The sequence below is a fragment of the Mustelus asterias genome, chromosome 12 (genome assembly GCF_964213995.1).
Source record: "Mustelus asterias chromosome 12, sMusAst1.hap1.1, whole genome shotgun sequence".
Lineage (NCBI taxonomy): Eukaryota > Metazoa > Chordata > Chondrichthyes > Carcharhiniformes > Triakidae > Mustelus > Mustelus asterias.
This window is the reverse complement of record NC_135812.1, coordinates 31,929,654-32,001,742: the sequence shown is the minus strand read 5'-3', so window position 1 is coordinate 32,001,742 and position 72,089 is coordinate 31,929,654.

Genomic DNA, 72,089 nt, shown 5'->3' with positions numbered 1-72,089 from the left:
TTCCTGAGATGACCACCTGGTCCTCGAGCTGGTAAAGGCTTGCTCTCATTGCATGGCCACTAGACCCAGGACGGTAGCACCTGTTGAAGGCTGTCTTTCTTTGCAAAGGAAATAGCCATAGCTTGATTATAATCTTGCAGCAGAAAGCAAAGCCTATCCAATTGTGCACAATATGATGTAATGGAAAATAACCTATTATCTATACCTATTATAGGATGCAAAGCTGGGCTGAAAAATGGCAAATGGAGTTTAACCCTGATAAATGTGAGGTGATTCATTTTGATGTGGATTACAGGGTCAAAGGTAGGGTTCTGAAGACTGTGGAGAAACAGAGAGATCTTGGGATCTATATCCACAGATCTCTAAAAGTTGCCACTCAAGTGGATAGAGCTGTGAAGAAGGCCTATAGTGTGTTAGCTTTTATTAACAGGGGGTTGGAGTTTAAGAGCCGTGGGGTTATGCTGCAACTGTACAGGACCTTGGTGAGACCACATTTGGAATATTGTGTGCAGTTCTGGTCACCTCACTATAAGAAGGATGTGGAAGCGCTGGAAAGAGTGCAGAGGAGATTTACCAGGATGCTGCCTGGTTTGGAGGGTAGGTCTTTTGAGGAAAGGTTGAGGGAGTTAGAGCTGTTCTCCCTGGAGCGGAGGAGGCTGAGGGGAGACTTAATAGAGGTTTATAAAATGATGAAGGAGATAGATAGAGTAAACGTTCAATGACTATTTCCTCGGGTGGATGGAGCTATTACAAGGGGGCATAACTATAGGGTTCATGGTGGGAGATATAGGAAGGATATCAGAGGTAGGTTCTTTACGCAGAGAGTGGTTGGGGTATGGAATGGACTGCCTGCAGTGATAGTGGAGTCAGACACTTTAGGAACATTTAAGCGGTTATTGGATAGGCACATGGAGCACATCAGGATGATAGGGAGTGGGATAGCTTGATCTTGGTTTCAGATAAAGCTCGGCACAACATCGTGGGCCGAAGGGCCTGTTTTGTGCTGTACTGTTCTATGTACTGTTCTATGTTCTATGTTATATCTGAAAATAGAGAAGTAAAGTACTTTCATCTAGTCAGTTTTAATTGTGGACAAGATTGATTCTAATTTTACTGTCCTCACAGCTACTGATCAACAGGTCTGCCTGTCGTAGTAATTATTTCATGATCTTATTTTACTGATTAGTTTTAATAGTAGTTGAAGCAAACAGTGTGAGACTGTTGAGGCCAACAGTTCAAACCCCTGGAGCCTCCTCACACAGACACTTCTATCGATGTAAGTTTATTGGTATTCATACCCACATACAACAATATTGAATTGAATCATGTTCATATATTAAACTGTAAAATAATTGACAGTAATCCTCATTGCTGACCATAGTACTCCTTTTCATATTGGATTTAGTCTCAAGGCAGGTTGGGTGGTGAAAATCTCCCTTTTGATTGCTTCCCATTCCTGTCGGATTAACAGTGAAACACTGCAGATACTGGAATCTGAAACACAAATAGAAAATGCTGGAAAATCTCAGCAGACCTGACAGCATCTGTGGAGAGAGACTCGAGACTTGATATATGTTCTCACTGGTTACAACAGCACCTACATTGAAATGAGGTCCAAGTCTGAAGATGATTCAGCCCACCGGATGTTAGCTTGGGTAGGTGACTGGCTTGCTCTGCAAACTTCACTCTCATTTTGGGCGCAACTCAAAAAATCGCCGCCTACACTTTATGCCAGTGTATAAACGCTGCTTTGAACCGGCTGGTGGTGAAACTCACTGCCACAATGACTGTATACAATTTTCATTCCACCACCAGATGTGCAGACTAGACAGGCATCAGTGTCCTCCACATCTTGGATGGTTAAGGAAATGTTAGTTCTGTTCTCTCTCCACAGGTGCTGCCAGACCTGCTGAGATTTTCCAGCATTTCCTGTAGGATTAATGTTGGGTTGCCCTATTAAATCCATAGAGTCTGGTTTTTCATTTCCTTACATCATCTCGTATAATCTGAGGAGCTGTGTCAGTGTGGTGGTCTCTTTACCCCTCACACCTTCCATTAAAAGTCCAGATGCCACATTGTAAAGCTGGATTAACACACCAAGCACTACTTGGATACTTATAGAGGGGATAACGCATTAATAAGCATCATTATTACATGTTTTGCCTGATTAGTTGCTTAGTTCTATACTGTTTGTACCTGTAAGTTCAGTAATTAAACAAGGCAGAAAAAAAATCACCTCTATTTACCACACAATCAATGAACTAAGGGCGAACTAATCTCACATGTAAGGCAGGAAGCAGCCTGCTAACCATATCCAAACAAGAAGAAACGCTTTCAAGAGTAGCAGAACCTCTTTTGGGTGGCAGATCCTATTAATAGTGTGCTTTGACTGATGGATGCTATTAGCGTTCTCTTTTGAAAGATAAAAGCAATTAATCGTACTTTATGTAAAAATGGACTAGTTGGAATACACTACAATCTATCACAAACAGTGAGTTACTATTTTAATGACAATATTAATTGATCAGTTGTTTTCTGCAAACTGGATTATCAATGGGTTTGCCAATTATTTCTCCCAGTCCATTTGTTTTCTTTCCATTTCAGCAGTTGGAGTCTTACATACCAGACTCTTGGCCCAGTATCTGATAACCTGATACTTTGCCTCATATTTTGCTTTTTGGATGTCTGCCTCCTAAAACTTGGACTTGACTTTTTTGTCAATATTATTATTATAATGCGAATAAATAACCCAAAATTTCCAGAAGGCCATTCCAGAATCCTTAAGGACAATTAATTGGTTTGGTGTTATGAGCTGAAGCTGGAGGCATTAATGTCTCCTTTGCCGTGTTGGTTAATCAAAACTTTTCCTGGAAGATCCTTCTTCCTTCATGTAATCAGCAAGGATCATCACTTTTGGTTGACTGGTGACCGAGTGATGAACCCTTCTGAAAACACTTGGGATCAAACAAAAGGGCTGGCTGTAGCAGTGGTGTTTTGGAGTTACGGGCAACAGTAGAGCTTCATTTCCCTCCTGAAGGTTGAAGACACAAGTATGCAGCAAGAATCAGATAAGCTTTAATCTCTGTGCTCTGAACTTCTGCTCAACTTAAGCTAAGCAGCTGCTTTGTAAACAAAAATATATATTTCGCTGCCATTGCTGTTGGCATGTTTATGACTAATGCATCGCGGGCTATTTATAACAAGGCTGGCGACAGAAAAGTTGTATGCCAATAATTTTTCTGATGTCTAATTCCTCTTATGAGAAAGCTGTTCTTCAATTGAATGGTTGTGGTTATGTAATTTATACATCCATTTTTATTGGTGATCCAATTAGCTATTTTTCAAAAGCAGGTACATCATTCAAATTTTCATTTCCCCAATTGAATTGATGCAATCACAATTCCAAATACCACTTCAATCTGAGAAAACCATTGATACATGCTTGTTCCAATTGAATACATTCCTCATAACATCTTCTCATTGTTAAGCAACTAATCACAATTGCGTGACTACTTTACACCTTTATATCTGTTCCTAAAAATAATCTTGTTATAGTTCATTCACTTGACTTCCCCTCCCATTCTCACTTTAATCATTCTGTCTCTGGTCTCCTCAACTGCTCGTACCAACTTTAATGTAAGTTTATGTAGCAGTATCTACATAGCAAGATGCTAAATTGCTGCTTAGTGTCCAAAGCTGTGTTGGTTAGATGGATTAGCCACGAGAAATGTGTTGGGCTATGGGGATAGGGCAGGGAAGAGGCCTCGGTCAGATATTCTGCCAGAGAGTCAGTGCAGACTTGATGGGCCGAATGGCCTCTTCTGCACTGTAGGAATTCTGAGTATCTCATCTTTCACAAACGTACAAATTAGTAATAGCAGTAGGCCGCCTGGCATCTTTGAGCTTGCTCTGCCATTCAATAAGATCATGGCTGATCTGATTTGAACCTCAGCTTCACATTCCTGCCTACCTAAATTGGCCTTTCATCCCATTGTTTATCAAGATTCTATCTATCATCCCCTTAAAGATATTCAAGGACTCTGCCTCAACCATCTTTTGAGGAAGAGAATTCACCTGAGTACTTGTCAGCTCTATAGTCTTAACAGAAGACTTTAACATCTTCAGTGATCTCTTTTCATTCCTCCAGTAGGTGATATTTGACCAATTTTCAGCTCTGACGAAGGATTATCCTGACTCAAAACCTTGGCTCTATTCTCTTCCCAGAGATGCTGTCAGACCTGCTGAGATTTTCCAGTTGTGGTGAACCATAGATGGTTACCACTATGGGTACTGAACCATAGATGGTTAGCACTATGGGTATTTGTACATATGTTGCTGTTGTCACTGTTGGGGTTAGGGTTGGGGTGTTCTACCTGTTGGTATTGTTCTGTGGTACACTCCGGTTGGCTCCGCCTACCTGTAGGAGTATAAAGGTCACTGCACTGCCTGGTGACCCTTTAGTCTGGGATTGTATTGTCATGCAGTATGCTCCATTCTTGTTACTAATAAAAGTCTTTATTTCCCGGGTACGATCCAGCCTCCCGAGTGATTTAATCGCGCATCAATTTTATTAGTAACAATTTTGGTAAAAAAAAACCATGGAGCAAATGTTAAAACCCGATCGGCTTACCTTAGATCCGCGTGCAGCTGGAGCATCGAACACTTTCGACCATTGGTTGAAGTGTTTTCAAGACTATATCGATGCCTCAACAGCCATTCAAAACGACGCCGATAGACTGCAGGTCCTCCACGCAAGGGTAAGCGACACTGTATATTCATCAATCCGCGATGCCCAAGACTACAAAGGGGCCATCGAACTGCTTAAGAAACTGTACAACAAACCGCCAAACGAGATTCATGCTCGACACCTTCGAGCCACTCGACGGCGGCAGCCCGGTGAAACGATGGGACAGTACCTGCGCGAACTTCAGCAGCTAGCCAGAGCCTGCAATTGCAAGCCAGTGTCGGCGACCCAGTATACTAACGATTTGATCCGAGATGCGTTCGTGGCGGGAATCGGCTCATCCTATATTCGCCTGCGGCTGCTAGAGCAAGGTAACTTAGACCTAGCTAAGACGGTGGAATTGGCTGACACGATGGAAACGGCCTCCAGAAGTCTAGAAACTTACCCCACCGACCACATAGGAACTTTGTGGCAAGTACAGCCACCGACTCAACTCTACCCAGCGGCTCCGAGAAACTGCGCGATCGTGCTTTCAACCTCGGACCTGACGACGGCGGCAGCTCCAGGAGGCCCGCGGTGCTATTTCTGTGGATTGGCGAAACACCCTCGGCAGCGATGTCCGGCCAGAACGGTATTTTGCTCCGCGTGTGGGAAGAAAGGGCATTATGCCAAAGTGTGCAGAGCTAAACCACCCTCGAAGCCTAGCAGTGCGGCGTGTGATTCTCCAGAATCTGTCTCCTTGTCTCCGGCTTCATTGAGGTCTTCCACCACGTGCGATTCACGAGCGCCGCCATTCCTGACGACGACGACGCAAGACACGTGCGACCTGCGGGTGCCGCCACTTTCAGCGCCACCGACCACGTGCGATCCATGGGCGCAGCCATTTTGGTCGGCACCGACCGCAGACAACCAGCAGGGGTCATCATCATCAACCATCTCAGCTGCCTGCAGTTGCACTCAAGACTCAACGGTGGCGTCAATCGTCCTGGACCAGGCCAAGCCTCACAGACTCGACAAGTCCATGATGGGCATAGAGGTAAATGGACGCCTAATACATTGTTTGATAGCGGGAGCACGAAGAGTTTCATTCATCCTGACACCGTGAAACGGTGCGGTCTCCGAGTACAGACTGTCAGACAGACAATCTCTATGGCGTCGAGGTCCCGATCTGTTACCGTTCTTGGGAGCTGCGTGGTCAACCTAACGGTGCGGGGCACAGTTTATGAGAACTTCAGGCTCCTCATGTTACCGCACCTTTGTGCTCCGATACTCCTGGGACTAGACTTTATGGTCCACCTGAGGAGTGTGACCCTGCAGTACGATGGGCCACTCCCTCCACTTTCAGTGGGAGAACAGCAGCCTCCAAATTGCCCAGCTTGCTCCACGTGCAGTCTCTCGACACTCAGAATCACCCCGCCATCTTTATTCGAGAATCTCGTGCCAGGCTGCAAGCCCATCGCAACTAAGAGCAGGCGTTACAGCGCTGAGGATCGGATCTTTATTCGATCTGAGGTTCAGCGGCTCCTCAGGGAAGGGATCATTCAACCTAGCACTAGCCCATGGAGAGCACAAGTCGTGGTGGTTAAAACTGGAGACAAACCCCGGATGGTCATAGACTATAGTCAGACCATTAATAGATACACGCAGCTGGACGCGTATCCTCCCGCGCATATCTGACATGGTCAACCAGATTGTGCAGTGCCGGGTGTTCTCCACCATTGACTTGAAGTCAGCTTACCACCAGCTCCCCATTCGCCCAGAGGACCGAAAATATACGGCCTTTGAGGCGGATGGTCGTCTCTACCACTTCTAAAGGGTCCCATTTGGCATCACGAATGGGGTCTCGGTCTTCCAGCGTGCAATGGACCGAATGGTGGACCAAAACGGGCTACGGGCTACCTTCCCGTACCTGGACAACGTCACTATCTGCGGCCATGACCAGCAGGACCACGATGCCAATCTCCTAAAGTTTTTACGCACTGCGTCTCGCCTGAATCTGACCTATAACAGGGAGAAGTGTGTATTTAGCAAACGCCGCCTAGCAATTCTCGGATACGTGGTGGAAAACGGGGTCCTTGGCCCTGATCCAGACCGTATGCGTCCCCTCCTTGAACTTCCCCTACCCACTAGCATCAAAGCACTGAGAAGATGCTTCGGCTTCTTTTCGTATTACGCACAGTGGGTTCCCAATTATGCGGACAAAGCCCGTCCGCTCATAAAGTCTACCTCTTTTCCCCTGGCAGCAGAGGCTCGCTTAGCCTTTGAAGGGATAAAAGCTGACATCGCGAAAGCCACGATGCACGCTGTCAATGAGTCCATCCCCTTTCAGGTGGAGAGTGATGCATCTGATTTCGCCCTGGCCGCCACACTTAACCAGGCGGGCAGGCCCGTCGCCTTTTTCTCTCGCACCCTCCAAGGCCCTGAAATTCGGCACTCCGCGGTGGAAAAAGAGGCTCAGGCCATTGTGGAGGCCGTCCGGCATTGGCGCCATTACTTGGCTGGAAAACGATTCACCCTGCTCACGGACCAGCAGTCTGTGGCGTTCATGTTCAACAACACGTTACGGGGTAAGATCAAAAATGATTAAATCTTGAGGTGGAGAATCGAACTCTCCACCTACAACTATGATATCATGTACCGTCCGGGGAAGCTCAATGAGCCCTCAGACGCCCTGTCACGTGGAACATGTGCCAGTGTGCAGGAGGATCGGTTACAGGCCCTCCACAATGATCTCTGCCATCCGGGGATCACTCGGCTCTTCCATTTCGTAAAGGCCCGGAATCTACCCTACTCAGTAGAGGACGTCAGGTCAATAACCCGAAGCTGCCAGGTATGTGCTGAATGCAAGCCGCATTTCTACCGACCTGACAGGGCACACCTCATTAAAGCCACTCGCCCTTTTGAAAGACTGAGTGTGGATTTCAAGGGCCCCCTTCCTTCGACAGATCGGAATGTGAACTTCCTCAACGTGATTGACGAGTACTCCCGATTCCCTTTTGCCATTCCCTGTTCAGACATGACCGCTGCCACGGTTATCAAAGCATTGCGGGATCTTTTCACCCTGTTTGGTTACCCCAGCTATATCCACAGTGATAGGGGCTCGTCGTTTATGAGTGACGACTTGAGGCAATACCTGCTCTCAAAAGGGATTGCCTCAAGTAGAACTACGAGTTACAACCCCAGGGGTAACGGGCAGGTTGAAAGAGAAAATGCTACAGTCTGGAAGGCTGTCTTACTGGCGTTGAGGTCTAAGGGTCTTCCAGTCTCCCGTTGGCAAGAGGTACTTTCTGATGCGCTCCATTCAATCCGGTCCCTCCTGTGTACGGCAACCAACGCTACCCCACATGAGCGGATGTTTACCTTCCCTAGGAAGTCTTCCTCTGGGACCTCACTGCCGTCTTGGTTGATGTACTCAGGACCTGTCCTCCTGCGGCGGCATGTTAGGACCCGCAAGTCCGACCCTTTGGTTGAACAGGTCCATTTCCTCCACGCCAACCCTCAATATGCCTATGTGGCATATCCTGACGGGCGAGAGGACACGGTCTCTATTCGAGATCTGGCGCCTGCAGGGGACTTGGAAACCCCTGTCACACCCGCACCCCTGGTTAGGGACCCCTTGACCTTTATCTCCCCTCCTGACACGGCGCAGGCAGTATCGGGACCACCACTTAATCCTCTTACTCCCGTGTACAGCTTGCCTGAGTCCAGGAGATTGTCGCCACCTCGGGGCGTGCTCGAGTCCAGGAGATTGTTGCCACCTCGTGGTCCACCTGTCCGTGAGGAACTGGAGGAGTCACTGGACACCGCCTTGGAGAGAGGGTAATCACGGTCACCAGAACCGGCGCTACCGCCAGTGTTGAGGAGGTCGCAGAGACGGTGCGGCCCTCCGATACGACTGAACTTGTGAATATATGGACAGTTCGTACTGGTTTCTTTTTGCCCCACCAGCCTTTGTTTTAAAGGAGGGGTGAATGTGGTGAACCATAGATGGTTACCACTATGGGTACTGAACCATAGATGGTTAGCACTATGGGTATTTGTACATATGTTGCTGTTGTCACTGTTGGGGTTAGGGTTGGGGTGTTCTACCTGTTGGTATTGTTCTGTGGTACACTCCGGTTGGCTCCACCTACCTGTAGGAGTGTAAAGGTCACTGCACGGTCTGGTGACCCTTTAGTCTGGGATTGTATTGTCATGCAGTGTGCTCCATTCTTGTTACTCATAAAAGCCTTTATTTCCCGGGTACGATCCAGCCTCCCGAGTGATTTAATCGCGTTTCACCAGTATTTTCTGTTTTTGTTTCAAATTCCAGCATCCCGCCTGGATTTGACTAATTGTGTTGCCTCTCCAATTTGATGTGGAGATGCCGGCGTTGGACTGGGGTCGTCACAGTAAGAAGTCTCACAACACTCGTTTAAAGTCCAACAGGTTTATTTGGAATCATGAGCTTTCGGAGCGCTGCTACTTCTTCAGGTGAGTCCCTTACTGTCTCCATTTTGAAGCCACTTCCAACACCCGATATTGTCTTTTTTCTTTCAGTACTCTTTCTCAAATATTAACCTGCCTGACCAATGTTCAAGAGGATTGCCTTCCAAGCTTTCAAACATCTGTTTGGCAGGTGATCAGATCCATCAGGTCGCTGTGAAAGCTATCGGCCTTCACTGTTATTCTTCATTCCTCCGCCACCACCACATATTTCCCATTGCTGGTGAGGTGTGGCTCCTGAACAGCTGCTGCAATGTCGGATTTTACATCCCGCAGCCAAGTGCGCTGCAGTCAAAGCTTTCTGAGCAAGCATGTTGCATGTGCCAGAAAAAGGTTGGAGCGTATCTGTGGCTTCTGTGGATTCACCTTTGGAGAAGAGAGGCACCTTGCCAGGAGTGCTTATTTATAAGATTTACATTTTAAAACTTAATTCAGGAACGCACATCCTGTAAATGATGAAAAATCAATGCCAGAAATCTCTGATGGTTGCAGAGTGAGAGCATTGTTGAAAACAATCTGTAATGAAGTGAAAGTGCTCGAAGCAGACTTCAAGCTTCCTGACTTCAAAACTGATTTAAGTATTGACCTCAAATGTTGTCTTTTTTTTAATCATAAACTCTCCTTCCAGCAAATGTCCCTTTTCAGTCTCCAATAGATGAGAAGTTGAAGGAGTGACCTGATCAGCAACATGGTTTAATAATACTTTATTTGCAAACATAGCTCAGTGGAGGCTGGCACTGGAGGTGAAGGGTGTCAGCCTTGGATCCTGACAATACTGTGCCACAGCCTAATGAAACTGAGCTCGAGGAGCACGGTGGCACAGTGGTTAGCACTGCTGCCTCACAGCGTCAGGGACCCGGGTTCAATTCTGGCCTCGGGTGACTGTCTGTGTGGAGTTTGCACATTCTCCCCGTGTCTGTGTGGGTTTTCTCCAGGTGCTCCTGTTTCCTCCCACTCTCCAAAGATGTGCGGGTTAGGTTGATTGGCCATGATAAATTGCCCCTTCGTGCCAGGGGGTTAGCAGGGTAAATATGTGGGGTTATGGGGATAGGGCCTGGGTGGGTTTGTGTCAGCGCAGGCTCGATGGGCCAAATGGCCTCCTTCTGCACTATGGATTATGTAGATGTGTGTAGAATGAAGTGGCTGCAATCATTAATTGGACTATTGTCAATGAATTAAGAGATTTAAGGACAAAATTTGCAACATATCTACTGTTGACAGGAAAGGAAAATTGGTAGGTGCTGTTCCACCAATCTCTTCAGTGCCACTTCCATAATTTCCCACCAGAAGTTACATTTGGCATATAAAATGTGAAAGAGATCAAAACTGTGCATATTATGGGTGGCACAGTGGTTAGCACTGCTGCCTCACAGTGCCAGGGATCTGGATTCGATTCCCGGCTTGGGTCACTGCCTGTGTGGAGTTTGTATGTTCTCCCCGTGTCTGCGTGGGTTTCCTCCGGGTGCTCCAGTTTTCTCCCACAGTCTGAAAGGTGTGCAGGTTAGGTGCATTGACCTGAACAGGCGCTGGAGTGTGGTGACTAGGGGATTTTCACAGTAACTTCATTGCAGTGTTAATGTAAGCCTACTTGTGACGCTAATAAATAAACTTTATCCTTTTTCTCTTATTTTAAAATGGACTTCTGCTGAACCAAATGTTAGCTGTTACAGGTCACATGACTCACAGGATTGGCCATCTGTCCAGGAAGCTTCCAACAGATGTTTCAAGAACAAAAGATTTCCCCTCTCATCCTTGTGGAATCTCACACCCCATTGTGAGGATATTGCAATCGCAAAACCAAGAGAATGGAAGACATTGAACCTCATTAATCTTGCAGCGGGGTTAACAGACCCATCTCACACCTGGAACTGCACAGATACATTTCAACAGGGACCATTGAGAGGAAGGTAGGCATCATTTGCATCTTTATAAGCTTACGCCTCTAGCGGAGTCACAGGCTCTACCCAGACAATGGCTCTCAGAATGGTGACTCTTTCAGAGGCTAATGACTAGGAAATTATAAGACATAAAGCAAAAGCCAGGCCAAGATAACAGATAAACATCCCTTTGAAATCATTGTGGAGGAGGGAGGTTACATAATTCAAGTGATCATTTTGAAATCCCAATATTCAGTTGAGAACTGAGAAAAAAGCAGTATCTTGATTTAGCACCAACCAGAAAGAACCCCAGCAGGTTTCCGGCTGCCCATGCAGCTGGCCGCCATCTTTCAACTCCTCCAAACTTAGTTTATATTAAGCATTCAGCAATCACCTGCTGAGCAGTCTATGCAGAGAAATGTCATTGTCTTACATCGCCATTCACTTTAAAAGACTTTTGCACTGCTGTCTCTAACCAGGGAATCATCTTAGAATAGAACCATAGAATCTCTATGGAGCAGAAGGAGGTCATTCGGCCCATTGAGTCTGCACCAACCCTCTGACAGGTTATCTTACCCAGACCCCCCTTGCCACCCTATCCCTGTAACCCAGCACATTCACCATGGCCAATCCACTTATCCTGTGCATCGTTGGAGTGTGGGAGGAACTGGGGCACACAGAGGAAACCCACACAGAGACGAGGGGAACGTGCAAACTCCAGAAGACTGGAATTAAACCCAGGTCCTTGACGCTGTAAGGCAGCAGTGCTAAGCACTGTACCACCGTGGCGTGTTTGGAACTGAATCCCTCCACAAAGAAAACTCTTTGATTGTTGGGTGGAGGAAATCGTGTGAACTATTATTCATTTTTGTGGATCTTTATTACTATTGTAAAACTTTTTTTTTCGATGTTCCTTAGTGTGTGTGTGTGTGTGTGTGTGTGTGTGTGTGTGTGTGTGTGTGTGAGAAAGTGTGTACATCATCGCCCCTACCCCACCCCACCCACCTTTGAATATTGAATAAATGAACCTTCTGAGTTAACCATGAAGAGTGTGTGCTGCACATTACTTAGAAAATTGGACAACACAAACTGAGGATTTGGGGAAAAGCTGCCACAGCCTAGTTTTAAAACAGTCAAAAAACATGTCTGGCTGTGGGCAGATGGTGAGAGGATAAAGAAGTTCAGTTTGCCTGCCTCTTCTATCTGTAACATTGCCCAATTATGGGTGAATGTCTTGAAATGGGCCAAAATGATATACTGTGCAACAGACGCCCTGGCAATTGTGCCAACACAATGTTGAGCGTTATGTATAATAGTGCGTTTCTGGCCATCAGCATTTCTAAGGCTATAAGAGGGGGATAACTGCCTGGTTAAAAGCAATTGATTGCACTAGGTAAAACAGAAAACTTCAATTTATTTTAGTTCATTTTGCTTCTATCCAGGCTTCTGCCTCACACTTCACTTTGGCAGGGATTACAACTAATTACCTGTATCAGAGGGCTTAGAGATGTCAGAAGCAAAACCAGAAGCCTGGCAACATTATGTCAATTAATCTTGACCGTGTGATGGAGCGGATGGGGTGTGAATGAATGGAACTATAAATTCTGAGATATAAGAAAATCCATAATTACGCAGTTATAAGATTTAAAAAGGTGATTATTTTCCTATGAAGGAGGGATTAAACATTAAAAGCAAAGTTCTTCTGCTGGACAAAGTTTCAAAATGTTTAAAAACATGCCTGGGCATCATTGTGCATTCAAGGAAAACATTCTGTAACACAGAATATTATATATTGTAATGTTCTAACTGCGTTAGGTCTTGTGGGTTTTAAATAAAAAAGAAAAAGATGTGGTTTGCACACAGAGATTCAAGTAACGACAGCAGGTTTATTGTAGGAGCTGTTGCTGTGCAGAACACAAAATGAAACTAAACAGGAGCCTGTGAAACACCGCAATCACATCACCATCAAATCATGTGACCGGCTCTTAAAGCAATCATTCAGCCACTTAAAACATATAACATATATCCTCTAGCACAAGGCAGTCCTGGGGAAACAGCAACTGGTCTCTACTTTTACCCCAGCCAGGCCATGATAAATTATAAAATACCACAGTCTAACAATGAATAACCTTAGGGATGGGCTGAATTACTTGTCAACTGGATCCTGGAAACTGAGTGTAGTGAGCAACACCTGCATCTTTCAATATCTTGTTTGTTTGAAGGATGTTGATGAAAGCAAAAGATGCTGGCTGGGATTTTCCTGCCTCGCTCACCCCAAAACTGGAAAATCCCGTCTGAGGTCAACGGACCTTTGCATGGTATAAATATTGAAACTACACAGTGGGATTTTTGTATTTGTTGGATTAACAACAGCAACTCTCCAGGTAAAGGCATAGCTGCTCTAATGTAGCATTGATAGTTCTCAAGTGGGACAGAAGAATCTTACTAGAGTAACTTTCTACTCAGGGATTTAAGGTAGATGTTGCTTTAAATATTGATGAGTCTCATAAATATCTCTCTGCAGCACTGATAAGACTTACATTCTCTATTAGAAACAAGATTATACGTTCTTTCCCTATAACTATCAAAGTTGCGATTACCATGAATTGCATCTTCAGTTCTTTAATAAAGTTTTATATAATTTAGAAGATATAGTCCGATACAGTCTTCTGTATCCAAGCTTGAAAACCCACCTCTGTACACATTTCAGTGTGAGGTACACCAGGAGAGGTACATTGTTGAGGAGAGATGCCCGGATCCTTACAACATTGGGATTTTTATGGCCCATAACATCCGAGCTCCCCGGCATCAGTTTTGGGGGAACACCAAAGATGCATTGGAGAATCTCATTCAGAAGTTCCCAGGTAAGGGTTTATTTGGCAATTGTCCAGAAGGGTGAACTTCCACTCGATAATTGACTTGCTCTGGGAGCCATCCCACAAAGCAATTTAAATCACTAACTATGGATGATTCTGCCAGTTTTAAACTCATAATTACTCTGAAAGAGTTAGAAAGAAAAAAGCACTTCTAACTTCAGAGTAACTATTTTAAAGACTCAGGCCGAACCCCAACTAAGCACCCCACTCCCAAGGCATTCCTACCCCATTTCCCCACACACACAGGATCCTCCACCCTGCCCCTTTGACTTCCCCCTCACCCCCACAAACCCAACCCGGCCCCAAGCCCTCACCTGCAACCCCCCCAATGTTCAATTCTGACACACCCCCACCGACGTCCAAATACCCCACCCCTCTGATGTCTGAATATCACACCCTTCCCAATATCCAACTCCCCAGCACCTTGAGGTGCGAACCTGCAACACCGATTCCCACCCACCCACCCACCCACCATCCCCATTGATGACTGAAACACGCAACTGGTCCGGACTCTTATGCAAAAACATAACAGGCTGCAAGGTGAAGGCAGGTAAAATTGCCGGCTCCAATGCACCCCTCCCCAATGAGCTCAACACATTCTATGCCCGTTTTGAGCAAGAAGTCAGCGAGAGCACACCCTCCATCCCAGAAGTCTCAGACCAGCCTGTACCCGAGGTCATTATTGCCGGCATCAGAGCAGCCATCTCAAAAGTCAACCCACGGAAAGCGACTGGCCCAGATGGGGTACCTGGATGAGCTCTCAGGTCCTGCGCAGACCAGCTGGCAGGGGTATTTGCAGACATCTTCAACCTCTCTTTACACCAATCTGAGGTCCTTACCTGCTTCAAGAAGATGACCCCATCATCCCAGTACCAAAGAAAATCCAGGCAGTGTGCCTTAATGACTATCGTTTGGTGGCTCTGATGTTCATCATTACGAAGTGCTTCAAATGGTTAGTCATGGCATAAATCAATTCCGCCCTCCCAGATTGCCTGGATCCATTACAGTTCGCCTATCACCGCAACAGGTCCACGGCAGATGCCATCTCCCTGGTTCTACACTCAACCTTGGAACACCTCGATAACAAAGACACCTATGTCAGACTCCTATTCATAGGCTACAGTTCAGCCTTTAACACCATCATTCCTACGAGACTCATCTGCAAACTTCATGGCCTGCAACTGGATCCTAGACTTCCTAACCTACAGACCACAGTCAGTAAGGATAGGCAACAACACCTCCTCCATGATTATCCTCAATGTCTGTGCTCCACAAGTCTGTGTCCTCAGCCCCTCATATAAGGAGTATGTACTCCTTATATACCTCTGATTGTATGGCTAAATTTCCCTCCAACTCGATTTTCACGTTTGCTGATGACACCACCGCAGATCGCAAACAATGACGAACAGAGAGCAGGAATGAGATAGAGAATCTGATGAACTGGTGCGACGACAATAATCTCTCCCTCAATATCAACAAAATGAAGGAGATAGTCATTGACTTCAGGAAGCAGAGTGGAGGGCATGTCCCTAATGAGGACGAAGTAGAAATGGTTGAGAGCTTCACATTTTTAGGTGTCCAGATCACCAACAACTTGTCCTGGTTCCTCCATGCTGACACGAAAGTTAAGAAAGCCCACCAACGCCTCTACTTTCTGAGGAGATTAAGAAAATTTGGTATGTCCACTACATCTCTCACCAACTTCTACAGATGCACAATAGAAAGCATTCTTTTCGGTTGTATCACAGTTTGGTATGTCTCTTGCTCTTCCTGGATAATGTTTTCACATTGTTAATATCACCCAGAACAACAGACTTGAACCCAAAGTGACAGCATCTTGCTGAGGTGGATTCCTGAAGAACTTTCTGAGGCAGTGAAAACAAAGTTAGCTATGGGCGCTCCTGGATTCTATAACACCTGTTACTGACAAAAATAATTTTTCCTATGTTACCCTTTTCAGGCTGTGAATCATAAGGTTTGACATCCATGGGAGCTCATTTCCACCTCTTGGTAGGTGGAACATGCTCCAGGCTAATTGACTTCACTACGATGTATTTGAAACTAATCAACACTCCAAGAACTCTTAGCAAATCCAATTTGTTGACAGCTAGTTTAATATCTTTGGATGATACTCTGAACGTACTAAATCCCACTCCAGTGGCTTGTCCCCATGAACATTGAAGCCATTTGGTTAACATCAGCCTGCCGTTGCCAAGATAGTGTGGAGCCCTGGATCTAACAATGATCCTACTTGTGCTGTTTCACCAACTGGAATATGCGTTCGATTCACATCAGAATAACAGAAATGTTAAACAAGACCATCAGCAAGTGCGAACTAGAAATCAGGTGAGTTCAATATTCAGACAACTAGACAGTGATAATTTATCTGCACATGGATCATAAAGGGTTAATTTAAGAATCATAGAATCCCTGCAGTGCAGGAGGAGGCCATTCAGCCCATTGAGTCTGCACTGACCACAAACCCACCCAGGCCCTATTTCCATAACCCCACATATTTACCCTGCTAATCCCCTGACACTAGGGTCAATTTATCATGACCAATTAACCTAACCCACACATCTTTGGACCATGGAAGGAAACCCACACAGGCAAGGAGAGAACGTGCAGACTCCACACAGACAGTGACCCGAGGCCGGAATTGAACCCGGGTGCCTGGCGCTGTGAGGCAGCAATGCTAACCACTGTGCCATCGTGCTGCTTAAGGGAGTCTTTCATCAGTTAAATGACAGACCCCTTTCCCGTACTGTTCTTTGAGATCACTTCAGATATCATATATAGTGGAGTCTACTTTATTATATTCCTGAGCTTTTTTTTTCTTCTGGCTCTTCAGGGTAAGAGCAAAAATTCCACAGACCATCCTAAATTAACATCGCTTGGAAGCACTTTGAAATGAAATATTCATTTCAACAGTCAATTTTATTAATAGAAATTTGGAATCAAGAAGATCTGTTTTTCCGTTCCCTGGTTCACAATCTTGGCTCCCAGTCCAAGATTATTGTCAGACTGATACCTTCCATCTCTGTTCAACATCAGATACAACCAGATTCTAGAGCACAGAAGGAGGTTATCCAGCTTTTGGTCTTTGTCCCTTTGCTCCTGCAGTTCAAAGCTAACCTCATTTCTTTGCAGCTTCCTCTTAACTCTTCCTTTGACTAAGACTGGCTTCACCACCTCAAAATTTAGCCTCCATTGAATGCTTGGGAGTGGCAATCTACCAGATACCAAGCCTAATTAGAATGTTCAGTTTTGGTCACCGTGACAATTTGCCTTTGATAAATTTCCCTTTGAAGCTCTATGCAGTACAGCGCATTTGTGGCAGCTATCCCCAGGAAGTTGAACACTTCAGTTGAAAATAGATCTGTTTCTGGGCCTATTCTTGCCCATCAACTCCATAATTTCAGCACAAATGTTGAACAATTTTATTTCTGTGTCATTGATGGTAGAAGTTGTACTTATCTTACAAAGTAGTGCAGGCATTTGAGATTGCTGGTATTGAAGCTACTGATACCTTCAGACATGGGAAGATGAACACGCATTGCTATATTATATTCTGCTCTTTTGTGTGGATGATGAAAGAGATGATGACAAAGCTGAATCTATTTAGTCAGAGGCAAGGGATAAATGAAACTTGTCAATCCACCAGGAGCTTGTTGCAGGCTGCTAAACAGAAAAAGAAGCAGATTGAAAAAGAGGTATTAAGGATGATTTTCATTTCCCAGGAGGCTAAACATACCCTAGGCCCAGAAATCTGGCAAAAAGGAGAAAGGATTTTCAGGAGTCTGGCCTGAACTGGAGGTAGTGTTAACTTTCCTCCTTCACTGTCTGTTTTCTACACTTGCTCCAGTGGCACGGTGGTTCGCACTGCTGCCTCACAGAGTTGGGGACCCGGATTCAATTCCCAGCTTGGGTCACTGTCTGTGCGGGGTCTGCACATTTTGTTTCTTGCGTGGGTTTCCTCCGGGTGCTCCGATTTCCTCTCACATTGAAGGACGTACTGGTTAGGTGCATTGGCCATGCTAAATTCTCCCTTCGTGTACCCAAACAGGTGCCAGAGTGTGGCGACTAGGGGATTTCACAGTAACTTCGTTGCAGTGTTAATGTAAGCCTAGTTGCGACACTAATAAATAGATAAACTTGCTGGGGCCCCTGACAACGGAGTGTTCTGAAATGATGGCGATGTATCCTGCCCCCCCCCCCCCTCCCCCTTGGCTCCCACAGACTGGAGAGGCCATGTCCTGGAGGCCTCCTGAGTTGGTTTGTGCCCTGATCCTCTGGTTACCATTCTCCATTAGCAGCCAAAAAACACCCAACACAAATTCACAGTTATCAGTCTCCAAAGCCTGAGGCTGGCCCTTTATAATTCATGGCTGTACAGTTGCAGCAATCTCTGGTTTGTTGCTCTGGTTTAGCACCTGGGTGGAAAATTGGCTCCATGGAACTGATAACATGAACAAGACAAGTTTACAGTTACAGTACACAAAATTTGCCCCGAATAAAGCAGATGTTACAGAGCCTTAACAGTTTCTCAAAAGAACTCAGCATTCTCAGTCGCATTCTGATTCTGGAGGGATGATTGGTAAAAAAGGTAGTTATATATAATGGCGGACAGGAAAATGGGCAGGATCTTACCGCAGGTTTGTCAGGCTGTTGTGTCGGTACATGTTAACATCTTTTGGAACCATACGAATTTTATGGAGGCCATTCAACCCATCGTGCCCATGCTGGCTGTTTGCTGATGTAATCCAGAATTGCCCCACGCTCTTCCAATAACTTTATATTACCCTCTGCTTCAAGCATAGATCCACTTTTCCCTTAAAAGATAAAATGATTTCCATCTCCCACGTCTCAGCTGTTCCTTGCAGCAAACTCTTCATGCTCCAATGACTTTCCACATACTGAAGATTCTCCTAATCTCGCTCCTTGCTTTCCTGATGGTAATTTTAAATTGATGCCTTGACCCTGATTCCCCAGCTAGAGAGGATAGCCTTCAGTCACTCTACCAAAATTCGTCACTAACTTTGAAAATCTCCATTCAATCAATTCTTTGTTTTCACTGTGCAAGTGGTGCAAATAGTCTCAGTATTTCAAACCTCTGCCCATCATACAGTTTCTCAGTCCTGAGATCTGCTTGATGAAACTGCGCTGTACACTTGAATGCTCTTTCTGAAATGCGATGCTCCAAACTGTTCACTGTAGTCCTTGATTTAACTATTACCTCGCAGAAGTGTATCTATATTTTTCTCTCCTGTGTTCCATGCACTACTTAGAAAACCATTGGCCTTTTTTATGGATTCTACTTTCAAATTGATATGTATTTGAACCCAGGTATTTTTGTTCATCTGTATTACGTAGAGCTAAATTTTCATCCAGTCAAGATGACTTGGGAACCTTTTAAAAATGGCGAGCAGGTCCCAATTCCAGGATTTCCAACCCCAATTCTAGGGTTTCCAATTTTCAGGATTCCTTTTTAATGGCGGTTCGGGGTCATAAGAGTGCACCCTGCGTCCTCAACCTGGCCAGCTCTATTGTGGGGATAGTAGTCATGTCCTAGCCGCAGAGTTGTTATAGTGCATAAGGAAGCCATTTGGCCCATCATGTCTACACCAGTTCTCCAAATGAACATTATGACTTAGTGCCATTCCCCTGTCTTTTCCCTGTTCACCTGCATATTATTTCTATTCAAGAAGTCATCTCATGCTCTCTTGAATGTCTCAATTGAAACTGCCTCCATGCAGTGCATTCCAGACCTGAACCACTTGCTGGATGAGAAATATTTTTCTCACATCACCTTTGCCTCTGCAATTTAGATTGAGTCGGGTCAGCTTTTCAAAGAGTCGTGGATCATGGCATGAACCATAGTCAGCATGAGGGAATATTTTAAAGGTAATTTCCAAATGTCCTCCTCATGCACCCCCATGCCAAACAACCCCCAAGGCCCCTCGTAATCCCATGTCAAGCTATGGCACTTGCATGCCCATTCACCCATGTACACTATGTAGAACCAATGAACTCAATAGCGACAGTTGGATGCATAAAGCAGCTTTAAAAATATCATTGATTACTTACCACTTTCTTTGAAAAAACTTAATTTTACTACAGTTCAATAAAAGTGTCAATCATCAGACATTCAAAGTATCAGTAGTTGAAACTATGAGCCCTTGAAAGTCCTTTATGTTGTGTAAATAAACATTCTGAAATTGACAGCTTGAATCAGAGTCGGAGCTGTCAATCAAGCACTGACTTCCCTTGGGGTCGGATGTTTCAACAGGATAATGGATTTCTGGGCTCGCAACCAAGACTCATTAAGCCTCTGCACCTATCTTGCCTCTGAACTTTTTCTGGGTTGACTGGCCCAACTGCAACCTATACATATCCTCCCACAATGAAAATCCTGTTCTTTGTAAAAAAAATTCTTTTTTCTATATCCTCAATTTACTGTTCATGTGCAGTGCAGTGGGAAGTTGCAAGAAATCCTCCCCCAGGATTTGAATGTAGAATAAACTAACTTTCTGAGTTACTCATAATGTGAGTCTGCTGTGAGTTTTTAATAAATTGGACCACAGAAACCAAAGGTTTGTAAAGCACATCACCACATACTTTAAAAATAATTCAAAACACTTTCTGCTTACATTGCTGAGACAGAAGAATTTCAGTTTGTCTGTCTCTCTCTCTCCTGTCCAAAACAGTTGATAAAAAGAGGAAAAATCAAAAGAGATGTTGCGGGGTTCTCTGGAGGCTGGATATCGCCAAAACCTTCAGCCAATACAAGAACTCACGAAAGCCGATGTCCCGGTTAAAGACGTTTATTAACCAATGATCGATGAGAGAATGAGCATTGGGCAGTCCAATGCCTGACTACAAGAGAAGGCCTTAAGCATTCCAACACTACTCTGAGGTTACAATGCATCAGACAGGTCAATTATACATTTCTCAAATTTACATTTCCTGCCTTCCGTTAGTCATGAAATAGTCATTTTCAATACAAATTAATCATTGTTAATACCTGTCAGATACTTTAGCCAATTGCCTCTTACCCTCTGATCTCATGGGATTTCATTGGTCCGTAGAATCCAGATGCTTCCTCCCTCTATTGCCTAGCAACCCCAATGCTGAACTACAAAGGTCAAAGTTAACTTTGCCACCAATTCTTGCTTACATCAATGGCCAAACCAGACCGATGTACATTCTTAGACCTGCCTTATCTGGACAATGTGAACAACCCAATCATAAAGGGCTCTGAGAAACTTACTGCTAGTAACTTTTGTTGATAACAACTTGCACATTCTGTAGTTTAATTGTCCTAAAGAATGCGGTTCATCTCAATCTGCGTCTTATCCCATTAGTCTTTGCTTTTGGCTAAAGTGTACAGATTTCTTTAACATACAGCTAAAATACATTTTTAAGGATCCAAAATACATATTTAAATCAGAAATACTTGTTCAAATCTCATACTTAGTTAAATCTCTTCCTGTGTTCATATGTGTATTTATGTAGACCATTCCCCTGTTAGCTTGTAAGTCTGATCTAAGGTAATTTCATTCATTGTTAGTATTTTATGAGTAACTTAGCTCCCTGATTGTTTGAAATTTCTCTAACCTACTATGACTTTCCCCAATAACTGGCCAGGAATATAAAGACGGATTGCAAGGGGTTTTAACAAATCTATAATAAAGGAAGAGACTCACTAAAGTAAATCAAAAGCAGAAAAAGCTGAAGCAATTCAATAGGTCTGACAGCATCTGTGGTGAGAGAATTGAGCCAACTTTTCGAGTCTGGATGACCCTTTATCAGAGGTGAAGGCAAAGAAAATCAGACAAGATTTATACTATGAAGGTGGGAGTGGAGGGGGATGCTATAATTGGACAAAAGGAATGTGAATGGTGATGACAAAGGCCGAGAAAGGTGCTAAAAGCGTCCATTAAGTGATCGGGATGTGTGAGTGGTAGAACAAAGGTACAGATTGTTCAGAGACTAACTGAAGAGTGTAGTAGCTGGCCCTGGGTGGGAGGGGACTGGGGACGGGAGGTTGGAGACAAGATGGAGTCTTTCTCAGTCTTTACCATCACCATTTATATTCCCTTTGTCCAATTACAGAGCCCCCACCCTCACCCACCTTATCCTTATAGTATAAATCTTTTCCTTTGCTTTCAGCCCTGATGAGGGGTCATCCTGACTCAAAATGTTGGCTCTATTCTCTCTCCACAGATACTGTCAAACCTGCTGAGTTTCTCCAGCTGTTTCTGTTTTCGTTTCAGATTACAGCATCCATAGTATTTTGCCTTTACCCCTAAGGTAAATGTCGGTCCCCAGAGACAGGAAAAATTGTTATGGGGAATGAGGAAATGGCAGAGACATTGAAAAAATATTTTGTGCCTTTCTTCACAGGACAAGACACAAGTTATATACCAAAAATAGAGGGTTATCTAGAGGTTAATAAGAGTAAGGAAAGTAAGAAAGTAACATCAGCAGAGAAAAGGTACTGGAGAGACTTAAGGGACTAAAATCTGACATGCCCCAGGACCTGATGGCCTACATCTGAAGGCTCTAAAAGATATAGCTACAGAGATACTGAAGGAAGTTAGTTACTTGCTGCAGAATTCCCAGCATTGGAAACTGACAATACTGTGCCATAGCCTAACGAAACTGAGCTCAAGGAACACGGTGGCGCAGTGGCTAGCACTGCTGCCTCACAGCGCCAGGGACCCTGGATCAATTCCGGCTTGGGTGACTGTCTGTGTGGAGTTTGCACGTTCTCCCAGTGTCTGCGAGTACTTCCTCCGGGTGCTCGGTTTCATCCCACAGTCCAAAAGACATGCTGGTTAGGTGCATTGGCCATGCTAAAGTCTCCCTCAGTGTACCAGAACAGGCGTCAGAGTGTGGTGACTCAGGGATTTTCACAGTAACTTCATCGCAGTGTGAATGTAAGCCTACTTGTGACACTAAGAAATAAATGTTAAACATCTTCCCACAGATTCCTGTTACCTATACCTCAGTAAGTCCAAAGAAAATGTATTGAATATTTCAGCTTATAAGGCTCGAAATGCATCTATCTCTGTGCGGCTAAAAGTAGAGGGAAAGGTTAAAGTTATACATGAGTAAAATCCTTCCTTACATTTCCCTCAGGCTGGTTTCTCCATAGATGGAAGAGGCAGCAGAAGCTATGTCCCAATGCATTCCTCTCGTGATGGGCTGTTGACCCTCTGAGCTCAGAAAGCACTGTAATGTTTGGATAACAAATTTCCCACCTTCCTGACAAATTCCATGTAAGCTCTTTTCTGATTTAAGATCACCGGAGGGAGAAGATATTTAAATTAAACCGAGGAAATAAGAACTGAAATTCGGAAGTACAATTTCCATTTAAATATCACACTGCTTTTAAATATTAATTATTTACCTTATGCCAAGGTCATAGATCTTACAGCTGGGATTTGGGAGTTATTTAATGCAGAAGACAGGAGAGGAAACTGAGAGATGAAGGATTCCCTTTTCATGACTGATGCGCGTTATCATACACGAGGCTAGATGCTCGGGAAATAAAGGCTTTTATTTACTGTAATGAAGCAGCCAATAATTATATACACGATCCCAGACTGAGGGGTCCCAGCCAGAGCAGGGACCTTTATACCTCTCCCAGGAGGCGGAGCCCGACTGGGATGTACCACAACACTACAATACAAAGGTGTAACAACCCCACCCTAACCCCAACAGCAACAAGTAGCACAACCCAACAGTAACATATGTACATCCTTGTAGTACTGGCCAGACCCTGGCTCAGTACTATCCAGTGGGAACCAACGATGGTTCACCACATTCACCCCTCCTTTGAGAACAAAGGCCGGCGGGGTACAAAAAAACAGAATAAAGTGTCATCAGTCTATAAGTTCAGACGGTCAGGGGACCACACCGTCGTTGTGACCTCCTCAATACCGGCGGTGACACCGGAATAGGCACTTGCGGTGGCGTTCTCCCCAAGGCGGCGTCCAGCTGTTCTTCCATGGACTCACAGGCCGGTTGACCCTGAGGTGACGGTAGTCCATGGAGTCCTGACACGCCCTGCAGTGGCGTCTATCCTCTGGACTCAGGCAAGCTGTACACGGGAGTAAAAGGGTTAAGCAATGGTCCCGATGCTGCCCACGCCGTGTCCGGGGGAGAAACAAGAGTTAAGGGGTTTGTAACAGGGGGTATGGGAGCGACAGGGGTTGCTACGTCCCCTGCTGGCGCCAGGTCTCGGATCGAGACCATGTCCTCTCGCCCGTCAGGGTATGCCACATAGGCATACTGAGGGTTGGCGTGGAGGAGATGGACCTGTTCGACCAACGGGTCGGACTTGCGGGCCCTTACATGTCGCCGCAGGAGGACGGGTCCTGAGTACGTCAACCAAGACGGTAATGAGGTCCCCGAGGAAGACTTCCGAGGGAATGAAAACATCCTCTCATGGGGAGTAGCATTGGTTGCCGTACACAGGAGGGAGCGAATAGAATGGAGCGCATCAGGGAGCACCTCTTGCCAATGGGAGACTGGAAGACTTTTTGACTTCAACGCCAGTAAGACAGCCTTCCAGACTGTAGCATTCTCACGTTCCATCTGTCCGTTACTCCTAGGGTTGTAGCTCGTGGTCCTGCTAGAGGCTATCCCGTATGAGAGCAGGAATTGCCTCAAGTCATCGCTCATGAACGACGAGCCCCTGTCGCTGTGAATGTAGCCGGGGTACCCGAACAGGGTAAAGAGATCACGGAATGCCTTGATAACCGTAGCAGCGGATGTATCAGAGCAGGGAACAACAAAAGGGAACCTAGAGTACTCGTCAATGATATTGAGGAAGTACACATTCCGATCTGTTGAGGGAAGGGGGCCCTTAAAATCGACACTCAGTCTCTCGAAGGGACGAGTGGCCTTGACTAAATGTGCCCGGTCAGGTCGGTAAAAGTGCGGTTTGCATTCCGCGCAAACCCGACAGCTTCTTGTTACGGACCTGACGTCCTCCACCGAGTAGGGCAGGTTGCGGGCTTTTATAAAGTGGTAGAGCCGAGTGACCCCAGGATGGCATAGGTCATTATGGAGAGCCTGCAAACGGTCCTCCTGTATACTGCCGCATGTTCCACGCGAGAGGGCATCCGAGGGCTCATTGAGTTTCCCTGGACGGTACATGATGTCGTAGTTATAGGTGGAGAGTTCAATTCTCCACCACAAGATCTTGTCATTCTTGATCTTGCCCCTCTGCGTGTTATTAAACATGAACGCCACGGACCGCTGGTCCGTGATCAGGGTGAACCGTTTTCCCGCCAAGTAATGGCGCCAGTGCCTGACGGCTTCCACAATGGCCTGGGCCTCCTTTTCCACCGCTGAATGCCGGATTTCGGGGCCTTGGAGGGTGCGGGAAAAAAATGCGACGGGCCTCCCGCCTGGTTATGTGTGGCGGCCAGGGCGAAATCAGATGCGTCACACTCCACCTGAAAGGGGATGGACTCGTCAACAGCGTGCATCGTAGCTTTCGCGATGTCGGCTTTTAATTTATCGAAGGCCAATCGGGCCTCTGGCGTTAGGGGAAAAGTCGTGGACTTAATGAGCAGACAGGCTTTGTCCGCGTAATTGGGAACCCACTGTGCATAATAAGAGAAGAAGCCTAAGCATCTTCTCAGTGCTTTTGCACTAGCGGGCAAGGAAAGTTCAGAAAGGGGGCGCATACGGTCTGGATCAGGGTCAATGACCCCGTTTTCCACCACGTATCCTAGGATGGCTAAACGGCACGTACGAAACACACACTTCTCCCTGTTGTAGGTCAGGTTCAGGCGAGATGCAGTGCGTAGGAAATTCAGGAGATTCGTGTCATGGTCCTGCTGGTCATGGCCGCAGATGGTGACATTATCCAGGTACGGGAAGGTAGCCCGCAGCCCGTTCTGGTCCACCATTCGGTCCATAGCACGCTGGAAGACCGAGACCCCATTGGTGACACCAAAGAGAACCCTGAGAAAGTGATACAAGCGACCATCCGCCTCAAAAGCCGTGTATTGTCGGTCCTCTGGGCGAATGGGGAGTTGGTGGTAGGCAGACTTGAGGTCTATGGTGGAGAACACCCGGTACTGCGCAATCTGATTGACCATATCAGATATGCGCAGGAGAGGATACGCATCCAGCTGCGTGTATCGATTAATGGTCTGACTATAGTCAATGACCATCCGGGGTTTGTTCCCGCTCTTGACCACCACGACCTGCGCCCTCCACGGACTAGCGCTGGGTTGTATGATCCTTTCTTTGAGGAGCCGCTGAACCTCAGATCTAATGAAGATCCGATCCTCAGCACTGTAACGCCTACTTTTAGTCGCGATGGGCTTGCAGCCTGGCACAAGATTCTGGCACAGGGAGGGTGTGGTGATCTTCAGCGTCGAGAGGCTTCAGGCGGGGCGCGTTGGGCAATTTGGAGGCTGCTGTTCTCCCACTGACAGTGAAGGGAGTGGCCCACCGTACTGTAGGGTTACACTCCTCAAGTGGACCATGAAGTTTAGTCCGAGAAGTATTGGCGCGCAAAGGTACGGCAACACTAGGAGCTTGAAACGCTCGTAAACTGTGCCTTGCACCGTCAAAGTTACCACGCAACTCCCTAGCACGGTGACAGACTGGGACCTCAATGCCATAGAGATTGTCTGTTTGGCAGGTTGAATCCGGAGTCCACACCGCTTCACAGTGTCTGGGTGGATAAAGCTCTCAGTGCTCCCGCTGTCAAACAGACAATAAATCACGTGGTCATTTACCTGGATGTTCATCATAGATTTGTCAAGTCTATGAGGCTTGGCCTGGTCCAGGATGATCGACGCCACTGTTGGTTCATGAGCACCACTGCAGGCAGCTGAAATCGACGAGGAGGACCCCTGCTGGTCGTTCGCGGTCGGTGCCGACCAACATGGCCGCTCCCATAGGTCGCACGTGGGTGATGGCGCCAAACTCTGCGACCCCTGGTGGTCACACACCTCCGACTCCGTCGACCGTAATGGCGTCATCCTGGCCTCGCATGTGGACGAACCCCTCGATGATTTCGACGACGAAGAGCCGAGCTCTGAAGAATCGCAGGCCGCACTGCCGTTCCTAGATTTAGATCGGCACACTTTTGAATAGTGCCCCTTCTTACCGCAGGCAGAGCACAACACAGCCTTAGCGGGACACCGTTGTCGAGTATGCTTCACTCCCCCACAGAAGTAACACCGCGGGCCGCCCGGAGCTGCTGCCGTCGTCTGGCCCGAGTGTGAGCACGCCATTACGCAGTATTTCGAACCCGAGGGACGAAGAGGGATTGGCGACTGCTCCTGCCACGTTGTCTCCACGTGGTCTTCCGGATACAATACTAGGCTTTTGGAGGCCGTCTCCAGCATCTCCGCTCGCTCGATTGCCTGGGTAAGGTCAAGGTTACCTTTCTCCAATAGTTTAAGTCGAAGGTACGACGATCCGACTCCCGCCACAAACGCATCTCGGGCGAGGTCGTTCATGCTCTGCTCAGCCGACACAGCTTTGCATTTACAGCCCCTGGCTAGCTGTAGGAGCTCGTTCGCATATTCCTCCATCGTTTCGCCAGACTGCCGTCGTCGAGTGGCTAAGAGGTAACGAGTGTGTATTTCATTGGGCGGTTTGATATAACGCTTCTTCAGAAGCTCGAGGGCCTTTGTGTAATCGGTGGCCGCACGGATCGCGAGGTAGACAGTGTCGCTTACCCTCGCATGGAGGACCCGGAGTCTGTCATCATCTGTGGTGACCGCTGCGGAGGCTGCCAGGTAGTCTTCGAAACACTTCAGCCAGTGGTCGAAGGTGTTAGAGGCGCCCACCGCATGTGGATCTAGTGTAAGGCGTTCCGGCTTCAGGATCTGCTCCATACTCTCTTTTTTTTTTCTTCAACGAGAGTTTAACAACAGTAAATAAAATTGATGCGCGTTATCATACACGAGGCTAGATGCTCGGGAAATAAAGGCTTTTATTTACTGTAATGAAGCAGCCAATAATTATATACACGATCCCAGACTGAGTGGTCCCAGCCAGAGCAGGGACCTTTATACCTCTCCCAGGAGGCGGAGCCCGACTGGGATGTACCACAACACTACAGTACAAAGGTGTAACAACCCCACCCTAACCCCAACAGCACCAAGAAGCACAACCCAACAGTAACATATGTACATCCTTGTAGTACTGGCCAGACCCTGGCTCAGTACTATCCAGTGGGAACCAACGATGGTTCACCACAATTACATTCTTTGCCAAACCGCGCACACACACACACACACACGCATGCACACACATACACGCACACACACACATATGCATATTCTTTTTCACTCAGTGCGGTAGGTGCTTTAAAAAAATAAGCAAGAAATCAGGCACATGTACGATGGGTCAAATGGCCTCCTTCTGTGCTGTATGAGTTACAGTCTCAGTACCAAATGGACTGGCTGTGACGAAGCTTTACACGTTGCTTTGCAGTTCTGCTGGACTTATCACAGTTGAATTGCGGTTACTCTTTCATAAACTCAGGGGTGTAGTGCTGTCGGACCTCCAACCAGGGCTCGGGAGAGTGGGGATGCAGAAGGTTTGAAACACTGAGCAGCCAGAGCTTAGGACTTGACAGACTGGCTTTAAAAATTATGAGTTCCAATTATTTGAACCTGGTCTGTCAGATCAATTCCACTCATTTTGGTATTGCTGCTGGGGAGATTGGATGGTGGGGCTGGGGGTGCAGGGAATGGGGGGGTGTTGGGTTGTTTTGGGAGTGGGGCAAGGATGTTGGGGGGGGAGGAGAATGGAGAGGAAGTTGGAGTGGTGATGGGATGGTGTGGGAGTAGGAGTTATTATAATTAACCCAATCAGATGAACTAAATGATTTCTGTAATTTTTCTCAAAAGTATTGATGGTATTTTTTAAAAGCTGGAATTGTTTCTTTGCTTCTGGAAGAGTGCACAGTGATGACTTGGAAGATTTTTGAATCAGTTTGTCCTTTTAAACACATTTTAAACTACAGATGAGCAATCCCCAGGAGTTAATTATCTTTCAGTCTGCTGGGCCGATTATTTACTGTGAGCCACTGAGTCTTTATGTTGAATTTGCTCAGGCTATTAAACCAAGCAGGAATCCGCAAAGATTCCGACTGTCCCCTTTTCACAATTTCAATTTACAACCAGGTGCACTAGAGGAAAAGTTCCACCAGGTCCCAAACCAGATAAACCACACGAACAAAAACTGTAATGAAGGATGCAAAATAAATGTCGTTCTGATGTCATTGTCATTATTAATACAAATTTTATTAATATAAATAAAATTAGTCTCAATGTTAGAAACAATTCCTGTGCCCACTGCCATGTCTTGTTAACTGAGCAATATCCAAATGGAGGGAAAACTATGACAATTAGAATCTATAACTGTCCAACCTGAGCATCAAAAATACAAATGTTAGTGATCAGGGACCTGACTGCAGTTTACATTTTTAAAGTAACTAGCAAAACGTTAATTCATAGAAACCTTATAGTGCAGAAGGAGGCCATTCGTCCCATCGAGTCTGCATCAACCAAAATCCCACCCAGACCCTACCCCCATATCCCTACATATTTTACCCGCTAATCCCTCTAACCTACGCATCTCAGAACACTAAGGGGCAATTTTTAGCATGGCCAATCAACCTAACCCGCACATCTTTGGACTGTGGGAGGAAACCGGAGCACCCAGAGGAAACCCACGCAGACACGAGGAGAACGTGCAAACTCCACACAGACAGTGACCCAAGCCGGGAATTGAACCCAGGTCCCTGGAGCTGTGAAGCAGCAGTGCTAACCACTGTGCTACCGTGCCGCCCAACTACCAGTTAATTACCAAAAGAAAATACAGATGATGGTGCCAAATATAAAACAGTTTGTACATGTCCTGAAGGTGGAAGGAGGAAGATGCAGCTCCTTAATCCAATATTTGAATCAGTATCCTTGGATTTTTTGTGGGTTCTTTCCTGGCCAATTTTACACTCTGGTCCAAAAGTTACATGCACTCTGGAATTGGCCAGAAGTTTTTATCAGCATTCTGATTGGTGAAGAAGTTTCACAGGGGCAGGGTCAGTTGAGCAGGGCAATGGATCTCACTCCCCATGTATTTGATGACAGAAAGAATAATAACAGCTCAATGGAACTGCTTCACTTTCCCTCCTAATACTACCATCAAAGCAATGAGTGATTAACAGGGAAAGCATGTGCAGGTAAGGCTTTGCAACAAGAAAATGGATTTACCACTTTGTTTCCTGGGTTCTGAGTCCTGTATCAAGATGGATAAACTGTACTCACTGTGTATGAAGGAGTGAGGATCACCTTTCATTAATATTGCATTTTCTTGCTGTGATAACCCCCATGAGTTCCATGGGGAATCTCTAATTGATCTCCCTATGGGGCTCATTGAAAATGAGTTCCTCGGTAACAGACAATGGCCTGCCCAGGTGGAACTTGTCATCTGAGCCCTTTATAAAGCAGACACCAGAAAGGATCTGCAAAACTATTGTCCTGGTTGTGACTTATGTATGTATGCCACAGATAGTGGCTTGAACTTATGTTTAACAATAAATGCCGTTCCTTCCCAACCATGCTTTATCCGAAAGACGTGCTGGTTAGGTGAATAGGCTATGCTAAATTCTCCCTCCGTGTACCCGAACAGCCCCGAGTGTGGCAACTCGGGGATTTTCACAGTAACTTCATTGCAAGGTTAATCTAAGACTACTTGTGACACTGATAAATAAACTTTAAACTTTTCCTGAGTTATTACAATTGCATTTAAAGTCTCTTTCCACCCTTCTTGATGAAGCTATCAGGGTAACCTTCAGCTTCTTTCTTCATCATGTGTTTATCAAGTTCCTTGAATGTATCTATATTAGAATCATAGAATGGTTACAGCACAGAAGTGGCCTCTCAGCACATTGCCTCCATGTCAGTTCCCTGCAACAGCAACTCAGCTAGTCTCCCTCCTCCACCTTTTCCCTGTAGTCCTGTAAAATATTTTCTCTTCAGCTAATTGTCCAGTTCCCTTTTGAAAATTGCAATTGAGCCTGTCCCCATCATCTGTTCAGGCAGTGCATTCCAGATCCAAACCATTTGTTGCTTAAAGACATTTTCCCTCATGTCACCTTTGATTCTTTAGTTAATCACATTAGGGTTCTCAACCTTCTGCCAATGGGAGCAGTTTTTCTCCATATATTCTATACAGATCTCTTATTATTTTGACCATGATTAACAAATCTCCTCTAAACCGTCTCTTCTGTAAGGCGGATAACCCCATCTTCACCAATGTATACACATAACTGAAGTCTCTCATCCCCAGAACAGTTCTCGTAAATCTTTTCTGCACCCTTTCGAAAATATTCACATTCCTCCTATTGAAGCTGAACCAGTGTTTTATGAAAATTTGTAACTTGTTTTTGTACTCGCTGCCTCAAGTTATAAAACACAGGATTCAGTAAAATTTATCGACTGATTTCTCAACCAGCCCTGCCACCGTCAATGATTTATGCACATATACACCCAGCTTCCTCTTGTCCTGCATTTCCTTTAAAATTGCACCCTGTATTTTATGTAACCTCTTCTCATTCTTCCAACAAAATGTATTGCTTTTCACTTCTGTACAGTAAACTTCATCTGCCATTTGTGTGCCCATTCCACCAATCTATCCACATCCTCTTGAAGTCCATCAATTGCCTTCTCACAGTTCACAATATTTCTAAATCTTGCATCACCTTCAAAGTTGAACTTGTGCCCTGTACATCCAGGTCTAGATTATAAATATAAATGAAGAAAAACAGTTGTCCCTTTGTATTCCATCGCCCTGTCAGAAGTCAGTAAAGTTTGCTGTAAATCATGGGGCAAATTTTCCCATTCTGCCCGCCATGGAAATTGTAGCGGGCAAGGGGCAGACCATAGAAAGGTCTGTTGACCTTGGGTGGGATTTTCCGATTTCGGAGTGAGCGCGGCCGGAAAATCCCACCCCATATTTTTAATAGGCTTGAATTAACTAATTAAACTGTTGCATAACTACCCTAAACTACCCTAAACTACCCTTAAGACTAATGATTCAAAATACTACATGGTTCGAAATAAAATGCCTGCCAGCACTTATATCTTTCACTTAAAAAGGTATAGTTTTACTGATGTTTGTGGACTCAAATGACTAGTACATAGGAAAACAATATAATAGTAAATTTAGAAATGATATGGCCAACACATTCTCTTAGCACCGTAAAATTTGGCACTGCACCCCTGGTCAGGATAAGCTTGTGAATGTATTTATTGAAAGTGCATTTCATGGATTCTGGAACCTATAAGGAACTTGTTAACTCTCCAGAAATATTCTACCTCTTGATCTTGAACAACTAGCTGCCTTTAGGCCAATGTTTGAGTCATAGATATGTTGGCACCAAGTAGGTTACAAATGCCGCAGGGCATGTTATCATGATAGAATTAAATATATTATAAACATGAATATTTTATTCCTGATGAGTTATGGAGTACAAATTCTGATTGACAAAGTCTTTGGCATTTAATGAATGAATATTCACTGTTCCCTGCTATTTTGAAGTAGAAATTATTATTATGGCACATTTATGCACTCGTGCGAAATTCCTCTAAGGAGCAATGATGGCATTAACCTGCTTATTGTATTGGTCTGCAGATCTTTATTAAAATAGCCAACATTGGAACATAGGAACAGGAATAAGCCATTCAACCCCTTGGCCGGAATGTTACGGCCATTCATGCGGATGGGATTTTCCCATCCCATCGCAGTGAATGGAAATTTGGCTGGGTGCCAAATTCTCTCACCTCTCGCTGCTGCAGGAGTGTGGCATGAACGACTGTTAAGATCGCACCCCTCGAGTCTGTTCTGCCATTCAATTAGATCATGGCTGATCTGCTCCTTAACTCCCTTTGAGCCATAACCTTTAACATCCTTGCCTTGTTGCTAACTGAAGTAGGCCCAGGAGTCAATGATCAATTAGACATGCCAACTGAAGCTTTAAACAGCCACTTTAAGCATTTCCATGCTCCACGATGCGAATCATGGCTTCTTTTCTGAATAGTTAAAGTTAAAGTTTATTTATTAGTCACAAGTAAGGCTTACATTAACACTGCAGTGAAGTTACTGTAAAATTCCCTTAGTCGCCACAGTCCGGCGCCTGTTCAGGTAAATGCACCTAATCAGCACGTCTTTCAGAATGTGGGAGGAAACGAGCACCTGGAGGAAACCCACGCAGACACGGGGAGAACGTGCAAACTCCACACAGAGAGTGACCCAAGCCGGAATCAAACCCAGGTCCCTGGCGCTGTGAAGCAGCAGTGCTAATCACTGTGCTACCGTGCTGCCCAAGAAAACTTACATGGTCCCTGGCAAATTTGTAAACATGAGGCTCGGTGTCATTCTGAGATGACATTTCATTAATAGTTCCAGTGTTGGAACCCCTTTGTTGCAAGCGGAGTGATATGGTAGCTAAGAAGGAAGCGGGAGATTTGTTTTCAAGGCTCTTTCTTACAGGTTCTTTAGACCAGACTTGAAAGTTCAGACGGCTCCTCAGCTCGTCTATTTAGTGCTGGGTGGTAAGGCACAGTTCTGATGTGGTTAATACTGTGAGATTAGTGAAGTTTTGAAATTCAGTACTTGTGAATAAGGTTCCATTTTTACGTACAATGACTTCACGTAATCCGTGAGTTGAAAAGCATTGGTGTAACCTTTTGACGGTAGCATGCAACGTAGGTGCCATTTAGAGTGTGAGTTTGATCACAAACAAAAACATTGTGCCCAGGAATGGATCCAAACTCGTAGCCGATCAGGTTATTTCCAAGGATGCTGTAGGGTTGCAGCACGCAACTTTTGTTGCAGTTGGCACTGTTGACAGTGCTTGACTACCACTGCTATCAGCATCAATACCAGGCCATCACACACAACTCCTGGCAAACAACTTCATCTTAGAAATGCCAGGATGAGCGCTGTGTCGAAGCAGCTCTCTGCCCGGAACAGGAACGACTACTCTAGCTCCTCAGAGTATGATTCCACCCTGACAACTCAATTCATTATTCATAGAATCATCATAGAAACCCTACAGTGCAGAAGGAGGCCATTCGGCCCATCGAGTCTGCACCGACCACAATCCCACCCCACATATTTTACCCGCTAATCCCTCTAACCTACGCATCCCAGGACTCTAAGGGGCAATTTTTTTAACCTGGCCAATCAACCTAACCCGCACATCTTTGGACTGTGGGAGGAAACCGGAGCACCCGGAGGAAACCCACGCAGACACGAGGAGAATGTGCAAACTCCACACAGACAGTGACCCGAGCCGGGAATCGAACCTGGGACCCTGGAGCTGTGAAGCAGCAGTGCTAACCACTGTGCTACCGTGCCGCCCTAATCAGCACGTCTTTCAGAATGTGGGAGGAAACGAGCACCTGGAGGAAACCCACGCAGACACGGGGACACAGATGATTCTATTGCAGGTAAAGAATGATTTCATTTCCTTTGAAACTGGCTCATTTATCCATCCTGTAAGTATCTTGTTTTTCACTTTTAACAGAAACAATCTCAATGGTCCAGTTCCTGATCTGCTTTGCACAGAGTGGTAAGGTGTCTAAAGAATGTAATACCAAGACGATTTCCTGGGCCACAGGAGTACATGTGACAGTTTCTCGCACGGGTAGGTGGCTAAGGACATCTGCATTCTCTATGTGTATCCCAGGTCAGTGTTTGAAAGTATATTCATAGACAGAATGAATGCCCTTTGCTGAGTTCTTACCGGGGATATCGGTGGGATAGCCTTGTCCTCTTTGAAGAGGCTAAAAGCAAATTGTGTTCAGAAAAGATGGTAAGTATCCACCATGTAAGTTTTCTTTTCTATTGTGGGTGTCGGTGGCTGGACCAGCATTTATTGCCCATCCCTAATTGCCCTTGAACTGAGTGGCTTGTTAGGCCATTTCAGAGAAAATGTAACAGTCAGCCATGAATCTGGAATCACATGTAGGCCAGACTAGAGGTGAGGACGGCTCTTTTCCTTCCCTAAGGGATTCCAGTGAAGCTGATGGATTTTTATGACAATCGACAATTATTTCATGGTCACTAGACTTTTAATTCCAGATTTTTTTTATTGAATACACATTTTACCATCTGCCATGGTGTGATTCAAATCTGGGTCCCTAGAACATTACCCTGGGTCTCTGGATTACTAGTTCAATGCCAATACTACTGCGCCACTGTATGGAATTTCTTGACACCTGTCTCAAAAGGCTACTATTGACGATAGGATTGGGCCAGCGCAGCCTTCTACAAACTACGGCGGTGAGTGACAACAAAAACCTCCGCAAGTCAACAAAAGAGCTCGTGTACAGCTGTCATCACCACTGTATTGCAGTGAAACCTGGACTGTGTATCAGCGACACACATGAGGGCTGGGGAAATGGTATCAGCAGTGCCTCCGCTGCATCCTCCAGTTTCAACGGCAGGACCATTGAACAAGTATTAATGCCCTTCTTGAAACCAGCTCCACTGCATGTGCAGAAAACCATCAAGCGTTCAGGCAAAACTTCTACAAAGTAAAGTTCAGTGGACTGGACACTAAGGAGCTGAAATCTGTTTTAGCTGTCAGGTCCCGGTTTCTCAACTCTCAAATAGCCAGAGTTCCAGGAGAGGTCAAAGAAAATATTTCAAGGACACTCGGGAACTCTCATTGGAGCAAATGCATTTTGTTCTCTTGTGTGATGAGCTATGTTGAGTTTATAGATTTCAGTTGATTAAGATCTTCTGTGTGGGACAGTGGTTAGCACTGCTGCCTTACAGCGCCAGGGACCCGTGTTCAATTCCAGCCTCAGGTGACTGTGTGGAGTCTGCACGAACTCCCCATTTTTGCGTGGCATTCCTCCGGGTGCTCCGGTTTCCTACCACAGTCCAAAAATCATAGAATCCCTACAGTGCAGAAGGAGGGCATTCAGCCCATTAAGTCTGCACTGACAACTATCCCATCCAGGCCCTATCCCTGTAACCCCACGTATTTACCCGACTAATCCCCATGCCCTCCTTCGGCAGGGTTTCTATGATTCCTCTTGGTAATTGCATGTTGATTTTCATCATTTTCGATCTTGCTCGTGGCTTGCTGCTGTCCTTGTGGGGATGATCCTTTTTGTTTAAGTTTGATATTTTCAAAAATTCAATTTCAGTTTATCGAGCATCAGTTTTAGTAAATATTTCATAAAATTCTCAGAAACTACTTCAGAAATAGAGGGTTGGATTTTACCATAGGTTTCAGGATGCTGTCATCGTTACCAAATGGAGATCCAGTGCTCCCACTTTCCAGCCGTGGGGACAGCTCTGATTTTATTGGAAATAGCTTCATAATTGGCCGCTCCTTGTCCCATTGTCCATTTAAGAATGGCAGACAGGCTCCTGATGCTGTCTCCCAAACCAGAAAGCCGGCGGCTCTTAAGCCTCAGTGTACCCACTGTCCCCCATGTTGGGCCATGGAGCCTCCAGCTCTGATGGCTCCCTGGGCCGTCGCCATGAAGTGGCAGCCAACTGCACTGCCACCAGCAAAATGGCAGCAGCCCACTTATTGGCTCCTATTTAGAGTCTTAACTGTAGCAATTGGTTACCCACTTCCAAAGGGGTCTGGTATACAGCCAGGCACTAGAAAACTTCCCGATGGAGCTCCTTGTCTTTTCGTTTCTGCTTTCCAGCACTGGCAGTTTTATTCGCAACCCATTTACGAATTGCGGTCAATGAAAAAAATAAAACCCTAGGGCCAACAAGGGTGAAATATATCTTGGAAAGTTCCTCCCCGATTCCCCCCACCCCTCAGGTCACAGAAATCAAACCATGGGGATCACATGAGTCAAGGATTACAAAGATTTGTAAAGTACACTCGGTCAGTTAGTATCTACCACACCAGACTGTGCTATATTCCAGAGCCTTACTACTCTCTTGGGAAAGACAAATAATATCATATCCATATTATGTTTGTATAGCGCACAAGAAACAATACTTTCACTGTATCCCAATGCATGTGAGAATAATAAATCAAATCAAATCAATACTCTCCCATAGTAGATTAACAATCCCATATTCGAGCTGTGCTCAAAGGATGCCCCTGCCAAAAAATCAGTGCAAAGATTCGGACATTTCAAATGTGAATAAGGGAACATAGCTCATGTGATGGATGATGTGATGCACAAAGCACAAAGCACAAAACGTGGGTAAGTGAAAACGTGAACAAGGAATTTGCAAAAAGCGAGAATTTACTGAATTGTTCTCTGCCACTTATTTTAAACTTAGCTGTTGGGCTGTGAGTAATACTCTGTACCATCTCAAACCATTACTATGGTTTGGATCTTAATCCAGCGATTTTTCTTTTGCTCAGTTCAGCATTATAGAGCACTGACTGATCTATCACTCCTCCAGATCTTGAGTGTGCATTTACCTGCTCAATATACATTTGCAGTTTGCCCCAGAAAAGCCTTCCTTTACTGCCTTCAGGCTGCCTGTCTTTATATTGTGAGTTTCCTCGACTTTAAACTAATTTTCTCTGTCGAACACATTGCCACCTGGCAAAGGAATTTCAGCCTTTAAAACAAGCAAGTGCACTTTAAACAACCTCCCAGCAAACTGGCACAGACAGCAGAAGGAAATCAATTTATTTCCTGTAAAACGGCAAAAACAGGTGAAATAGTAAATGACAAGGAACTCAGACACCAGGGTGGGGATGTCAATGCACGGGAGGATTTCTGCACATTTTTCCTCGCCATTTCTCTAGGGGTATCTGCCGAATAAGTAGATGGGAAATCATGAGTACATTGCAGAAATGACTGACAATGATGTTACGCAGGCCTCTCTGCTTTCCTCACTGTAGTGTTGCTTATATTGAAAATCTCATTGTAATTAAGTCCTTGGAGCTCAGACAGTGGGGACAGCGGGGCACATGTGCCAGAGAATTGGGGTTCAAACTGCGGGCGTGGTGGAGCTGGAGACTGGAAAATGCGATGGGCACAGTGTCCAGCATTTTGTGCAGACTGGGAGCACCCACAAGAAGTCTAGCCCAGAGACATAGAGGAGGAGGACATCCTGGAGAGAAGTGGCATATTTTTATCCCTCTCGAGAGGAGAGAGAGGGAGCTCGCACATAACTGGGGACAGAATTAATGGGCTGAATTTTGCCGTTCCCAGGAGGTGGGTGTGTGATGGTGGTGGTACAACCCCAGGAGATGTTTTGGATCAGCTCCTCCACCACATCCCTCCAACAGGGAATTTTACCACTGGAATCTGATAGGCTCCCCGCCCCAGAGAAGGTGGGCAGCCAATTTTCAAATGTAAGGGCCCAATTAGTGGCCATTCTATATTGCCATCGACATATTGCCAATTGTGAATCGAACCTCACTACTTCCCACTGCAGGAGGAGGCTGCAAGCTCAATGGAGGTGGTCTCCCAGTGGCAGACCACGGTGGGAGAGGGCTGTGAGGACCATAAGACCATAAGACAAAGGAGCAGAATTATGCCACTCGGCCCATCGAATCTGCTCCGCCATTGAATCATGGCTGATATTTTTCTCATCCCCATTCTCCTGCCTTTTCCCCATAACACCTGTGTGGTGAACCATCGTTGGTTCCCACTGGATAGTACTGAGCCAGGGTCTGGCCAGTACTACAAGGATGTACATATGTTACTGTTGGGTTGTGCTACTTGTTGCTGTTGGGGTTAGGGTGGGGTTGTTACACCTTTGTACTGTAGTGTTGTGGTACATCCCAGTCGGGCTCCGCCTCCTGGGAGAGGTATAAAGGTCCCTGCTCTGGCTGGGACCCCTCAGTCTGGGATCGTGTATATAATTATTGGCTGCTTCATTACAGTAAATAAAAGCCTTTTATTTCCCGAGCATCTAGCCTCGTGTTTGATAACGCGCATCAATTTTATTTACTGTTGTTAAACTCTCGTCGAGGAAAGAAAAAGAGAGTATGGAGCAGATCCTGAAACCGGAACGCCTTACACTAGATCCACGTGCGGTGGGCGCCTCTAACACCTTCGACCACTGGCTGAAGTGCTTCGAAGACTACCTGGCAGCCTCCGCAGCGGTCACCACAGATGATGACAGACTCCGGGTCCTCCATGCGAGGGTAAGTGACACTGTCTACCTCGCGATCCGTGCGGCCACCGATTACACAAAGGCCCTCGAGCTTCTGAAGAAGCATGATATCAAACCGCCCAATGAAATACACGCTCATTACCTCTTAGCCACTCGACGACGGCAGTCTGGCGAAACGATGGAGGAATATGCGAACGAGCTCCTACAGCTAGCGAGGGGCTGTAACTGCAAAGCTGTGTCGGCTGAGCAGATCATGAACGACCTCGCCCGAGATGCGTTTGTGGCGGGAGTCGGATCGTCGTACATTCGACTTAAATTATTGGAGAAAGGTAACCTTGACCTTACCCAGGCAATCGAGCTAGCGGAGATGCTGGAGACGGCCTCCAAAAGCTTAGTATTGTACCCGGAAGACCACGTGGAGACAACGTGGCAGGAGCAGTCGCCTATCCCTCCTCGTCCCTCGGGTTCGAAATGCTGCGTAATGGCGTGCTCACACTCGGGCCAGACGACGGCAGCAGCTCCGGGCGGCCCGCGGTGTTACTTCTGTGGGGGAGCGAAGCATACTCGGCAACGGTGTCCCGCTAAGGCTGTGTTGTGCTCCGCCTGCGGTAAGAAAGGGCACTATTCGAAAGTGTGCCGATCTAAATCTAGGAACGGCCGTGTGGCCTGCGATTCTTCAGAGCTCGGCTCTTTGTCGTCGAAATCATCGAGGGGTTCGTCCACGTGCGAGGCCAGGATGACGCCATTACGGTCGACGTAGTCGGAGGTGTGTGACCACCAGGGGTCGCGGAGTTTGGCGCCATCACCCACGTGCGACCTATGGGAGCGGCCATGTTGGTCGGCACTGACCGCGAACAACCAGCAGGGGTCCTCCTCATCGATTTCAGCTGCCTGCAGTGGCGCTCATGTACCAACGGTGGCGTCGATCATCCTGGACCCGGCCAAGCCTCATAGACTTGACAAATCTATGATGAACATCCAGGTAAATGACCACGCGATTTATTGTCTGTTTGACAGCGGGAGCACAGAGAGCTTTATCCACCCAGACACTGTGAAGCGGTGTGGACTCCGGATTCAACCTGCCAAACAGACAATCTCTATGACATCGAGGTCCCGGTCTGTCACCGTGCTAGGGAGTTGCGTGGTAAATTTGACGGTGCAAGGCACAGTTTACGAGCGTTTCAAGCTCCTAGTGTTGCCGTACCTTTGCGCGCCAATACTTCTCGGACTAAACTTCATGGTCCACTTGAGGAGTGTAACCCTACAGTATGGTGGGCCACTCCCTTCACTGGCAGTGGGAGAAGAGCAGCAGCCTCCAAATTGCCCAACGCGCGCCGCCTGTAGCTTCTCGACGCTGAAGATCACCACACCCTCCCTGTGCCAGAATCTTGTGCCAGGCTGCAAGCCCATCGCGACTAAAAGTAGGCATTACAGCGCTGAGGATCGGATCTTCATTAGATCTGAGGTTCAGCGGCTCCTCAAAGAAAGGATCATATAACCCAGCGCTAGTCCGTGGAGGGCGCAGGTCATGGTGGTCAAGAGCGGGAACAAACCCCGGATGGTCATTGACTATAGTCAGACCATTAATCGATACACGCAACTGGATGCGTATCCTCTCCCGCGCATATCTGATATGGTCAATCAGATTGCGCAGTACCGGGTGTTCTCCAGCATAGACCTCAAGTCTGCCTACCACCAACTCCCCATTCGCCCAGAGGACCGACAATACACGGCTTTTGAGGCGGATGGTCGCTTGTATCATTTTCTCAGGGTTCCCTTTGGTGTCACCAATGGGGTCTCGGTCTTCCAGCGTGCTATGGACCGAATGGTGGACCAGAACGGGCTGCGGGCTACCTTCCCGTACCTGGATAATGTCACCATCTGCGGCCATGACCAGCAGGACCATGACACGAATCTCCTGAATTTCCTACGCACTGCATCTCGCCTGAACCTGACCTACAACAGGGAGAAGTATGTGTTTCGTATGCGCCGTTTAGCCATCCTAGGATACGTGGTGGAAAACGGGGTCATTGGCCCTGATCCAGACCGTATGCGCCCCCTTTCTGAACTTCCCTTGCCTGCTAGTGCAAAAGCACTGAGAAGATGCTTAGGCTTCTTCTCTTATTATGCGAAGTGGGTTCCCAATTACGCGGACAAAGCCCGTCCGCTCATTAAGTCCACGACTTTTTCCCTAACGCCAGAGGCCCGATTGGCCTTTGCTAAATTGAAAGCCGACATCGCGAAAGCTGCGATGCACGCTGTTGACGAGTCCATCCCCTTTCAGGTGGAGAGCGATGCATCTGATTTTGCCCTGGCCGCCACACTTAACCAGGCGGGCAGGCCCGTCGCATTTTTTTCCCGCACCCTCCAAGGCCCCGAAATTCGGCATTCAGCGGTGGAAAAGGAGGCCCAGGCCATTGTGGAGGCCATCAGGCACTGGCGCCATTACTTGGCGGGAAAACGGTTCACCCTGATCACGGACCAGCGGTCCGTGGCGTTCATGTTTAATAACACGCAGAGGGGCAAGATCAAGAATGACAAGATCTTGCGGTGGAGAATTGAACTCTCCACCTATAACTACGACATCATGTACCGTCCAGGGAAACTCAATGAGCCCTCGGATGCCCTCTCGCGTGGAACATGCGCCAGTATACAGGAGGACCGTTTGCAGGCTCTCCATAATGACCTATGCCATCCTGGGGTCACTCGGCTCTACCACTTTATAAAACCCCGCAATCTGCCCTACTTGGTGGAGGACGTCAGGTCCGTAACAAGAAGCTGTCGGGTTTGCGCGGAATGCAAACCGCACTTTTACCGACCTGACCGGGCACATTTAGTCAAGGCCACTCGTCCCTTCGAGAGACTGAGTGTCGATTTTAAGGGCCCCCTTCCCTCAACAGATCGGAATGTGTACTTCCTCAATATCATTGACGAGTACTCTAGGTTCCCTTTTGTTGTTCCCTGCTCTGATACATCCGCTGCTACGGCTATCAAGGCATTCCGTGATCTCTTTACCCTGTTCGGGTACCCCGGCTACATTCACAGCGACAGGGGCTCGTCGTTCATGAGCGATGACTTGAGGCAATTCCTGCTCTCATACGGGATTGCCTCTAGTAGGACCACGAGCTACAACCCTAGGGGTAACGGACAGATGGAACGTGAGAATGCTACAGTCTGGAAGGCTGTCTTACTGGCGTTGAAGTCAAAAAGTCTTCCAGTCTCCCATTGGCAAGAGGTGCTCCCTGATGCGCTCCATTCTATTCGCTCCCTCCTGTGTACGGCAACCAATGCTACTCCCCATGAGAGGATGTTTTCATTCCCTCGGAAGTCTTCCTCGGGGACCTCATTACCGTCTTGGTTGAAGTATTCAGGACCCGTCCTCCTGCGGCGACATGTAAGGGATCGCAAGTCCGACCCATTGGTCGAACAGGTCCATCTCCTCCACGCCAACCCTCAGTATGCCTATGTGGCATACCCTGACGGGCGAGAGGACACAGTCTCAATCCGAGACCTGGCGCCAGCAGGGGACGTAGCAACCCCTGTCGCTCCCATACCCCCTGTTACAAACCCCTTAACTCTTGTTTCTCCCCCGGACACGGCGCGGGCAGCATCGGGACCATTGCTTAACCCTTTTACTCCCGTGTACAGCTTGCCGGAGTCCAGAGGATAGTCGCCACTGCAGGGCGTGTCAGGACCCCATGGACTACCATCACCTCAGGGTCAACCGGCCTGTGAGTCCGTGGAAGAACAGCTGGACGCCGCCTTGGGGAGAATGCCACCGCAAGTGCCTACTCCGGTGTCACCGCCGGTATTGAGGAGGTCACAACGACGGTGCGGTCCCCCTGACCGTCTGAACTTATAGACTGATGACACTTTATTCTGTTTTTTTGTACCCCGCCGGCCTTTGTTCTCAAAGGAGGGGTGAATGTGGTGAACCATCGTTGGTTCCCACTGGATAGTACTGAGCCAGGGTCTGGCCAGTACTACAAGGATGTACATATGTTATTGTTGGGTTGTGCTACTTGTTGCTGTTGGGGTTAGGGTGGGGTTGTTACACCTTTGTACTGTAGTGTTGTGGTACATCCCAGTCGGGCTCCGCCTCCTGGGAGAGGTATAAAGGTCCCTGCTCTGGCTGGGACCCCTCAGTCTGGGATCGTGTATATAATTATTGGCTGCTTCATTACAGTAAATAAAAGCCTTTTATTTCCCGAGCATCTAGCCTCGTGTTTGATAACGCGCATCAACCTGATCCCCTTATTAATGAAGAACCTATCTATCTCTGTCTAAAGACACTCAATGACCTGGCCTCCACAGCCTTCTATGGCAAAAAGTTCCTCAGATTCACCACTCTCTGGCTGAAGAAATTCCTCCTCATCTCTGTTTTAAAGGATCGAGGTTGTGCCCTCTGGTTCTAGTTTTTCCTACCAGTGGAAACATCCTCTCTACATCCATTCTATCCAGCCTTGCAGTATCCTGTAAGTTTCAATAAGGTCCCTCCTCATCCTTCTAAACTCCAACAAGTACAGATCCAGAGTCCTCAACCGTTCCTCATACGACAAGCTCTTCATTCCAGGGATCATTCTTGTGAACCTCCTCTGGACTCTTTCCAAGGGCAGCACATCCTTTCTTAGATATGGGGCCCAAAACTGCTCACATTACTCCAAATGGGGTCTGACCAGAGCCTTATGCAGCCTCAGAAGTACATCCCTGCTCTTGTATTCCAGCCCCCTGAACATGAATGTTAATATTGTATTTGCTTTCCTAATTGCTGACTGAACCTGCATGTTAACTTTATTCAAGGAAAGGCATCCCCTGTCACTTGGAGAGTTTTGCCTCCAATACTTAGCCCCTCAATTTTTAATAAGTTTTTCCTCCCCACCTGGCTCAGCAGTGGCCACTGTGGAAATTAAGTTACAGCAACTATGGCAGACAGCTCTGTCAGCAAGAATGGAAAGTGCTTATGTGCAGACAAGGCCTTTGTGAGGTCAACAGTTGCTTATTCAGAGAAGTGACTCTCACCTTGTGTCAGTTTCTGAAACACTGTCTGGAATTTTACCGGCACGCCTGTCCCAATTCCAGGGGCGGTGAGGTTCTGAGAACGTTATTCTCCGCTGGTTTCGGGCGGGATCTCACGAAACCCGGGCGGACATGCCGGTAAAATTCTGTCCACAATGTTCCCTGCCAAGGCCATGGCCATAGGAATCAAAGATAAGTACAAGAACTCATACCAAAAACAAGATATGGCAACATATCATGCTAATGATGGATTAGGAGATGGTTTTCTATTGAATAAGAAATGACAAAAAGCTATACTATGATTGGTGGACTATGTATGTAAATTAAGGATCAGAAAGTTGCTCATTTCTCATTCGCTGTAATGAACTATAGCTGCAATACATCTGTATGAATTGATAGAATACCATGCTGTGTCCCACTGTATATGTGATCTCCTCATGCACGAGTAATAAAGCTTGGAAGATTGAGTACTCTTTGTGCGATAGTGTTGATTGTACCCAAGTCGATGACAACTCGGCTTGTGGGCGGCACGGTAGCACAGCGGTTAGCACTGCTGCTTCACAGCTCCTGGGACCTGGGTTCGATTCCCAGCTTGGGTCACTGTCTGTGTGGAGTTTGCACATTCTCCTCGTGTCTGCGTGGGTTTCCTCCGGGTTTCCTCCCACAGTCCAAAGATGTGCGGGTTAGGTTGATTGACCATGCTAAAATTGCCCCTTAGTGTCCTGAGATGTGTAGGTTAGAGGGATTAACGGGTAAATATGTAGGGATTATGGGGGTAGGGCCTGGGTGGGATTGTGGTCGGTGTAGACTTGATGGGCCAAATGGCCTCTTTTTGCACTGTAGGGTTTCTATGAGTTTCTATGAACTCCATTCAGTGGTGTTGCTGGGCAGCCAGTCCTCTGATTGTCTCTGCAGATCTCAGGGACAGATTACCATCCTTAACAAGAATAGCAGTCTCAGTGACAACCACTTAGTTCTCTGCTGTCTGTAAAATCCAGAGGAAAGTCCCACCGTCTTTCCGTACATTTCCTCCTGATGTCAGGATATCTGTCCGATTAATAATATTCTGCCCAAAATATCTCTGACATGAATATACTGACTTCAGTTCATTGATGACTGACTAACAAGAAGATTGAGAATGGTGAACATCAAGATTGTGACTTTGCCATGTTGAAATCGTATCACTTTTGTCTTCCGGGGCCTTTACGCATAGTTTAAAGTTTAAAGTTTATTTATTAGTGTCACAAGTAGGCTTACATTAACACTGCAATGAAATTACTGTGAAAATCCCCAAGTCGCCACACTCCAGCACCTGTTCGGGTACTTTGAGGGAGAATTTAGCAAGGCCAATGCACCTAACCAGCACGTCTTTCAGATTGTGGGAGGAAACCGGAGCACCCGGAGGAAACCCACGCAGATACGGGAAGAACGTGCAGACTCTGCACAGATAGTCACCCAAGCTGGGAATCGAACCCGGGTCCCTGGCGCTGTGAGGTAGCAATGCTAACCACTGTGCCACCGTGCCGCCCTAGAGCACGCATTGCAGGGCATCCATGAGGGCATTTTCTTAGAGGAGCTTATTCCTCCTGAGGTGCATGTAGATTTATGCATCAGTGCAAATACTCACATTTTTGGTGAGCTTAGTTTGAGAGTTGGTTGGTTTTCACCAGGCCGATTCTCACCTCTCGAGTGAAGGTGAGCAGTCAGTGGTGTCAGAAATAGTGCAGAGAATCATGGGACATGGTAGGGCCAGCATTTGCTGCCCATCCTGAATGGCCCTTAAATTGAGTGGCTTGTTAGGCCATTCCAGAGGGCAGGTAAGAGTCAACCACATTGCTGTGGGTCTGGAGTCACATGTAGGCCGGGACAAAGGAAGATGGTGGACTTCCCTCCGTAAGCGAGTTTAATGAAGCAGATGGGTTTTTACAACAAATGAAAATAGTTTCATGGGCACCACAACTGAGACCTGCTTTCAACTGCAGAATGATGAATTGAATTTAAATTGCACCAATGTAAGGGAGGGGGAGGGGAGGTAACCCTCTCTGAGCTGTGCCCAGTTGGGCATCGATGCACCACCCCAGGGGCTATTGTGCAGGAGGGAAATGCTAGATGCAACTTGTCAAGGTACTGACAGATGTACCACAAATATTCATAACATAATAATGGTGAGGATGAAGGAGTCGATTGCTATTACCTTAGTGGCACGAGGAATTGTAAGAATGTTTGATGTGGAGAGAGCACCGCCATGAAGTCGCAAGCAAGGTTTTCAAATGACTCCATGCAGGCTATCCTTGTATGTTAACTTGTCTCTTGTCTAAAACAGGATGACAGGTACATTATCACTCACCTCCAAGCCCTCTGCCCAGCAAACGGGTATGAGTCTTGTGACGTTCTTAAGTTTGGCTTTCAGTGCAAATTCTCACACTTTGAGCTTGCACTGAACTGCTATTAACAGGTTCTGCTATCTAACCTTTATGCTACTACCAACACCTTCTCCAGTCCTTAACACTATCATTAACACCACGATGGCACAGTGGGTAGCACTGTTGCCTCACAGCATCAGGGACCCGGGTTCGATTTCCAGATCACTGTTATGAGGAATCTGCATGTTCTTCCTGTTTCTGCGTGGTTTCAGTTTCCCACGCAGTGGGTTCTGCGTGCTCCAGTTTCCTCCCACAGCCTGAAAGACCTGCTGGTTTGGTGCATTGGCCATGCTAAATTCTCCCTCAGTGTACCTGAACAAGCGCCGGAGTGTGACAACTAGAGGATTTTCACAGTTACTTCATTGCAGTGTTAATATAAGCCTACTTGTGATGCTAATATATAAACGTAAAACTTAAACCTAACATGTCCTCTGTCTTGTGCCCGAAACATATTTTGCTCCTATATCTCATCTAACCCTGGCCTTCATAGAATCCTACAGTGCAGAAGGAGGCCATTCGGCCCATCGAGTCAGCACCCACCACAATCCCACTCAGGCCCTATCCCCATAACCACATGCGTTTACTCTAGCTAGTCCCCCTGGCACTAAGGGGCAACTTAGCATGGCTAATCCACCTAACCCGCACATCTTTGGACTGTGGGAGGAAACCCATGCAGACATGGGGAGAATGTGCAGACTCCACACAGACAGTGACCCAAGCCAGGAATCGAATCTGGGTCCCTGGCGCTGTGAGGCAGCAGTGCTAACCATTGTGCCACTGTGCCGCATTCTAGGGGATTTTCACAGTGATTTCATTGCAGTGTTAATGTAAGCCTACTTGTGACACTAATAAATACTTAAACTATTTTGCTCCACCTGCTATACCCTCTCTTAAACAATATAAAACCTGTCATATTTCTCCCTCTCTTAAACTCTGAAGACATAAGCAGACTTGAAATGGTAACTCTGTTTCTCTCTCAACAAATGCTGCCAGAGCTGCTGAGTTTTGCCAACACTTTCTGTTTTTATTTTAGATTATATATGAGTGATTTGAAGCTGCCCCAGGAGGTGGTTGATGAAGAAAGGGGACGCAGCAGTAGGAACACCATTTAAAGCACTCCCATTTCTCAGCTGTTGCCCCTCTGCCAGTCTCTGCCATGTCGCCTGGCATCCTGATCCTGGGTCTGACCCTGTGCAGGTGCATAAGGAGTGTTTATTTTTCAGTTGCAGAGGCCGCAAGCCAAAAAGCATTTCAGCAGCCAGAGCAGGGGCCTGAGCAGTCTGTCTCGACATCTGCAGAAGCCACATGGGATACAGCACTTAGAAATAATAGGAAGCATAAATAGAAGAAATTGTAATTCACAAAGGACATGCAAAAGAGTGACTGACAAAATACTAGATCGTTAACTTTCCCTTTTTATAAAACAACATATAAAATTCACACAACTGCCACATCTTGTCCATTCTGAGGGTTAATCTGACCTTTCACTTGTTACATGAAGAATGCGAATATGTGGATGAAATGGTTGAAGGAATATTTAGCCAAAGTGTGGTGGGGATGGGGTGGAGATGGCAGTGGATTAGCGTTAGAGGTCTTGTCACACTCATTGTCACGCTTCTATCCCTCATTGGTACTTCCCCCATAGGTGGCAGAAGCCAAGTTTGAAGCGGGTCTCTCTTGTCGGTTACAATTCAGTCTTTAACTCTGCTTCTTGAAATGAAAAGGCCCCTGATGTTTGACAGGCGGCATGGTGGCACAGTAGTTAGCACTGCTGCCTCACAGCGCTTGGGTCACTGTGTGTGTGGAGTTTGCACATTCTCCCTGCGTCTGCGTGGGTTCCCTCTGGGTGCTCTGGTTTCCTCCCTCAGTCCAAAGATGTGGGGGGTTAGATTGATTGGCCATGTTAAATTGCCCCTTAGTGTCAGGGGGATTAGGAGGGTAAATACATGGAGTTATGGGGATAGGGCCTGTGTGGAATTGTGATCGGTGCAGACGCGATGGGCCAAATGGCCTCCTTCTGTACTACAGGGATTCTATGATTAGACATTCTGGTCAAAATATCTCCTCGTCTGATTTAGTGTCCAATTTAACTTTTCAATGAAGCACCTTGGGACATTTTACTATATTATAGGTGCTATATAAATGCAACTTGTTGCTGTTGTGACAGTCCCAGCTTTATTTTCAGTAATTTGTGGGATAACGGCGTCACTAGCTGGGCAGCAATTATTGCCCATCCCTAGTTGCCTTAGGGCAGTTGAGATTCAACCACATTGCTGTGGCTCTAGAGTCACATATAGGTCAGACCAGGTAAGGACAGCAGATTTCCTTCCCTAAAGGACATTAGTGAATCAGATGTATTTTTCCGACAATCGACAATGGTTTCACGGTCATCAGTAGATTCTTATTTCCAAATATTTTTGATTGAATTCAAATTCCACAAAGTGCTGTGGTGGGAATCGAACCCAGGTTCCCAGAACATGAGCTGAGTTTCTGGATTAATAGACGAGCGATGATACCACCAGGCCATCGCCTCCCCAGTGGAGAGTGCTCTTGCAGAAGTCAAAGAAAACAAGCCTCCATCTGTGCACCTTATAATAGTGCCCCTGTGACCTTAACCTCTCTACTGTGCTCCTCCCTCCTACATAGGTGTTGATCCCACCACCGCCCATCAATAGTGATAGTCTTTATCTTCTGATACATTGTCAAATCCATTCAGAGTATTCCCTGTTCCTCTGCTGTTCTTGTCAGTTTGAAATCCTCAAAACTTTAAAAAAAGAAAACTATATCCACAAAAGCACTCTCTGCCAAACATTCGCCAGAGGGAACTGAGATAATGGCTGAGGAGTAAGTGAGGATTTATTCAGATGAAAGGATGACAAGTTTAAACACCAACCCAAACTGCAGTTCCATCTCACTTCTGTTTCCTGAATCAGTTTGTTTAGCCCTGTGAAATGATGCTGTTCAAGTTCAATTTGGAGCCAAGTCCAAAACAATTTTAAAGTACCTCATTAACATCTCCAAAAGGTGTTAATTATGCTAATGATTAGGCAGTCGTCAATTAGGAATTGCCCAACTTCAGCAACTAGGTTCCTCATTACCAATTAAACATGCTCCTCTTAAATCCACAACGAGACAGATTGCTGAGTGCGGTCCCACTCTACAAACCACACAGTCTTCACCCCCAGCCCCTCAACCCAGTCTCAACTTATCCAATCATTGGGTTAACATTCCTCCATTGAGTCTAAATTTGGGAGTGGATGAATTTAATTCCTGCCTCTTGCAAAACAGTTGATGGGATAAAATCATGAACAAAGATATTCAACAACAGGGAAGCTATGGAGAATGATAGGTCTGGCCCAAAAGTTAAAATTCTAAATTAGGGCAAGGCCAATTTTGATGGTATCAGGCAGGAACTTTCAAAAGTTAATTGGGGGAGTCTGTAGGAAGGCAAAGGGATGTCTGGTAAGTGGCATGCTTTCAAAAGTGTGTTAACCAGGGTTCAGGGTAAACACATTTCCCTTAGAGTGAAGGGCAAGGCTGGTAGAAGTCAGGAACCCTGGATGACTCGGGATATTGAGGCCCTGGTCAAGAACAAGAAAGAGGCACACGACATGTATAGGCAGCTGGGATCAAGTGAATCCCCTGAAGAGTATAGGGGTGTAGGAGTGGAGTTAAGAGAGAAATCAGGAGGGCAAAAAGGGGACATGAGATTGTTTTGGCAGATAAGGCAAAGGAGAATCCAAAGAGCTTCTACAAATACATAAAGGGCAAAAGAGTAACAAGGGAGAGAGTAGGGCCTCTTCAGGATCAACAAGGTCATCTATGTGCGGATCCACAAGAGATGGGTGAGATCCTAAATGAATATTTCTCATCAGTATTTACTGCTGAGAAAAGCATAGATGTAAGGGAACTTGGGGAAATAAATAATGATGCCTTGAGGAGTGTACATATTACAGAATAGGAGGTGCTGGAAGTCTTAAAGCGCACCAAGGTAGATAAATCCCCAGGACCTGATGAAGTGTATCCCAGGACATTGTGGGAGGCAAGGGAGGAAATTGCGGGTCCCCTAGCTGAGATATTTGAATCATCGCTAGTCACGGGTGAGGTGCCTGAAGATTGGAGAGTGGCAAATGTTGTACCTTTGTTTAAAAAGGGCTGCAGGGAAAAGCTGGGAACTACAGGCCAGTGAGCCTCTCATCTGTTGTAGGTAGAATTATGGTCACTGGTCCCAAAGTGATCCCTCACTAACACTACTGTCACCTGCCCTTCCTTATTTCCCAAGACAAGTTTTGCCCCCTCTCTAGTCAGGCCATCCACATACTGAATGAGAAATTCCTCCTGAATACACTCGACAAATTTCTCTCCATCCAAGCCTCTAATACTATGGCTGTCCCAGTCAATGTTGGGAAAGTTAAAATCTCCAACTATTACCGCCCTATTTTTCTTGGAGTTATCTGTAATCTCCTTACATATTTGCTCCTCAATTTCCCACCGACTATTTGGGGGCCTATAGTACAACCCTATCAAAGTGATTTCCCCCTTCCTATTTCTCAGTTCTTCCCATATAGACTCAGTGGCTGAATCCTCCGATATATCCCCTCTCAGTACGGTCGTGATGCTTTCCCTAATCAAAAGTGCAACTCCCCCTCCTCTCTTACCTCCTGCTCTATCTTTCCTATAGCATCTGTACCCTGGAACATTGAGCTGCCAGTCCTGTCTCCCCTTTAGCCATGTTTCAGTAATTGCTGCAATATCACAGTTCCACGTACCCATCCATGCCCTGAGTTCATCTGCCTTGCCCGTCAGGCCTCTTGCATTGAAATAAATGCAGTTTAATCTGGACTTCCCTTGCTCTCTGTCTTGCTTTTGCCTGATCTGTCTGGTGCTAGGATTACTGACACTGCCTTTACTACTTAATGTGCTCTCTTTAACTTCTATGTTGTCCTCAAACTTCTCTTCTGTCTCCCGACTGCTTTGGATCCCACCCCCCTGCCAAACTAGTTTAAACCCTCCCGAGTAGCTCTAGCAAATCTCCCCGCCAGGATGTTAGTCCCCCTCCAGATTAGGTGTAACCCATCCCTCTTGAACAGGTCAGCCCTTCCCCACAAAAGATCCCAATGATCCAAAAATCTAAATCCCTGTCCCCTGCACCAGCTCTCAAGCCAGGCATTCATCCGCCTAAGCCTCCTATTCATACTCTCACTCGCACGTGGCAGCGGTCGTAGTCCTGAAATTACTACCTTCGAGGTCCTGCACTTTAGCCTTCTGCCTAACTCCCTATATTCACATTTCAGGACCTCATCCCTTTTCCTACCTCTGTCGTTGGTACCAATATGTACAACGACCTCTGGCTGCTCACCCTCCCCCTTAAGAATGTCCTGCAATCGCTCAGAGACGTCCTTGACCCTGGCACCAGGGAGGCAACACACCATCCGGGAGTCTCGATTGCGGCCACAGAAACGCTCGTCTGTGCCTCTAACTAGCGAGTCCCCTATTATCACTGCTCGCTTGCTCTTTGCCGAACCCTGTCCTACGGCAGAACCAGCTGTGGTGTCACAGGCCTGGCTGCTGCTGGTATCTCCCCCTGACAGGTATCCCCCTCAACAGTATCCAAAACGATATACCTGTTTGAAAGGGGAATAGGCACAGGAGACTCCTAAACTACCTGCCTGCCTCTCCTAGCGGTCACCCACCTGTCTGAACCTGTGGTGTGCCAACCTCCCTGTAACTAGTGTCTATCACACTCTCTGCCTCCTGTGTGCTGTATCATATTCTATGATAGTGTGTGGCAGTGAGTTAAGGGATAGGTCAGTAGAGGTGTAGTGACAGACATTTAAGAAAGTATTTCGCAACAGTCAGCAAAGATAAGTCCAGTGAGAAAGAAAGAGTCTAGAGCGAGGGTGCACCATTAAATATTATTAAATTGAAAAGGACGTATACAATTCCGTGAAGATTATAATTGTTCATGATTACTTTCAGACCTTTCTCTTAAATCCTTCTTGTACACTCCATCCTACAGTGCATTTACTGTTATGGGCTGGGGTGGGGGGGCGGGCGGTGGTGTGTGTGGGGGAAGCATAAACCATTCCCACTGTGACTTCCTACCATTACCATTTTTTCCTGCTTCCTGTCTTTCTAAATTTTCAGTAGCATTGAATATCCATTCCCCAGCCTTTGTCAGCCTGTAGCCATGTCTCTTTAATGACTATCGGATCACACATATTTCTTTTTGAGCTGTCAATTTGTTACAAATGCTCTGTGTCTTGACCATGTCTTTGCACCATTTTTGTAATCTCTGCCCTTACCTGCTGATTGACATATAAGTTTGTAAGCTCTGTTCCTTCTTGCCCTGCTCCAGTTATCATTTCCAGTAGTGCTACCTTGCTCACTTGCCTTGCCCGTTCTCTTCAATTTAATCGCATCTTCCCTCACTTGATCTCTTGTTCATACTGTTTAGTTTAAGGCTCTATTGACTGTTATATAACCTGCCAGAACGCAGCTCTTAGCATGTTTCAGGTGAAGACCGTCCCAATGGTAAAAACGCCCACTTTCTCCATTCTAGGTGCCAATGCCCCTTGAATCAAAGCCTATTTTTTTCCACACCAATCTCTGAGCCACACAATTAACACTCTAATCTTATTTACCCTATGCCAATTTGCTCAGGGGTCAGGTAATAATCCAGAGCTCATTACCTTTGAGGGTCTGCTTTTTAATTCCCTCAGCAGAACCTCTTTCCTCTAAGAGAAATTATAATGGATATATCATATGTCTAACATCACTGGTGATTCAAACTCTCCGCCTGTTGACAGCTGTATGTAGGTAATCTTGCGAAATACAGCTGAATGTCTTAAAGGCCATGTGATTCCAGCCCTCATCCTGAAAATATGTGGCTTGGGAGACTGATACTTTGGCTATCGGTGAATTCCTAAGGGCCATGCATGGTTCAACTGATGAATCCACAGCAACTCAAACCTGCAGTCTTGAAAAGTGCATCTCAGAGGGCCAATACTGTTGCTCACTGCAAGTCCACTGGGACAAAATGTCACTGGATTTGTCTCCATTTAATCAGGATCTAGCTGCTCAATAAAAGAACGTGCTTCTTCCCACACACAATCATCCAAACAGAATCACCACAGAGATTCTGAAATACCACTTGAATGCCTATGCTTGAAAAGAGAATGCTTAGAGGCAAATGGTGTATCTTTCTGAAAGAACAAGATGGCATATTTCCAGGATCTAACAGAGAGCTTCAGAAACGGAACCCCTCCCTGATGAGCTCAATGCATTCTACGCCCGTTTTGAGCAAGAGGTCAGCGAGAGCATGCCCTCCACTCTTGAAGCCCTGGATGAACCTCTATCTGAGGTCACCATTGCAGATGTCAGAGTAGCTTTCTCAAAGGTCAACCCACAGAAAGCGACCGGCCCGGATGGGGTACCCAGACGAGCACTCAGATCCTGCACGGACCAGCTGGCAGGGGTATTTGCAGACATCTTCAACCTCTCTTTACAACAATCTGAGGTCCCTATCTGCTTCAAGAAAACGACCATCATCCTGGAACCTAAGAAAAGCCAAGCAGCGTGCCTTAATGACTATCGTCCGGTGGCTCTGACATACATCAGCATGAAGTGCTTCGAAAGGCAAGTCATGGCATGAATCAATTCCAGCCTCCCGGACTGCCTGGATCCATTACAATTTGCCGAGCGCCACAACAGGTCCACAGCAGACACCATCTCCCTGGCCCTGCACTCAACCCTGGAACACCTAGATAACTATGTCAGACTCCTATTTATTGACTACAACTCAGCCTTCAACACCATTAATTCTATGAAACTCATCTCCAAACTCCGTGGCCTGGGCCACGGCTCCTCCCTCTGTGACTGGATCCTGACCTTCCTAACCCACAGACCACAATCAGTAAGGATAGGCAACACCACCTTCTCCATGATCATCCTCAACACTGGTGCCCCACAAGGCTGTGTTCTCAGCCCCCTACTATACTCCTTATACACCTATGACTGTGTGGCCAAATTCCCCTCCAACTTGATTTTCAAGTTTGCTGATGATACCACCGTAGTGGGTCGGATCTCAAACTATGATGAGACAGAGTACAGGAGTGAGATGGAGAATCTGGTGAACTGGTATGGCGACAATAATCTCTCCCTCAATGTCAACAAAATGAAAGAGATTGTCATCAACTTCAGGAAGCGTAGAGGTAAACATGCTCCGGTCTACTTCAACAGGGACGAAGTAGAAAGGGTTGAAAGCTTCAAGTTCTTAGGTGTCTAGATCACCAGCAACCTGTCCTGGTCCCCCCATGCCGACACTATAGTTACGAAAGCCCACCAACGCCTCTACACTCTCAGAAGACAAAAGAAATTTGGCATGTCAGCTACGACTCTCACCAACTTTTACAGATGCACCAGAAAAAGCATTCTTCCTGGTTGTATCACAGCTTGGTATGGCTCCTGCTCTGCCCAATACCACAAGAAACTACAAAAGCTCATGAATGTAGCCCAATCCACCACACAAACCAGCCTCCCATCCATTGATTCTGTCTACACTTCCCGCTGCCTCGGCAAACCAGCCACCATAATTAACGACCCCACGCAGCCCAGACACTCTCTCTTCCACTGGGCATGTATCAACTGACTCAAGAACAGTTTCTTCCCTACACCCTAGCTATGACTGTAACACTACATTCTGTACTCTCTTGTTTCCTTCTCTATGAATGGTATGCTCTGTCTGTATAGCGCGCAAGAAACAATACTTTTCACTGTGTGCTAATACATGTGACAATAATAAATCAAATCAAAATCAAAAATCAAATCTATTCCTGGAGTTTATCTTGAAACAGTGACTTCACTGGCCTCAATTGGTCGCTACATTAACTGCAATCGTTAATCATTGCAAATTGCAGCTCCATGACCGTTTGCCGTTTTCTAAATCACTACTTCATCGTTTTGTTCTCCCTCCTCGCCCCAGTTCCTTTGCTGAAAACATGCTCACCGGGAGTGTTATGGTTCAGGTTGGAAACTCCAAATTGTTTTATGGAGCTTGTCTGAATCATAAGTTTTGCATCTTGAATTTGGCTAGGATGAGCATGTGTGCAGGTTTCACTTCAGGTATGATTCAAAAGATCCACTCGGGAGCTTTTATCAAACAAAGTTGATTTAAGAATACAGTTAACATGTACAGTAAGAAAATTAGCAAGAACTTTTATCAATTACAAACAAGAAACAAAACAACCACTATAATATATAACTCCTAATAAATATCTCTAATGTGTTGCAATTAAAACCAAAACCCATCGACAACAAAAACACTTTTCACAGGTTTAACACAGAATGGACTACTGCTCACATTATAAAGGAAATTTGAGTTCCCTGGTTGAAGTCTGCAGTTCTCTTGATTCACTCCAAACAGTTTGAAGAGAGCTTCCCAACGCACCAGAGACAGACTCTGGTCCAGTCCCCAAGAGCAGCAGATTTTCACCCTTCAGGAAACCAACAGAATTTTTAAAACAACAGGGCGAGAGGGAAAACACTTCTTTTTAGCTTGCTGTCTCTTCTAAAACCCAACTCAAACTAAAAATGAAAATCCCTGTCACCTGAGCTGCACACAGTTTTTTCCCCTCCCAACAATGACATCACCTAAGGCTGTGAGCATGAATTAAAGAAAAACTCTTAAAGGTACACGAACATCACAGGAGAGCCAGACAAAGTGTGGTCAACAAAACCACTCTATTCCTTCTGCAGTATCTACAGCATTTAGCTGATATTGGCTTCTCAAAGAATCAATTGTCTACTCAACATTCTGGGCAACTTAATCTTAGACAACACAATAATGCACAAGTGTAGCTTTGCAAAGCCAATTTTTAAAGCTGAGAAAATTGTCTCATGTTTGTATCTGATTATTACCTCTGTACAGAAAAATATCGACTGAATTATTGGTCGCAAACAGAATTGATACAACATTCCTGAATGCGTCCATTAACTTGTTTTAAGAATAGCAAAGATGTTTGTTGCCAGCAGGACTTTTCACTCAATGCTGAGCAGCCTTGGTAAAATTGATATTAGATGCTAAAAGCATGGATATAATCCATGACCCGACAGTGTTCAGCCCTAAGACTGTTATTCCATCTGTGTATGTAAACAATTCATCAGGGCCACTTTCACTTAATGAATCCATTCCAGGCAAGTAAGGGCAAACTCTGAATAAAGATATTGAAGCCTAAGCATTCAATTTAAATGGATCTTTATACCATTGCAATTTATGCAAAGCTAGAATCTAGCAGTTATTTTAATCATTAAAATACAAAAGCTGGATTTGAGGTAAAAATTCATTTACATTCCTTCTTCAATTAAATATAGGAAAAGACTATATTATCAAACTTTTAATAAAATTGTAGCAAAATGTGGCTTTCAAATGCAGATTTGTGGGAACGTAACTTCAATAGTGGCAATAAAAACTGTAATGACCTTTGACCCAGAAGCACTACATTAGGGAAAATTGGTAATTTCTTAATGTCTGTGGAATCTAGAATTGTTTCTAAGGCTGTTTGAAAAGGATTTTTATGGGACTGCATCAATTATAAAGTGAACAATTTTACGTTTCTTAAATAATTAAAGTGTGCTTATGTGAGCTGGTGACCCTTGACTTGAAAGTAGTATCGACACGACGGAAGTTAAGACCAGAAACCATGTGCTGGCAGACACAAAGGAGAGCTACAAGCAGAGAAGCTGGAGGGTGAAGGCCCAGATGCAGACACTAAGAGAAAAAAAAAGCCTCCTCAGACAGCATTTTCCAAACCCATGGCCCCTACCATCTAGAAGGACAAGGGCAGCTTACACCACCATCTGGAAGTTCCCCTCCAAGTCATACACCATCCTGACATGGAAATATATCTTCGCTCCTTCACTGTCGCTGGGTCAAGATCCTAGAACTCCCACCCTAACAGCACCCCGGGTGTACCTACACCACATGGAGTGCAGCTGTTCATGAAGGCAGTTCACCACCACTTTCTAAAGAAAACTAAGGATGGGCAACATATGCTGGCCTAGCAACGTTCATCTCCCATGGATAAATTTAACAAAAGGAACTGAATTCTTTTGAGCGGAAGAAGCAAATCACTCCCAGGAAGAGGTCAGTTTTTCTGTTTAGCAGAAAATAAATCAAAAGCTCTTAAAGACAAAGAACAAAGAACAGTACAGCACAGGTAAGGCCCTTCGGCCCACCAAGTCTGTGCTGACAGAGATGCCTCTCTAATCTAATATTTTCATGCCTCTACGTGGTCCATATCCCTCTATTTCCAGCCTATTCATTATCCATCCAGGTGCGTCTTGAATGTTATTATAGAATCTGCTTCCACCACCTCCTCTGGCAGTGCATTCCAGGCATTCACCACCCTCTGTGTGAAAAACCTGCCCCTTACATCTCTTTTAAACATCTCCCCTCTCACTTTCAACCTACACCCCTGAGTAATTGACCCTTCGACCCTGGGAAAAAGACTCTGACTATCCACTCTATCCAAGCCTGAAATAATCTTGTAAACCTCTATCAGGTCCCCCCTAATCCTCCGACGCTGCATTGAAAACAATCTAAGTTTGTTCAACCTTTCTTCATAGTCCATATCCTCCAAACCAGACAACATCCTGGTAAATCTCTTCTGCACCCTTTCCAATGCATCAACATCCTTCTGGTAGTGTGGTGACCAGAATTGTACACAATACTCCAAATGTGGCCTAACCAAAGTCTTATACAGCTGCAATATGATTTTCCAATTCCCAACCAATGAAGGCCAGTATGCCAAACACCTTCTTGACCACCTTGTCCACCTGAATTGCCATCTTCAGGAAACTATGGATCTGCACACCTCGATCCCTCTGTATGTTAATATTTCTAAGGTCTCTACCATTTACTGAATACTTTCCTTCTGCAACAGACCTTCCAAATCGCATCACCTCACATTTGTCCGGGCTAAATTCCATCTGCCACCTTTCGGCCCAGGTCTCCAGCCGATTTATATCCTGCTGTATCCTCTAACAAACCTCCTCACTATCCGCTACTCCTCCAATTTTTGTATTATCTGCAAATTTACTAATCAGACCACCTACATTTTCCACCAAATCATTTATATATATTACAAGCAACAGAGGCCCCAGCACTGATCCTTGTGGAACACCACTTGTCACAGACCTCCAGTTACTCTCTGCTTTCTATGCCCAAGCCAGTTTTGTATTCATCTTACCAGCTCACTTCGGATCCCATATGACTTCACTTTCTGTATCAGCCTGCCATGTGGAACCTTATCAAAGGTTTTACTAAAGTCCATGTATACAACATCCACTGCCCTGCCCTGGTCAGTTTTTCTTGTCACTTCCTCAAAGAACTCAATCAAGCTTGTGAGATACGATCTCCCCTTCACAAAACCATGCTGCCTATCGCTAATAAGCCTATTCTCTTCCAGATGTGAGTACATCCTGTCCCTAAGAATCTTCTCCAATAATTTCCCCACCACTGATGTAAGGCTCACAGGTCTGTAATTTCCCAGATTGTCTCTTCTGCCCTTCCCAAACCAAGGAACAATGTTAGCTACTCTCCAATCCTCTGGTTCCTTGCCTGTTGCTAAAGAGGATACAGAGATTTTGGCCAAAGCCTCAGCATTTTCTTCCCTCGCTTCTCTCATTATTCTGGGATAGACCCTATCTGGCCCTGGGAACTTGTCCACCTTAATGTTTTTCAAAACCTCCAATATCTCCTCCCTTTTTATCTCAATATATCCTGGAATGTCAACATCTGCCTTTCTACACTCTCCATCCACCACATCCTTCTCCTTTGTGAATACTGATGCAAAGTACTCGTTAAGGACCTCTCCCACCTCATCTGGCTCCACACACAAATTCCCTTCATTGTCCTTAAGTGGACCCCCACTTTCCTTCACTACCCTCTAACTCCTTATAGATGCATAAAAAGCCTTGGGATTTTACTTAATCCTGCTTGCCAAGGACATTTCATGGCCCCTTTTTGCCTTCCTAAGTCCCTGTTTAAGGTTTGAACTGGCAAGAGATCTAAAACCTGGAAAGCTGCATAAATAGTTCAGAGATGCCAAAGAGCCAAGTATTTTCCCAGAAAGTGGCCAACCATGAACCGCGTGGGGGTTTTTGTTTGCTTCTGTTTTAGTTGTATTGGCATCACAGACTAATATCTGTATTCCACCAATATTTATATGGGCAGCGCCAACTAAACCAGGCATGACCTGCTGAAATGGTAATACTGAAAATGAAAACTTTTAAATGCAAATAATCTAAAAATGGTCCAGAAGATTTCAAGTGATGGGGTTCTGATTATATCCTTTGCTCCATTATCCTTGGCAAGAAAGATTGTTGCTGTAATGTCTTGGAAACAAATGGTCTTTGTAGGTTGTGTGGATGGCTGCCTTGTGATTTGTCATTGCTGGAGAACACCAGCTTTTCTGTCCATTGTCAGCAGTCCATTCCATTCCATATTTTATTGATTTGTCAGTTGAAAAGGAACTGTGTACATGTGTATCAACAGCATAGCCATGACCAGAGGGGAGTGGGGGGGGGTTGGGGGGGGGGGGGGGGGCGGGGTTGGTGGGCAGCGTTTGTAGAAGTGAGCCTTTCTGATGATAATCGCATCCGTGAGACTTGGAGATGAAAGCTGCTGTTGAAGAGGACTCCTGACCTACGATGCGTAAAGGAAGAACAGCATATTGTGGAACCGTGTAGCTGTGTGGTGCTACATTTGTGTGGGGAGTGATTCTGATGCTTGTTATTATGGAAGGCTCATGTGGGGAGGGTGGGCTGGATTCACCGACCTCCTCAGATGGCCACATGTGAATCCTGATGCCCGCTGAATGGGGTGTTGGCCAAAAATTGTGATTCCCAACGGGCATAGGGGCTCTTAGGATTCAGCCAATCCACACCCGTCGGCCCCCATTGGGTTCACGCCCAGAGCGGGCAGCAACCTGATTACCATGCAAATACCTTCATCTCCATGTCATGAGTGGGATTGACCCCAGATGCAGATGTTCACACCCTCGCTATCGGAAGTCAGGCAGGATCGTTTGGTATTACTCTCGAAAAGCAGGGACCTGGCGGCAAGGCATCTGAGGGGGAGCTAGGAGATAAGTGGTCATTTTAAAACTTTTTTGTCTTGCTTGGCGGAGGCGTGTCCATCTCAATGGGGGCAACTGGGGTTTGAGTTGGAGGGAAGGGGGTGACCTCTGGAATGGGAAGCCTTGCCTGGCTGCTTCCATTGACTCTTTGAAGTGATGCAGCTAACCTGATACATGTCAGTTTCAGGCTCCCCAATGTTAAAGAGTTGTTTCCTCTCTGTGTCTGATCTCAGCTCTGAACTTCTGGCTCCATGGAACACTGAGGACAATCTGGACTCCTGCATACCTGGACCTGTGAACCTCTCACAGTCTGGCATAGTCCTGTCCTCGTGCAGAAACCACCAACCCAGGGCAGCCCTGTCCTAACTCCCTTCACACATACACAGCAAGTGTCGCTAACCCAGAACCTCTCTCTCTTCAAACCCGACATGAGCGCTGGATGTTGGCACACCTCATGAAATTCTCTTCATTCACAGTCCCGCACCAGATCAGGGAGGGGAATCGGAAAGGTGAATGTACACAAGGATTGGGCGCCCCAGTAACAGCTGAAAGAATTGATGCCGGGGAGCCCATAATCACAGAAATAGCCATAGCGCTGAGACACACAGGGGAAGCTCCATAAAGAATGATGCCCGCTGCCCCTGCATACCAGCTGCTCCCTCATGTCTCATCCTTATCCCACTGGATGATATTAACACTCTCAGAATCACTCACACTCATTGGATCTCACCAAAGATCTTGATTGAAACTCGGATTCAAACCAGTACCAGTGTCACCCAGTGCAGCACAGCTTCCCCCTAGTTAGATGTATTTTTAAAAGAGTTTCAGAGAATGCCTCCAGCTTGGTGTGCCCTTTCTTTCACCTTCCTACATCAGCTGCTCCTACCTCTAATGGTGGGCATGCCAATCTGTCATTGCTTGAGGACCTTCTGTTGGTCCACCAGCCTTGGGAAACCACCCATTGTCCTTAGCTGGGTGACCACCATGTACCCTGGCCACTAATTGGCCTGTTCATCAAAAATTAGATTGGGCATGGGGGTCAGCATCTGGAAGTTCACCCAATGTCGGTGACCCTAGAACAAAAATTCAACCTCAGGAATCATTGCCGGGCCCATTTTTGTTTTCTGTATTATAAAGTTGGGGATCAGGAAATTTTACTAACCATACAAAAGTGATGAGTTTGGTGAACAATGAGAAGGACATCGGCAGGTTAGTTAAAGGATGCATAAGGTTCGTGGAAAGATACAAGATGTTTGCTTTTCAACCTCGAGGGACATAGTAGGAGTTGGGAAAATTCCCAGCTTGGCCTTCCCACCTTGGAAGAAAGTGTCAACGAGGATGTGATTTTCATTGTGGGAGGGCGGATGAGGGTGGCAGTTGGGCCAGCCAGCCCCAGAAAAGTTTGCAATCAGCTGAATAGATGTGGAGGCATACAGACTGAGGCTTGGCAGAGAGCCCAGAAATCCATAATCTACTAAAAACAGCTGAGCACAGTAAAACATTGCTGATAGACAGCTCTGACTCTCTGATCCATGCTGTCAATTTCACAATGTTTATTTATACAACATAAAGAGTTTCAAGAACTTATGGTTTCCGCTATCGATGCAGATGTTGACATGTTTATTGGGCTGCACTAAAATTGAGGTTTTTTTTTAAGAAAGTGGAAAGTTATCAATGACATGCTAAAAGTGTGTTTATGCATGCTACTGTCACTATTGGATTAATTAGTTCTACAAATTGTATACTGGATCAATGGACATGGACTTTGCATAGGGGCATGAGGAGGACCCTTTGACCTTACCTTTCAGGGTGGATTCAGGAAGCAGGTTTTCCTCCAAAATTAAGGACTAAGTGGGAGTTGATCCAACGCAGTGCAATGGACCTGCTCACATGTTGGTTCAGGGACACCATGTCCTGGAAGGATAAAATGCCAAAAGCTCTCTGGGAGTTTATCTGGCTCGGCCACACATAGAGCCATGCCCTCAGAGGGGTTTGCTTTTGCAGCAAGGGTCAGCTCACACCTCACACTTGTTTAAATGTAAAGTTATTTTCTGTGATTGGCGCATATTCTTTTAAAATTAATGTGGAATTTAATTGTATTATAATCATCATTTGCCAGTGGATCTTTTATTATAATTTGAGTAATTAACCTTCCCTTACTGTACAATACTAGATCTAAAATAGATTAATCCCGAGTTGGTTCCACAACCGATTGCTCCAGGGAATTGTCACGAAAGCATTCTATAAACCCAACTGAGAGACCACCTTTGCTAATTTGATTGGTCCAGTCCACAACTATTATATCGTCTTTGTCGCAAACTCCCATTAATTTACGGCACGGTAGCACAGTGGTTAGCACTGCTGCTTCACAGCTCCAGGGTCCCAGGTTCGATTCCCGGCTTGGGTCACTGTCTGTGTGGAGTTTGCACATTCTCCTCGTGTCTGCGTGGGTTTCCTCCGGGTGCTCCGGTTTCCTCCCACAGTCCAAAGATGTGCGGGTTAGGTTGATTGGCCACACTAAAATTGCCCCTTAGTGTCCTGGGATGTGTGGATTAGCGGGTAAATATGTAGGGATATGGGGGTAGGGCCTGGGTGGGATTGTGGTCGGTGCAGACTCGATGGGCCGAATGGCCTCTTTCTGTACTGTAGGGTTTCTATGATTTCTTTCTATGAATTCTTGATTAATGCTCTTGTGGTGAACCATCGTTGGTTCCCACTGGATAGTACTGAGCCAGGTTCTGGCCAGTACTACAAGGATGTACATATGTTACTGTTGGGTTGTGCTACTTGTTGCTGTTGGGGTTAGGGTGGGGTTGTTACACCTTTGTACTGTAGTGTTGTGGTACATCCCAGTCGGGCTCCGCCTCCTGGGAGAGGTATAAAAGTCCCTGCTCTGGCTGGGACCCCTTCAGTCTGGGATAGTGTATATAATTATTGGCTGCTTCATTACAGTAAATAAAAGCCTTTTATTTCCCGAGCATCTGGCCTCGTGTTTGAGAAGCGCATCAGCCCTGTCCAACATTATGACTACCGATAGGGCACCTCCTCACACAGAGTATTGTGAAAGGTTGATATTGTGATGCATGCCACAGTTCAACAGTTCAGAATCTTGCACCAGAAGAAATCCAACTGTTTTGTAAGAGTTAACAGCCCACTCATACTGACGGTCAAGCGAAGGGTGCATCTGTGTCTCATTTGACAGCCAATGTCCCCATTTCAGCCTGAAAGGAGCTGCTGGTCTAGGAGTTGAGGGCCATTTTACAGTTGTAACGAAATGTAGTGAAACTTTCAGCTTTTACCATCTTTGAAACTGTCAGTGATTCCTCACTCTTCCACAGTTGTTGAAGTCCTCGAAGATTAAAAATTAATTAGAAATCACTGAATCATGTGAAATCCTAATTTAAATGATGGCATTCTCATTGCAAGAACATTTTAAAATGTTACACTTTGTTGGACAAGGTGTAACTGGGCTTTAAAAGGCATAACTAAGTCATAATTACAGCTGAACACCCTTACCAGCCCTGAAAACTAATTTTATATTTGTCAAATGTCAATATGCTCCAAATCCATTATTTGAAATTCCATAGATTTTTAAACAGCTAAAATTAATTAACTGTAATGAATTAAAGTTTTATATTTTAGTTGCTACCTTAATCCCATGTACACGTCCCAATCTTTATTTGCTTATTTTGAAAATCTGTGAGTTGAAAATAATCTGCTTGCCACTTCCTGGACTCCCGTCTGAGAAATTCTTCAGTGCGATTGGCTGCTTATCCTGTTGACCTTTGAGGGTCACTATAGAGACCCAAGTGCCAGAATGAAATTAACATTGGGAAAGGTGAAATTCACACTACAGTCCTCCTTAGATCTTTGTGGGCAATTTTTTTCAAGATCAGTGGCAAGTGACATCACTTTACTTCTGACTACAAATTGGACGATTATGATTTTCACTTACAATGGCAATGTAAAGCCTCTCTAAGGCAGCATCACAAAGGCAATGCAGTCTTCTTATTTTTGTTGCTGACTTTTAAGATATGTGCATCTTAATCTATAAATAAAGTGGAATAGATACCTGCATGTGGATTCCAGATGATACATATGATGACTAAATAGCCTGACCTCCTACCGCTGCTTCTCCTCATATTTCTTTCTTCTTTATAGAAAACATAAAGCAAAATCATTAAACTATCACCCGTGGTGAGCACTCAGTGGTGGGAAAGTGTAAGTTTAGATCCAAGCCCCAAAAATAAGCCTAGCCATTGTTCTCCTGAAAAGGTGCAGCAACTGGAATTTCTTCACAACATTTCCATTAAATCCACGTCCAGTTGTGAAGAGATACTCAGAAATTCTCAACAACAACAAAAAGACAGTGGTCTCAAGCTTCAGGGGGTTCAACAGGATTACCACGGCCAACACTTATCAGCTCACATCCCCACCATGCCGGCTTTGACTTGTTCACGCTGTCTGGGAGAGATTACCCCTGGACGGAGTCCGCTTCCTCCTTTAAGGTGCCACTTTGCCCTGTAAACAAAGAAGTAGAGTTGGGTTTATTGGAATTTTGAAGGGAATGTAGAAGTGTGACAGCCACGTGCTTGCTCTACATCCGTTGTGCGAGTAAATGAACATGCATTGTCCAGCTTCATTTGTTTGGTAATCATGTTTTGTGGGGCTGTGTGTAAACATTGCCAGTTTATTTTGGCAGGAATGAAGTATAGAGAACTTTGTATGCAGCTCCACTCAGAGGAAACTGTTACTGATCTGCAGAATTTGCCTGTCTAGTTTGTAATGATGCAGCACTGGTATCGTTAACTTGACAGGCTGTTGAATTTTAACCTCATCTGCAGCCACACCTTCTGGATGGTTGGGACTACAATTCTTCTGATAGCCCTCTCTTCACAAACATCCCGAATACTTCCATGAACAGAATACTGTCCAAATAGATAATGCTTGGAACTGTTCTCTTTGGAGAGAAGGCGACAGAGAGGAGATTTGGTACTGGCATAGGAAGTCATATAGCCAAATTTGAGGATGATACAAAGTTAGGTGGCATTGTCGACAGTATAAAATAAAGCAAAGTTTATTTATTAGTCGCAAGTAGGCTTACATTAACACTGCAATGAAGTTACTGTGGAAATCCCCTAGATGCCACACTCCAGCACCTGTTCAGGTACACTGAGGGGGAATTTACGGCCAATGCACCTAACCAGCATGTCTTTCAAACTGTGTGAGGAAACTGGAGCACCCGGAGGAAACCCACGCAGACACGGGGAGAACGTGCAGACTCCACAGAGACAGTGACCCAAGCCGGGAATTGAAGCTGGGTCCCTGGCGCTGTGAGGCAGCAGTGCTAACAACTGTGCCACCGTGCCGCCAGTGTAGATGACAGCATAAAATTGCAAAGGGACATTGACAGACAAAGTGAATGGGCAAAACTTTGGCAGATGGATTTCAATGTAAGCAAGTGTGATGTTCTCAATTTTGGACCAAAAAGGATAAATTAAGAGTACTTTCCAGATGGTATGAAGTTAAATACAGTAGATGTCCAAAGAGACTTGAAGGTTCAGGTGCATAGATAATTAAAATGCCATGAACAGGTGCAGAAAAAAATCAAGAAGGCCAATGGAATACTGGCCTTTCTATCAAGAGGACTGGAATATAAGGATGCAGAAATTATGCTACAGCTATACAAAACCCTGGTTAGACCTCACATAGAGTATTGTGAGCAGATCTGGGCACCACACCTTAGAAAGGATATACTGGCCTTAGAGGGGTGCAGCATAGATTTACAAGAATGATGAGGAGTGATTATACAAATAAGATCTGTTTTCTCTAGACTTTAAAAGGCTGAGGGGTGATCTGACTGAAGTCTTCACGATATTAACAGTAAAAGACATGGTAAAGATAAACTATTTCCACTGGTTGGAGATGACAGAACTAGGGGGCATAGTCTAAAAGTTAGGGCCAGACTGTTCAGGAGAGATGTTAGGAAGCATTTCTACACACAAAGGGTGGTAGAGGTTTGGAATTCTCTTCCACAAATGGCAGTTGATGCTAAATCAGTTGCAAATTTTAAATCTGAGAAAGATACATTTTTGTTAAGCAAAATTATTAAGGGATATGGGCCAAAGGCAAGAACATGGAGTTGGGGCACAGATCAACCATGATCTCATTGTATGGCAGAGCAGGCTTGAACGGCTCAATGGCCTACTCCTGTTCCAATGTTCCTATGGTGAAGATGTTCAAAATCATGAGTGGGGTGGACAGAGTAGATCGGGAGAAACTGTTCCTGCTCGCTAAAGGATCAAGAATGAAAGGACACAAATTTAAAGTGATTTGCAAAGGAAGCAAATGTGATGTGAGAAAATGCCTTTATAAACAATGATGTGTTTGGTTCTGGAATGCACTGCCTAGAGGTGTGGTGGACGCAGATTCAATGGAAGCATTTAAGAGGGCATTAGATGATTATTTGAATAGAAACAATGTTCAGGGGTAGGGGAAAAGGCAGAGGAATGGCATTAAGCCATGATGCTTATTTGAGAACCAGTGCAGATGCGATGCTCCAAATGGCTTTCCTTTGTGCCATAACAATTCTGTGAAACGTCAAGGCCTAATCTAAACCCCCCTCCCCCAGAATAACACCCAACTAACTGAAGGGAATGTTCCCCCACCCCCAGCATAATGTTAATAGCCTCGGAAAATTTGCCTCATTCTTGTGATGCCATCAGTATACGGACACAGTTTTAATCGTGACCTGAATGAAGTTCAAGTGGTCTCCAGCCCAGCAGCAATAGCTGGTGCAGTAAAGATCCTGGCACAGGGAAGTCCTTTCACTTGTTCTAAAAAGCTTCTTTGTGGGCTAACTGAAGTATGAGTGCTCTTCGAAACTCTATTGGCAGGATTTTACGGCCTCGCTCACATGAGATCGGAAATTCCTGCCCAAGGTCAATGGTCATTTCCGTTGTCCACCTCTCGCCCGCTTCGATTCCGTGGTGGCAGAATTCCAGCGTATGACTCTTGGCCAGTCATGGCTACTTGACTCTCACCTGGACCAGGAATCACATCATCGTTTGTGCTTAGCTTGCCAAGGGTCATTTCCATGGCTCTCTGGAAGTGATGATGTGTAGATGCCGGCGTTGGACTGGGGTAAGCTCAGTAAGAAGTCTCACAACACCAGGTTAAAGTCCAACAGGTTTATTTGGTAGCACCCATTTATTTGTGGCTTGTGCTACCAAATAAACCTGTTGGACTTTAACCTGGTGTTGTGAGACTTCTCTCTGGAAGTGACCAGACCATTCCTCTCCCATGAATCACCCACCAGGTTTTCCTCTACCTCTCCAATTGTGATGTCTAGATTTAACCAGGAGTCACAATCAGGGGTACGCAAGCAGGATGCAAGAGTTAAAATCTCCCAGGATCTAACGCTCCAGGGGACCAATTGGATTGGCACGTAACTTGGCACTGACTTAAAATAGATCAGTTTTGTTCCAGTTGAGTGGTGTTTTTTTTACAGAACAAGTATGAGTTAATAATGATTTTTTTTAAGGCACAGCATGAAATATGGTTAAAATAGAGCTGAGCATCTCAACTCATTTTATGAATGTTGCTAATTAGAGCAGATAATTAGCATATGTTAAATTATCACGCATCCCTGCACGTCCTCCATCTGACAAACAATGGCAATTTAAGTGGACAGTACAGGAGTGTATCACCCTGGGAGCAAAGAGTCTCTCACTGAAATTATGCTCCACTGATTTTGAATTAGGCACAAATTAAAATTATCTTCTAAATGCAGCTATCTACAGACAAAATATTTTTCCCATTTCATAGAATCACAAATCCCTACAGTGCAGAAGGAAGCCATTCGACCCATCGAGCCTGCGCCAACATATAAGACTCGGGGATATAGGAGCAGAATTAGGCCATTCAGCCCATCGAGTCTGCTCCGCCATTCAGTCACGACTGATATGATTCTCATCCCCATTCTCCTGCCTTCTCCGGTAACCCTTGATCCTCTTATTAATCAAGAACCTATCTACCTCTGTCTTAAAGACACTCAATGGCCTGGCCTCCACAGGCCTCTGTGGCAATGAGTTCCACAGATACACCACTCTGTGCCCTCGAGTTGTAGTCTCTCCCATTACAGGAAACATCCTCTCCACGCCCACTCTATCTCGGCCTGTCAGTATTCTGTAAGTTTCAATTGGATCCCCCCTCATCCTTCTAAACTCCATCGAATATAGACCCAGACTCCTCAACCGCTCCTCATATGACAAACCCTTCATTCCTGGGATCATTCTTGTGAACCTCCTCTGGATCCCCTTGAAGGCCAGCACATTCTTCCTTAGGTTTGGAGCCCCAAAACTGCTCACAATATTCCAAATGGGGTCTGACCAGAACCGTATACAGCCTCAGCAATGCATCCCCGCTCTTGTAATCTAGCCCTCCAGAAATGAATGCTAACATTGAATTTGCCTTCCTAACTGCCACCTGAACCGACATGTTAACCTTAGGAGAGTCCTGAACCAGGACTCCCAAGTCCCATATGTATGCATTTAAAAAATACATCTTCCTAAAAAAAAGATCCACCTTAAAATATTGCGATGCCTGTGGCCTTAGATCCCCACGTTTCCCTGTGGAATTAATTCAGACATCCAGAAGTGAAAGTAAAAATCGCAACTTTCTCCCGAATGCTCCAGGCCATATACATCATCCAACCAAGAGGATAGTAGTGTGTCACCCAGAGATACCAGCATCTTCTGCCACATCACGTCAGGTGTCCTGCCCCACATCATCTTTGTGCCAGCTTACTGTCTGAAACTGGTTGCTGTTTTTCCCACATTACAATAGTAATTCCTCTTCAATAGAGCGCTGATCCTTGTTCTGCTATTAACACATTCTTTATGTCACTGAGAGCAGTTTCTTTAGTTTGTAACACTACCATTAACACTCCCTCTGCCTTGGGCCCTTTGTTCAATCTCCCCTCGCCCCCACCTATCCCTGACCTTCTACTTTGCTCCACCTGCTTCACATCCTCTTAAACATTATAAAATTTATCGTAGTTTTAACTCCAAAGAAGAGTCATATAGACTCAGAAGATTAACTCTGTTTCTCTCACAACAGATGATGCCAGACCTGTAGAATTTTTTCAGCATTTTGTTTTTATTTCAAAAGTACCTAATTGGCTCCAGGACATTTAAGGACACCCAGAGGTTGTGAAAGGTGCTACGTAAATGCAAATTATACTACTTTTTTTAGAACCAGGATCAGTTTTATTCACTGCTAAGAATCACACGGCAGCAGCTTGAGAACAGCCCTCCCTCCGTTATTATCTTTCTTCATACCGCTCATACGCTAACTGATAGAGAGCTTCTACTCAACCTTCCCCCACAGCAGTGCGATGTAGATGCGTAACTCAATGAAGTCTAAAATCAAGCACGTAGCCTTTCAATCACTGCTGCATGCTGCGCCAACCATATGTTTGCAAGTGTACAGCAATGATTGGGTTCAGTGCAGTGACATAGAGTATTTACCTGTAGTGTGTTAAGGCAAGGAGAGTAATGAGGCCAGAGGAAGAATAAAGCAGTCCACAAGAACCTCTTTTGTTTAACAATTAGATGGACACTACCAAAGAAATTACCTAATGCTTCACTGAACCAAAAATCAAGTCATAGTCATTGAAACGCACAGTGGGTTAGATTGAAGCTACAAAGTTGACTTGAAGCCATCTTTCCGACTTGAAACATACATCGGAAAAAATATTTCTTTTTCAAGGGATAATGAAGTCAGTCTGGCAGAATCAGACCTGTCAATGCGGAACATTGACTTTGGCCTGCAAAAACAAATGAGACATTCCACCTGAAAGAAGCCTCCCAAATAATGCAGCTTGTGATCTGGTCCTTGAGGCTGTCTTAAAGTGGCCGCTTACAAAACGTGTGCAGCGGCACAGGTCATATAAACATGAAGGGCAATTATCTTCAGGCAAGATCTCCCAATTTTCCTATCAGAAATGCACTCAGTAAAATTAAAGTTCATTTATTAGTCACAAGTAGGCTTACATTCACACTGCGATGAACTTACTGTGAAAATCCCCCAGTCACCACACTCCAGCACCTGTTCGGGTACACAGAGGGAAGATTTAGCATGGCCAACCAGGACATCTTTCGGACTGTGGGGGGACCCAGAGGAAATCCACGCAGACGCAGGGAGAACATGCAAACAGGCAGTGACCCAAGCCAGGAATCGAACCCGGATCCCTGGCACTGTGAGGCAGCAGTTGTTGTTTAAGAAGGGTAGCAGGGATAACCCAGGAAATTATAGGCCGGTGAGCTTGACGTCCGTGGTAGGGAAGTTGTTGGAGAGGATTCTTAGAGACAGGATGTATGTGCATTTAGAACGGAACAATCTCATTAGTGACAGACAGCATGGTTTTGTAAGAGGGAGGTCGTGCCTTACAAATTTGGTGGAGTTTTTTGAGGAAGTGACAAAAACGGTTGATGAAGGAGGGGCCGTGGATGTCGTCTATATGGATGTCAGTAAGGCATTTGACAAAGTCCCACATGGCAGGTTGGTTAAGAAGGTTAAGGCTCATGGGAAATGATTTCTATGATTTCTATGACAAGGAGAAGTGGCTAGATGGGTGGAGAACATGGCTTGGCCATAGGAGACAGAGGGTAGTGGTCGAAGGGTCTTTTTCCGGCTGGAGGTCTGTGACCAGTGGTGTTCCGCAGGGCTCTGTACTGGGACCTCTGCTATTTGTGATATATATCAATGATTTGGAAGAAGGTGTAACTGGTGTAATCAGCAAGTTTGCGGATGACACGAAGATGGCTGGACTTGCGGATAGCGAAGAGCATTGTCGGGCAATACAGCAGGATATAGATAGGCTGGAAAATTGGGCGGAGAGGTGGCAGATGGAGTTTAATCCGGATAAATGCGAAGTGATGCATTTTGGAAGAAATAATGTAGGGAGGAGTAATACAATAAATGGCAGAGTCATCAGGAGTATAGAAACACAGAGGGACCTAGGTGTGCAAGTCCACAAATCCCTGAAGGTGGCAACACAGGTGGAGAAGGTGGTGAAGAAGGCATATGGTATGCTTGCCTTTATAGGACGGGGTATAGAGTATAAAAGCTGGAGTCTGATGATGCAGCCGTATAGAACGCTGGTTAGGCCACATTTGGAGTACTGCGTCCAGTTCTGGTCGCCGCACTACCAGAAGGACGTGGAGGCGTTAGAGAGAGTGCAGAGAAGGTTTACCAGGATGTTGCCTGGTATGGAGGGTCTTAGCTATGAGGAGAGATTGGGTAAACTGGGCTTGTTCTCCCTGGAAAGACGGAGAATGAGGGGAGATCTAATAGAGGTGTACAAGATTATGAAGGGTATAGATAGGGTGAACAGTGGAAAGCTTTTTCCCAGGTCGGAGGTGACGATCACGAGGGGTCACGGGCTCAAGGTGAGAGGGGCG